The 53,003-nt window shown below is 45.8% G+C and overlaps 2 protein-coding genes and 1 pseudogene across 2 annotated transcripts; all 3 read right to left on the bottom strand.

Moving 5' to 3' along the window:
• Positions 1–3,296: 3,296 nt before the first annotated feature.
• LOC142912334 (uncharacterized) lies at positions 3,297–6,414 on the bottom strand. Its single transcript, XM_076060499.1, has one exon. The coding sequence runs from the start codon at positions 6,390–6,392 to the stop codon at positions 4,758–4,760; it is 1,635 nt and encodes a 544-aa protein (XP_075916614.1). The 5' UTR covers positions 6,393–6,414; the 3' UTR covers positions 3,297–4,757.
• A 2,694-nt stretch (positions 6,415–9,108) lies between these two features.
• Positions 9,109–11,317, bottom strand: LOC142912368 (uncharacterized). Its single transcript, XM_076060533.1, has one exon. The coding sequence runs from the start codon at positions 11,315–11,317 to the stop codon at positions 10,349–10,351; it is 969 nt and encodes a 322-aa protein (XP_075916648.1). The 3' UTR covers positions 9,109–10,348.
• Positions 11,318–20,558: 9,241 nt separating this feature from the next.
• LOC142912367 (uncharacterized) lies at positions 20,559–38,839 on the bottom strand (annotated as a pseudogene).
• Between the last annotated feature and the right edge of the window lie 14,164 nt (positions 38,840–53,003).

Raw genomic sequence — 53,003 nt, 5'->3', positions numbered from 1 at the left:
CGGCGTACGACGGTGTGTGGGTGACTATAAATCAGTGTGGGTGTATATTCTTAGTTCTTTCGGTAAAGTCACGTGACTTTACCGAAAGAACTAAGAATATGAATTACTGCAGTCACGAAAGCTTTAAATCAAAATTCAGTGTGGGTGTGTCGCACGCGCATATTAAAATACCAACGGTGGCCCGCGCCGGCGCGTGTCTGTGCGTGCACCACAGTGTTAACGGTGAGACATGCACGAGTGTCACGTGTGTCTGTGCGTGCACCGCAGTGTTAACGGTGAGACACACGCGAGTGTCACTAGTGTCTGTGTGTGCACCGTGGTGTTAACGGTGAGACACACACGAGTGTCACTAGTGTCTGTGTGTGCACCGCAGTGTTAACGGTGAGACACACACGAGTGTCACGTGTGTCTGTGTGTGCACCGCAGTGTTAACGGTGAGACACACACGAGTGTCACTAGTGTCTGTGCGTGCACCGCAGTGTTAACGGTGAGACACACGAGTGTCACTAGTGTCTGTGTGTGCACCGCGGTGTTAACGGTGAGACACACACGAGTGTCACTAGTGTCTGTGTGTGCACCGCGGTGTTAACGGTGAGACACACGCTAGTGTCACTAGTGTCTGTGCGTGCACCGCGGTGTTAACGGTGAGACACACACGAGTGTCACTAGTGTCTGTGTGTGCACCGCGGTGTTAACGGTGAGACACACGCGAGTGTCACTAGTGTCTGTGTGTGCACCACGGTGTTAACGGTGAGACACACGCTAGTGTCACTAGTGTCTGTGCGTGCACCACGGTGTTAACGGTGAGACACACACGAGTGTCACTAGTGTCTGTGCGAGCCCCACGGTGTTAACGGTGAGACACACGCGAGTGTAACTAGTGTCTGTGTGTGCACCGCAGTGTTAACGGTGAGACACGTGAGAGTGTAACTAGTGTCTGTGTGTGCACCGCGGTGTTAACGGTGAGACACACGAGTGTCACTAGTGTCTGTGTGTGCACCGCAGTGTTAACGGTGAGACACACACGAGTGTCACTAGTGTCTGTGCGTGCACCGCAGTGTTAACGGTGAGACACGCGCGAGTGTCACTAGTGTCTGTGTGTGCACCACAGTGTTAACGGTGAGACACGCACGAGTGTCACTAGTGTCTGTGTGTGCACCGCAGTGTTAACGGTGAGACACGTGAGAGTGTCACTAGTGTCTGTGCGTGCACCACAGTGTTAACGGTGAGACACACACGAGTGGGTGGGTGGGGGGGGCATCAGCCCCCACCCATTAGACGTGGCGCCCCCCCCCCCCCACCGCTCGTGGTGAGTGAGAGGGAGATCAGCCCCCACGTAATGGGGAGTGGGGGGGGCATGAGCCCCCACAAACGCTGGGGATGAACAGATCCGACTTCAGCTGAATGTGTGTGCTGTGTTCACCTCCTGTTTCCATTCTTATAAAGAGTTCCAGAGAAAAACAAAATAAACTATTGTTTTGATATAACCTCCGTGTTCAACAGAGTTAATAGACTTTACTACAAACACAAACTTGACACTGTCACACACTGGCAGTGGTGTGACTAGAACCATGCCTGGCCACCTTCATCTGCTCAGCATTAATTCTTCCTCACTCCACCAAATAATGAATCGAGGATCAATCAACATAGCCGAGGTTATCCGTGTCTCTGTCTCTCTCTCCGTGGTGAAGGTGTTCCCCTCCACACATTCAGAGTCAACAGCGGCACGCGCTTAGCATCTTTGACCGATAGATACATTGACACACGTATTGTTGGTTCTTTCAGTAAAGTCACGTAGATAGAAAATAAAAATAACAGATTAAATTTAATAAGATAAAGACCACTTGTGTTGAGATCGAAACGTCGTAGGTTTTTTGCTTCATTTTCATTTTTTTTTATTTTTCATTTCAATGATTATCAGTTATTTTAATTTATTTTCTATCTACGTGACTTTACCGAATAAGCCATGAATATTAATTCCTGCAGTCACCAAAGTTTTAAGTCAAAACATTCACACACGTTGACAAAGCCTCACCTTGTGTTGTTGTGGGCAGGTCGCTTCTGATAACAAGAGCGGTATAGCAGCTCAAGCGGGCTTGGCCTGCTAACAAAAGAAAATAAAAACTGCGTGAATATTTACAATAAAACAAAGTTACAAAGTGGCGAGCCGGGTGAAGACAAATTCAACTTAAGCGAGATAATTAAAGTGAATGCAATCAGGCGAGGGCAGGAGGCAAGGCCCCGTGTGGCTAGGCCCCGCGTTGTAAAGTTCCAACCTGGACATCGATTCCCATGCTCGCTGCTACTCAACTGACATCCCTACGAGAGAGAGGCTCTACCTTGGTAAACAACAACAACAACCACCACCACCACAACCACCACCACCACGACAACGATGAGAATTTCTCACCTCGGATTTCAGTGCAAGCGTGCACACGGCAGCTTCCTGTTACCTCGCGACAGCAGGAAGTAGTATGACGTCACTTCCCTCCCACGAGCGGCTCTGTAACTGAATAAATTATGTTAATGAGGTGGGGCCATTCGTCGAGGGATGGGGGCGTGGGCGCTGAACCAGTCGAAATAAACTCGCGACGGCTTTAACGGACACATTATGTTAATGAGCTACCAGTCACTGGGCGTAGCTTTGCCCAAATAAGGATTGCCACTGGACCGATATCGGCAGACCCAAGCGGAGGTGACGTCACGCTCAAGAGCGCGGGGGACGGGGGAGGGGTGAATACCTTGGTGACGTTACGTCAGTAGCGAGGTACACCTCCCCCTGGCGTTTCACACCGATGAGGTAATGCAGAGTGGTGACGTCACAGAGTTGGAGTTTAAGTTGATTTAGATTCATTTTCCATTGCTCCTTCCCTTGGGTGTGTGAGCTCAGCTACAACAACGTGGACATTATTGTATATACACTGTGTGTGTGTACACTGTGTGTATGTACACTATGTCACTGTGTGTCGCTGTGTCACTGTGTGTTCCCTGTGTGTGTACAGTGTATACTGTATGTATAGAGTGTGCGTACACTGTGTGTGTACAATGTGTACATTGTGTGTGTACACTGTATGTACACTGTGTGTACAGTGTGTATACACTGTGTGTGTACAGTGTGTATACACTGTGTGTGTACACTGTGTGCTTGTGTACACTGTGTGTGTGTACAGTTTGTGTCCGCATTGAACCGAACCCCCGGCAAGGCCATCTACTTAATGACGAGAGAAAATTCACGCGAAATGTCCTTTTCAATGAAGTCTTCCAGATGTAAATTGATACAAGCTTTTAATGAAGAAATAAAATCATCTAATTCAAAACACAACACAATTCAAAGATGTTTCATTTTAAAACTTCAAAACGGAGCATGGGGTACTTGCGTGAATGCGTCCTTCGTGTGCAAATGTTGTGACTTTCCTGGCCTGAAGGCCGTCAATGTGTTGGACCCTTATTGGTGCACAGCGTCTCAACAACAGCAGTGGGGTTTGCTTCAACCGATAGGTACGAACATCCAGACGTCAATCAGCAAGGAGCATTTCTAGTCCTAGTTAGACAAAATCTACGTCAACACGTAAGACAAAACTACAATTCGTGTTTTAGAGAATGTACCTCCTCCTATACGTGTAACTTTCAAGTGGTATGCCTTGTAACTGATTAATGATCCGAGTGTGCTCCCTATTTCAAAGACAATGATTTGCTCCAGAGGCAGACGCTTCGTGAAATACAAAAGTACCCTTTGACCTGTATCACAAGAACAACGGGTCTCACCTGAGTTCTCTGTACAGGTTACTTCCAAAACACACACACTTTGTCCTAACATCACTTATTCAATGTTTGACCCTCAGACAAAATGTTACATGTACGCGCACAATCAGACACGGTATTCATTCTAAATCATTGACGGGCATATTAACAAAATTGAATTAATGCAGCGAAATTGACTGCATCACGTTACATCGTATTAACAAAAAGTTATTTTACAAATACGCACCGTCAGCTTAACAGTGTATGTACAACGTACTATTGTTGCGTCATTCAAAACAAGTAGGCCGTTGCATGCTGGCGCCTGGGTCAAAATGTAGCAAATTCAAAACATTACGCTACAAATAATAGATTACGGCGTTTCGATGGCAACACAAGCAATCGTCATCAGGTGGGACAAGCACAGCAGCAATAAGAAACTGCTAGAGTAGGCGCCTACTACTTCAGCAGTTTCTCTTGCTGTGGTTGTCCCACCTGATGACGATTGCTTGTGTTGTGATCTAAACGCCGTGATCTGTTATGTTTCTACCCACGTGGTGACTTTACCGAAAGAAGTCAAGAGTGTGGATTCCTGCAGCCACGAAAGCTTCGAATCAAGATTGCCTACAAACTACACAACTGAGATGACGCATCATCGCCCCCTACTGACAGGCTCTTGTCCACATGCAGGCTGGTGCAGGGCCACCACTTTGTGCTACACAGGGCAGCTGCTACTTGGGGATGCTCTTCGAGTGTTTCAGACGAGGTACGACATAAAACTCCGAGTTGCCGAGGCGATAAGGTAAGCACCGTGTAAATGCAATTATTATAACATAGTGAATGCTTGGGGGCTTATTGTCTCTCGCTCCTGGTTAAAGATCTACCCAACCCACAGGTCTACAAAGACTGGCCGCTCTTACTCTGCAGGTTGAACCTAGCAACTGAGTGTCCAACTTCACGTTCTTGTCATTAAAGGCCTGTGACAGAGGTGCATCTATTGGAGCGACATCATCTCAAGCTTACACATCTATCGGGTCTCCACTTGACTTTGTATTGTCTCGGAGGAAGTCCACCCACACCTCCACTTCCACAAACTGCTGGGAGTTGCCTCGCTCTGCCTCACAGTCAGAATTCTCCTCCTGCTTTACATTGCCTCCATCGATGTGAAGGTCCCATTTTGGAGTTGAATCTTCATCTTCACATTTTACCTTCACTTCTTCCCTCTTCACCATCACTTCTTCACATTTCACCTCGATACCTTTAAAAGTGTCCAAGCTGGGATTTTCTTCCGGTTCGTGTTTCATGAGGGATGGGCTCATTGCGTCACTTTGACTTTCACAAGCTGATTTCAGACTGCACTCCTTGTGGATCTTCTGATGCTTCTGTGTTCTCTGGTGTGTTTTAAGAGCAGATGACTGTGAAAATGCCTTCCCACACACACTGCACTTGAATGGTTTCTCTCCCGTGTGTGTACTCTGGTGTGTTTTAAGAGCAGATGACTGTGAAAATGGCTTCCCACACACACTGCACTTGAAGGGTTTCTCTCCCGTGTGTGTTCTCTGGTGTGTTTTAAGAGCAGATGAATCTGAAAATGTCTTCCCACACACAGTGCACTTGAAGGGTTTCTCTCCCGTGTGTGTTCTCTGGTGTGTTACAAGATTACATGACTGTGCAAACGCCATCCCGCACATCGTGCACCTGAAGGGTTTCTCTCCCGTGTGTGTTCTCTGGTGTTTTTTAAGAGTAGATAAATCTGAAAATGTCTTCCCACACACACTGCACTTGAAGGGTTTCTCTCCTGTGTGTGTTCTCTGGTGTTTTTTAAGAGTAGATAAATGTGAAAATGCCTTCCCACACACACTGCACTTGAAGGGTTTCTCTCCCGTGTGTGTTCTCTGGTGTGTTTTAAGAGCAAATGAATCTGCAAATGTCTTCCCACACACACTGCACTTGAAGGGTTTCTCTCCCGTGTGTGTTCTCTGGTGTCTTTGAAGATGAGATGAATAAGAAAATGTCTTCCCACACACAGTGCAATTGAAGGGTTTCTCTCCTGTGTGTGTTCTCTGGTGTGTTACAAGATTACATGATTGTGCAAATGCCATCCCGCACATCGTGCACCTGAAGGGTTTCTCTCCCGTGTGTGTTCTCTGGTGTTTTACAAGATCACATGACTGTGCAAATGCCTTCACGCACACATTGCACTTGAAGGGTTTCTCTCCTGTGTGTGTTCTCTGGTGCTTTTTAAGAGCAGATGACCATGAAAATGCCTTCACACACACACTGCACTTGAAGGGTTTCTCTCCCGTGTGTGTTCTCTGGTGTGTTTTAAAAACAAATGAACCAGAAAATGTCTTCCCACAAACACTGCACTGGAAGGGTTTCTCTCCCGTGTGTGTTCTCTGGTGTGTTACAAGATTACATGACTGTGCAAACGCCATCCCGCACATCGTGCACATGAAGGGTTTCTCTCCCGTGTGTGTTCTCTGGTGGTTCCATGCAAATGCCTTGTTACACACAGTACATTTGAAGGGTTTCTCTCCCACGTGAGTTCTCTGGTGCCGTGTCAAATTTCCAGTCCGGTCCGTGCTGTATGCACGCTGGTCGCATTGTTGACTTGTCGTACCGAGCTGCTGTGCTGACTGCTTTTGCTCCATGAGACCAATTCTGCAGAGGAAGCGTCAGCTGCAGACAGAAAAAAAGAATATCCACACCATCTACACGTCAGGTACAGAGGAATGCACACGTGACTTACACGTCTATACTTATTAATATATTCATGATGTAGTGAAAAAGTTTCCCAAATTCATCAGATTTGATGAACGTGCAAATGCCTTCACGTACAGAGTGCACCTGAAGGGTTTCTCTCCACGGGCTGTTATGGCACACAATGAGAGGGAAAATGTCATTAATATGCCTGGAAGCCTTCATATCTTCCAAGATGAATGTTAACTCAAAACTCTAAGCACACAATTTCGGCTGTCTGACTACAAAAGGAATATATATGAAAGCTAAATTCAGCTGACATAGCAAAGGGTTTTGAAAACAATACTATTTGTGTTATGCAGAAATGCATAAATTAATGTTCAATCACAACTTAGAGGTGTGAATCCAGGCTCAGATGTCCTTGAATGCTGGGATGAACAGTTCCGACTTCAGCTGAATGTGTGTGCTGTGTTCACCTCCTGTTTCCATTCTTATGAAGAGTTCCAGAGGAAAACAAAAATAAACTATTGTTTTGATATAACCTCCGTGTTCAACAGAGTTAATAGACTTTACTGCAAACACAAACTTGACACTCACACACTGCCATGAGTAAACAGGTGGTGGTGTGACCAGCACCATGCCTGGCCACCTTCATCTGCTCAGCATTAATTCTTCCTCACTCGACCAAGTAATGAATCGAGGATCAATCAACATAGCCGAGGCTATCCGTATCTCCGTCTCTCTCTCCCCGTGGTGAAGGTGTTCCCCTCCACACATTCAGAGTCAACAGCGGCACGCGCTTAGCGTCTTTGACCGATAGATACATTGACACACGTATTGTTGGTTCTTTCAGTAAAGTCACGTAGATAGAAAATAAAAATAACAGATAAAATTTAATAAGATAAAGACCACTTGTGTTGCGATCGAAACGTCGTGGGTTTATTACTTTATTATTATTTTCATTTTTATTATTATTTTATTTTCTATCTACGTGACTTTACCGAAAGAACCAAGAATATTAATTCCTGCAGTCACCAAAGTTTTAAGTCAAAACATTCACACACGTTGACAAAGCCTCACCTTGTGTTGTTGTGGGCAGGTCGCTTCTGATAACAAGAGCTGTATAGCAGCTCAAGCGGGCTTGGCCTGGTGAAAAAAATAAAAAAAAACTGCGTGAATATTGACAATAAAACAATGTTACAAAGTGGCGAGCCGGGTGAAGACAAATTAAACTTAAGCGAGATAATTAAAGTAAACGCAATCAGGCGAGGGCAGGAGGCAAGGCCCCGCGTGGCTAGGCCCCGCGTTGTAAAGTTCCAACCTGGACATCGATTCCCATGTTCGCTGCTACTCAACTGACATCCCTACGAGAGAGAGAAGCTCTACCTTGGTAAATCACAAATACAACCACCACCACAACGACCACCACCACAACGATGAGAATTTCTCACCTCGGATTTCAGTGCAAGCGCGCACACGGCAGCTTCCTGTTGCCTCGCGACAGCAGGAAGTAGTATGACGTCACTTCCCTCCCCCGAACGGCTCTGTAACTGAATAAATTATGTTAATGAGGCTGGCGCATATGTCGAGGGATGGGGGCGTGGGCGCTGAACCCGTCGCAATGAACTCGCGACGGCTTTAACGGACACATTATGTTAATGAGCCACCAGTCACTGGGCGTAGCTTTGCCCAAATTAGGATTGCCACTGGACCGATATCGGCAACGACCCAAGCGGAGGTGACGTCACGCTCAAGAGCGCGGTGGACGGGCGAGGGGTGAATACCTTGGTGACATGACGTCCCTAGCGAGGTACACCTCACCCTGGCGTTTCACGCCAATGAGGTAATGCAGAGTGGTGACGTCACAGAGTTGAAGTTTAAGTTTATTTAGATTAATTTTCCATTGCTCCCTCCCTTGGGTGTGTGAGCTCAGCAACAACAACAACGTGGACATTATTGTGTATACACTGTGTGTGTGTACACTGTGTGTGTGTGTACACTGTGTGTGTACACTGTGTGTATACACTGTCTGTGTACACGGTGTGTGCACTGTGTGTGCACTTATGTACACTGTATGTGTGTACACTGTGTTTGTGTACACTATGTGTGTACACCGTGTATACACTGTGTGTGTACACTATGTGTATACAGTGTGTACACTGTGTACACTCTGTGTTTACACTGTGTGTGTACACTGTCTGTACATTGTGTGTACACTGTGTATAAACTGTGTGTACACTGTGTGTGTACACTGTGTGTGTACACTGTGTGTGTACAGTGTATACACTGTGTATGTGTACACTGTGTGTGTACACTGTGTGTACACTTTGTGTGTGTACACTGTGTGTGTACACTGTCTGTGTACACTTTGTGTGTACATTGTGTGTACACTGTGTATAAACTGTGTGTGTACATTGTGTGTGTAGACTGTGTGTGTACACTGTGTGTGTACACTGTGTGAGTGTACACTGTGTGTGTACACTGTGTGTACACTGTATGTGTATACACTGTGTGTACACTATGTGTGTGTGTACACTTTGTGTGTGTACACTGTGTCCGCATTGAACCGAACCCCCGGCAAGGCCATCTACTTAATGACGAGAGAAAATTCACACGAAATGTCCTTTTCAATGAAGTCTTCCACATGTAAATTGATACAAGCTTTTAATAAAGAAATAAAATCATATAATTCAAAACACAACACAATTCAAAGATGTTTCATTTTAAAACTTCAAAACGGAGCACGCGGTACTTTCGTGAATGCGTCCTTCGTGTGCAAATGTTGTGACTTTCCTGGCCTGAAGGCCGTCAATGCGTTGGACCATTATTGGTGCACAGCATCTCAACAACAGCAGTGGGGTTTGCTTCAACCGATGGTTACGAACATCCAGACGTCAATCAGCAAGGTGCACTTCTAGTCCCAGTTAGACAAAATCTACGTCAACACATAAGACAAAACTACAATTCGTGTTGTAGAGAATGTATCTCTTCTACGTGTAACTTTAAGGTGGTATGCCTTGTAACTGATGAATGATCCGAGCGTGTTCCCTATTTCAAAGACAATGAGTTGCTCCAGATGCTTCGTGAAACACAAAAATACCGTTTGACCTGTATCACAAGAACAACGGGTCTCACCTGAGTTCTCTGTACAGGTTACTTTCAAACACACACACACACTTTGTCCTAACATCACTTAATCAATGTTTGACCCTTACAGACAAAATGTTACCTGTACGCGCACAGTGAGACAAGTATTCATTCTAAATCATTGACGGGCATATTAACAACATTGAATAACTGCAGCGAAATTGACTGCATCACGTTACATCGTATTAACAAGAAGCTTTGAAAAAAATGCAGTCTGCTTCACAGTGTATGTAAAACATACTATTGTGTCATTCAAAACGAGTAGGCCATTGCATGCTGGCATCTGAGTGAAAATGTAGCAAATTCTAAACATTACCTACAAACTACACAACTGAGATGACACATCAATCATCGCCCCCTACTGACACGCTCTTGTCCACATGGAGGCCAGTGCAGGGCCACCACCTTGTGCCACACAGGGGCAGCTGCTACTTGGGGATGCTCTTCGAGCGTTTGTGATGAGACACAAAACTCTGAGTTGCTGAGGCGATTAAGCAAGCACCATGTAAAAGCAATTATTATAACATAGTGAATGCTTGGGGGCTTATTGGCTCTTGCTCCTGGTTAGAGATCTACCCAACCCACGGGCCCACAAAGTGTTCAACTTCACATTCTTGTCATTAAAGGCCTGTGACAAAGGTGCATCTATTGGGGCAACATCGTCTCTGGCTTACACATCTACCGGGTCTCCACTTGACTTTGTATTGTCTAGGAGCAAGCCCACCCACACCTCCACTTCCACTAACTGCTGGGAGTTGCCTCACTCTGACTCACAGTCAGAGTTCTTCTCCTGCTTCACGATGTGAAGGTCCCATTTTGGAGTTGGATCTTCATCTTCACATTTTACCTTCACTTCTTCGCTCATCGCTTCTTCACATTTCACCTTCACCTCTTCACATTTCACCTTTAAACCTTTAAAAGTGTCCAAGCTGGTATTTTCTTCTGGTTCTTGTTTCATGAGGGATGGGCTCATTGCGGAACTTTGACTTTCACAATCTGATTTCAGACTCCAACTCCGCTCCTTGTGATGCTTTTGTGTTCTCTGGTGTACTTGAAGATTTGATGAATCTGCAAACGACTTCCCGCACAGAGTACACTTGAAGGGTTTCTCTCCTGTGTGTGTTCTCTGGTGTTTTACAAGAGCAGATGAACGTGCAAATGCCTTCACGCACACACTGCACTTGAAGGGTTTATCTCCCGTGTGTGTTCTATGGTGTACTTGAAGATGTTGTGACTGTGTAAACGCCATCCCGCACACAGTGCACTTGAAGGGTTTCTCTCCCGTGTGTGTTCTCTGGTGTGTTACAAGATTACATGACTGTGTAAACGCCATCCCGCACATCGTGCACCTGAAGGGTTTCTCTCCTGTGTGTGTTCTCTGGTGTTTTTTAAGAGTAGATAAATCTGAAAATGCCTTCCCACACACAGTGCACTTGAAGGGTTTCTTTTCTGTGTGTGTTCTCTGGTGTGGTTTAAGAGCAGATGACTGTGAAAATGCCTTCCCACACACACTGCACCTGAAGGGTTTCTCTCCCGTGTGTGTTCTCTGGTGTTTTTTAAGAGCAGATGACCATGAAAATGCCTTCCCACACACAGTACATTTGAAGGGTTTCTCTCCTGTGTGACTTCTCTGGTGCCGTGTCAAATTTCCAGTCCGGTCCGTGCTGTATGCACGCTGGTCGCATTGTTGACTTGTCGTACCGAGCTGTGCTGACTGCCTTTGCTCCATCAGACCAATTCTGCAGAGGAAGCGTCAGCTGCAGACAGAAACAAAGAATATCCACACCATCTACACGTCAGGCACAGAGGAATGCACATGTGACTTACACGTCTATACTTATTAATATATTCATGATGTAGTGAAAAAATTTCACAAATTCATCAGATTTGATGAACGTGAAAACGCCTTCACGCACAGAGTGCACCTGAAGGGTTTCTCTCCACGGGCTGTTATGGCACGCAATGAGAGGGAAAATGTCATGAATATGCCTGGAAGCCTTCATATCTTCAAGATGAATGTTAACCCAAAACTCTAAGCACACAATTTCGGCTGTCTGACTACAAAATGAATATTTATGAAAACTAAATTCAGCTGACATAGCAAAGGGTTTTGAAAACAATACTATTTGTGTTATGCAGAAATGCATAAATTAATGTTCAATCGCAACTCAGGTGTGAGTCCAGGGTCAGATGTTCTCGAATGCTGGGGATGAACAGTTCTGACTTCAGCTGCATGTGTGTGCTGTATTCACCTCCTGTTTCCATTCTTATAAAGAGTTCCAGAGGAAAACAAAAATAAACTATTGTTTTGATATAACTTCCGTGTTCAACAGAGTTAATAGACTTTACTGCAAACACAAACTTGACACTGTCACACACTGCCATGAGTAAACAGGTGGTGGTGTGACCAGAACCATGCCTGGCCACCTTCATCTGCTCAGCATTAATTCTTCCTCACTCCACCAAGTAATGAATCGAGGATCAATCAACATGGTCGAGGCTATCCGTGTCTCTGTCTCTCTCTCCCCGTGGTGAAAGTGTTCCCCTCCACACATTCAGAGTCAACAGCGGCACGCGCTTAGCGTCTTTGATCGATAGACATTGACACACGTATTGTTGGTTCTTTCAGTAAAGTCACGTAGATAGAAAATAAAAATAACACATTAAATTTAATAAGATAAAAAGACCACTTGTGCTGCGATCGAAACGTCGTGGGTTTTTTGCTTCATTTTCTATTTTTTTTATTTCTCATTTAATTTATTATCTTTTATTTTATTTTCTATCTACGTGACTTTACCGAAAAAACCAAGAATATTAATTCCTGCAGTCACCAAAGTTTTGAGTCAAAACATTCACACACGTTGACAAAGCCCCACCTTGTGTTGTTGTGGGCAGGTCGCTTCTGATAACAAGAGCGGTATAGCAGCTCAAGCGGGCTTGGCCTGCTAACAAAAGAACGAAAATAAGAACTGCGTGAATATTGACAATAAAACAAAGTTACAAAGTAGCGAGCCGGATGAAGACAAATTAAACTTAAGCGAGATAATTAAAGCAAATGCAATAAGGCGAGGGCAGGAGGCAAGGCCCCGCGTGGCTAGGCCCCGCGTTGTAAAGTTCCAACCTGGACATCGATTCCCATGCTCGCTGCTACTCAACTGACATCCCTACGAGAGAGAGAGGATCTACCTTGGTAAACAACAACAACAACCACCACCACCATGAGAATTTCTCACCCCGGATTTCAGTGCAAGCGCGGATCGGCAGCCTCCTGTTATCTCGAGACGTCACGCAGGTAAGCAGCTAACATGACGTCACTTCCGGGATAAGAGACACGCCCCTCCCATAATGAGCGGCTCTGTTACTGAATAAATTATGTTAATGTAACTGGCCATACGTCGGGGGATGGGGCGTGGCTGCTGAACCCGAAGGCTTTAACGGAAACATTATGTTAATGATTTGCCAGTCACTGGACGTAGCTTTGCCCAAATAAGGATTGCCACTGGAACGATATCGGCAGTGATCTGAGCGGAGGTGACTTCACGCTCAAGAGCGCCGTGGACGGGGGTTGGGGGAGTGTGGATACCTTGGTGACATGACGTCACTAGCGAGGTATACCTCCCGCTGGCACTTCATGCCGATGAGGTCTGCTGAGTGGTGACGTCACAGAGCGGGGATGGAGTTTAAGTTGATTTAGATTCATTTTCCATTGCCCCCTCCCTCGGGTTTGTGTATGTACGTACACACTGTGTGTGTACGTAGGTACACAGTGTGTGTGTGTAATGGGGGCAAAGGCAGTGCATTGGCCAGTCATCTCAGTCAGTCGACCCGTGGCATCTTATCATCAATTTATTTTAAAAAATGTATTTTTATTAGTTGTATTTTTTTATTTTTAAAATCTTTTATTTTGTTTATTTTTTTTCTATCTACGTGACTTTACCGAAAGAACCAGGAATATGGTAGCGCATTCTCTATTGCAGAGATTCAAGGTTCAAATCCGACAGGCACACCTGGCTACCCCAGTAACATTCACCACAATATGCGCAGTCTGCTTCACGGCGGATGTCAAACAGAGTATTGTGTCACTCACAACGCACAGGTCATTGCATGTTGGTGTCACGGTCAAAATTGTGGTAATTCCAAACATTATCCAGAAACTCTACAACGGAAATGTTTGGCTACGTACGGTTTGAAAGAAGTGTTAGTCAAACAGAATGTGTATTTGCGTGCGCGTTTAAACGTATCTTTGTACGAGCGGTAGGGCAGCGGTTAGCGCTACGCTGCGCTACGAACTCGGAGACCCGGGTTCGTTTCCCGCTCACGGCCAACACCGCCAGTGACGATTATCTGAACCGGTCCTGGGCCTTCCCTAGGTCGACTCAGCCTAAAAATGAGTACTTCGTGTGATGTGAGCATCGCCACTCGGGATACAAAGGCGGCCGGGCGGGGTGCTGGCTACCCACCCCCCTCGTGTGCCATGCCATCCTTCATAGGTGCTCGCTAACAGCACTTGCCCCTAGAGTCTGTTAATGCTCTACCGGGGATCTTTGTTCTTGTTGTGTACGAGTGGGGAGCGGTAATTTAGTGGCTATCGCACTGCACTCCGTAACCCGTTGACCCAAATTGGATTCCTGCTCATGACACACAACAGTGGCAGATATTTAAACCAGTCCTGGGTGTTCCCTACATCGATGTAGTCTTGATTGACTTCCTAGTGTGGTGTGTAAATATCAAGGGAGACAAAGGCGGCCCGGTGCGGTGTTGGCCACCCTCCCCCTAGAGTGCCGTGCGTGCCGGCGTTCATAGGAGCTCACCAACAGCACTTGCCCCAGCAGTCTGTTGAAGGCTGTACGGGGGATCTTTGTGTGTGTGAGTGTGTGTGTGTGAGTGCAATAAGATCAGGCAATATGACTGGCAGAGAAAATTGCTTGAGATTATTTTAAAAGCATGGTTTTAGAAAAGTGAACAAAGCATGTCTCTATTATGTGCATTACCATTGAAGGGTGCATTGGATTCAAAGCCATCCACATAGCCTCAAATCTGCATTAATGCCAATGTCTCCGTAGCTGGTAAGATCATAGTATTACAGGACGTCCTCTCACGCGCTAACCCAGACTGATGTGAGTGCACGATCTCTGTATTAGTTTTTTTTTATTGTCCTTAACTCAAATCAAACAATATGCAGTTCAGGTAAAATAACATTCCTTTTTAACGCTTTCCAACCAAGGTTGAGATGTTAATGAATTAGCTCTGTTCGTTCATATCTGCCCATCTGTCTGTAGCATGGCATTTCGATAACCATCTTAAAGATGTATGGACTGATGCTGTACAAGAAGGATGTGGAGCTGAGTGGGCTTGCCGATGACCGGTACCAGCGGTGTCAAGATCGGCCTCTGTGGAGGAGGCTCGTGAAGCACGCTGCTGGGCAGTTGGAGGCAGTCGCCCTCCAGTAACAACGGAGGGCGGATGAGCGACGCTCACAACAACCAGCAGAGCGCCGGCCACACCAAGTCGGTGCAGTGGTGCCTCTGTCAGTCATCTTATTGAGCACACGGCACTTGGGTCTGTCCTGTGAGCTGGCAGAGAGTCTTCGACACATCACGTGGCCTCAACACGTAAGACAAAACTATAATTCGTGTTGTAGAGAATGGACCTCCTCCTATACGTGTAGCTTTTAAGTGGTATGCCTTGTAACTGATGAATGATCCGAGTGTGCTACCTATTTAAAAAGACAATGAGTTGCTCCAGATGCTTCGTGGGACACAAAAACACCGTTTGACCTGTATCACAAGAACAACGGGTCCCACCTGAGTTCTCTGTACAGGTTACTTTCAAACACACACACACTTTGTCCTAACATCACTTATTCAATGTTTGACCCTTACAGATCAAATGTTACAAGTATACACAAAACCAGACAAGTATACATTCTAAATTATTGCCAGCCATATTAACAAAATTGGATTACTGCAGTGAAATATACTGCATCACGTTACATCGTATTAACAAGAAGCTTTTAAAAAAAGTTTCACAGTCTGCTTCACAGTGTATGTAAAACATACTGTTGTGTCATTCAAAACGAGTAGGCCATTGCATGCTGGCGTCTGAGTGAAAATGTAGTAAATTCTAAACATTACCTAGAAACTACACAACTGAGATGATACATCAATCATCGCCCCCTACTGACAGGCTCTTGTCCACATGCAGGCTGGTGCAGGGCCACCACCTTGTGCCACACAGGGGCAGCTGCGACTTGAGGATGCTCTTCGAGCGTGAGATGAGGTACAAAACTCCAAGTTGCTGAGGCGATTAACCAAGCACCATGTAAAATAAATTATTATGAGCTTATTGGCTCTTGCTCCTGGTTAGAGATCTACCCAACCCACGGGCCCACAAAGTGTTCAACTTCACATTCTAGTCATTAAAGGCCTGTGACAAAGGTGCATCTATTGTAGCGACATCGTCTCTGGCTTACACATCTACCGGGTCTCCACTTGACTTTGTGTTATCTAGGAGCACGTCCACCCACACCTCCACTTCCACAAACTGCTGGGAGTTGCCTCGCTCAGCCTCAGTCAGAATTCTCCTCCTGCTTCACGTTGCCTTCATCAATGTGAAGGTCCCATTCTGGAAATGAATCTTCATCTTCACATTTCACCATCACCTCTTCATATTTCACCTTTATACCTTTAAAAGTGTCCAAGCTGGGATTTTCTTCCGGTTCGTGTTTCATGAGGGATGGGCTCATTGCGGCACTTTGACTTTTACAAGCTGATTTCAGACTCCAACTCCGCTCCTTGTGATGCTTTTGTGTTCTCTGGTGTCTTTGAAGATTTGATGAATCTGCAAATGCCTTCACACACACACTGCACTTGAAGGGTTTCTCTCCCGTGTGTGTTCTCTGGTGTGTTACAAGATGACATGAATCTGAAAACGCCTTGCCGCACAGAGTACACTTGAAGGGTTTCTCTCCTGTGTGTGTTCTCTGATGTTTTTAAGAGCAGATGACTGTGAAAATGCCTTCCCACAAACACTGCACTTGAAGGGTTTCTCTCCCGTGTGTGTTATCTGGTGTTTTACAAGATGATATGACTGCAAACGCCATCCCGCACATCGTGCACCTGAATGGTTTCTCTCCCGTGTGTGTTCTCTGGTGTGTTTTAAGAACAAATCAACCTGAAAATGTCTTCCCACAAACACTGCACTTGAAGGGTTTCTCTCCCGTGTGTTCTCTGGTGTGTTACAAGATTACATGACTGTGTAAACGCCATCCCGCACATCGTGCACCTGAAGGGTTTCTCTCCCGTGTGTGTTCTCTGGTGGTTCTGAAAAACTGATGGCCATGCAAATGCCTTGTTACACACAGTACATTTGAAGGGTTTCTCTCCTGTGTGACTTCTCTGGTGCCGTGTCAAATTTCCAGTCCGGTCCGTGCTGTATGCACGCTGGTCGCATTGTTGACTTGTCGTACCGAGCTGCGTTGAGTGCCTTTGCTCCATCAGACCAGCGTCAGCTGCAGACAGAAAATAAGAATATCCACATCATCTACACGTCAGTATCGAGCCATGGAGGAATGAATATATACAGTCACACGTGACTTACACGTCTATATTCATTAATGTATTCACGACTAGCTGTACTACCCGGCTTCGCCCGGGACTTGGATCCACCACGTCGGGCCGCCTTTGACTTCCCAGTGGCGATGTTTACATCGCAACAGGTACTCGTTTGAGGCTGAGTCGACCTAGGGGAGGCCCAGAAGCGGTTCAAATAATCGTCGCCGGTGGTGGCCGTGAGCGGGAATCGAACTCGGGTGACCGGGTTCGTAGCGCGGCGTAGCGCTAACCACTACACTACAATGAGTTACGCTTACACACACACAGACACACACACAGACACACACACACACACAGACACACACACACGCAGACACACAGACACACACACAGACACACACACACACAGACACACACACAGACACAAACACACAGACACAAACACACAGACACACACACACACAGACAACGCTAACCGCTACACTACAATGCGTTACTCTTCCACATGCGAGGGTCACGTGACAGATTTGACGTCACGGCTCACTTGCCGTGCAAAAAATCTATACGTTATTGAGCTCCCCACCCCTAAAAAAACACAAAAGTGTATTTGTATAATGTTTGTACGGTGTACAGTCTGGAAAGTACCCACATGGCAAATTTACAGTTTGTTGCATGTCGGGAAGTACGCTAAACATTTTGAACAGACAACACACACAATCACAACTTTGCCTTTTATATATATTTGGAGATGCAGTGAAAAACTTTCCCAAAATTCATCACGCGGTTTCAGTTTTTTGATTTTCAGTTTGATTTATTTTGGTTATAGTCCCGTGAGCCATTCGGCTCTTGAATCGGGTGCAACCACAACAAGCGACAAAACAAAAACACGACCAAGAAAAACATCTTACAGTGCCTATGTGTGACTGTGCAAACAGCACTGTCATGGCACGCAATGAGAGGGCAAATGTCATAAATATTCCTGTAAGTCCTCGCATCTTCAACATTAATGTTGCCATAGAAACGTCGTGGGGTTTTATTTTCTATCTACGTGACTTTACCGAAAGAACCAAGAATATTAATTCCTGCAGTCACCAAAGTTTTAAGTCGAAACATTCACACACGTTGACAAAGCCTCACCTTGTGTTGTTGTGGGCAGGTCACTTCTGATAACAAGAGCGGTATAGCAGCTCAAGCGGGCTTGGCCTGCTAACAAAAGAACGAAAATAAAAACTGCGTGAATATTTACAATAAAACAAAGTTACAAAGTGGCGAGCCGGGTGAAGACAAATTAAACTTAAGCGAGATAATTAAAGTGAATGCAATCAGGCGAGGGCAGGAGGCAAGGCCCCGCGTGGCTAGGCCCCGCGTTGTAAAGTTCCAACCTGGACATCGATTCCCATGCTCGCTGCTACTCAACTGACATCCCTACGAGAGAGAGAGGCTCTACCTTGGTAAACAACAACAACCACCACCACAACCACCACCACCACAACCACCACAACGATGAGAATTTCTCACCTCGGATTTCAGTGCAAGCGCGCACACGGCAGCTTCCTGTTACCTCGCGACAGCAGGAAGTAGTATGACGTCACTTCCCTCCCACGAGCGGCTCTCTAACTGAATAAATTATATTTTGATTTAAAGCTTTCGTGACTGCAGTAATTCATATTCTTAGTTTTTTCGGTAAAGTCACGTTGAAGAGAAACAACAAAATAACAAAATATATATAAAACAATAAAAAAATTCTCACGACGTTTCGACCATAACTCAAACGGTCATCATCAGGTGTGTGCAAACCGACACACCTGATGATGACCGTTTGAGTTATGGTCGAAACGTCGTGAGAATTTTTTATTGTTTTATATATATTTTGTTATTTTGTTGTTTCTCTTCAACGTGACTTTACCGAAAAAACTAAGAATATGAATAAATTATGTTAATGAGGCCGGGCCATATGTCGAGGGATGGGGGCGTGGGTGCTGAACCCGTCCCAATAAACTCGCGACGGCTTTCACGAACACATTATGTTAATGAGCCGCCAGTCACTGGGCGTAGCTTTGCCCAAATAAGGATTGTACCGGAACATATCGGCAGTGACCAAGCAGAGGTGATGTCACGCTCAAGGGCGCGGTGGACGGGGGTGGGGTGAATACCTTGGTGACATGACGTCACTAGCGAGGCACACCTCCCCCTGGCGTTTCACAGCGATGAGGTCATGCTGAGTGGTGACGTCACAGAGCGGGAATGGAGTTTAAGTTGATTTAGATTCATTTTCCATTGCTCCATCTCTTGAACAGAGACCCCTTGGGTGCGTGAGCTCAGCAACTACAACGTGGACATTACTGTGTGTACACACTGTTTCTGTGTGTACACTATATGTATATACTGTGTGTGTACACACAGTGTGTGTGTACACACACTGTGTATACACTGTGTGTACAGTGTGTGTGTACACTGTGTCTACACTGTGTGTGTGTACACTATGTGTGTACACTGTGTGTGTGTACACACTGTGTGCCTGTATCTGTGTGTGCCTGTGTCTCTGTGTGTGTGCCTGTGTGTGACACCTGATGATGATTGCTTGTGTTGCAGTCGAATTGTCGTGAGAATGTAATTGTTTTATATTTTTGTTATTTTATTGTTTCCCTTCTACGTGACTTTACCGAAAGAACAAGAATAAATATCAGCTCTATGTTTTCAAGTAAATACATTTTGGGTAGTGAATAAATTATAGTCTAAATAAGCTACACATGACGAATTGTAGGCAATTATAGTTATAATCAAAGACATTTTTAAACAATCACGTGGTCCCTGTAGTCGCCGTTAGAGACAATCTGCTTGAAAACAGTTCATCAACATATATGAATACATTGATTCGAATAAGCAGAGTTAATTTCCTATTTATGGCATGCCAGCTATGTGTCAGTTTTCGATATCAACATCACCTTATAAAAGAATAACATTTAAAATAAAAGCGCACAACTTTAACCGTGACGAACGCTGCCCTTTCCGTCGTTTTCACGCAGGGGGCGCTGTAAACCTACACGCACCCCCTGCATGCGAACGACGGACAGGCACACCTGGCTACCCCAGTAACATTCACCACAATATGCGCAGTCTGCTAAACGGCAGATGTAAAACATAACGTTGCGTCATTCACAACGCATGTTGGTGTCACGGTCAAAATTGGGGTGATTCCAATCATTATCGAGCACCCCCTGTACCAACGACGGAGGCGCAGGGACAGACGTTCGATTACGTTGGAATCGATCTGCAGACGGCCAGCAGCTCCGTGTCACCTTATCTCGATCTCGCAATCCCAAACAGGTGAAAGTCCGCATCGAACCGAACCCCCGGCAAGGCCGCCTACTTAACGACGAGAGAAAATTCACGCGAAATATCCTTCTCAACGAAGCCTTCTGGATGTAATATGAAATAAGCTTTTAATGAAGAAATAACAATCATCTAATTCAAAACACAACACGATTCAAAGATGTTTCATTTTAAAACTTCAAAACGGAGCACGGGGCGCTGGCGTGAATGCGTCCTTCGTGTGCCGTAAATGTTGTGACTTTCCTGGCCGAAGGCCCTAAAATGCTTGGACCCTCATTGGTGCACAGCGTCTCAACAACAGCAGTGGGGTTTGCTTCAACCGATAGGTACGAACATCCAGACGTGAATCAGCAAGGAGCATTTATAGTCCCAGTAAGACAAAATCTACGTCAACACGTAAGACAAAACTACAATTCGTGTTGTAGAGAATGTACCTCCTCCTATACGTGTAACTTTCAAGTGGTATGCCTTGTAACTGATGAATGATCCGAGCGTGCTCCCTATTTCAAAGACAATGAGTTGCTCCAGAGGCAGACGCTTCGTGAAACACAAAAGTACCCTTTGACCTGTATCACAAGAACAACGGGTCTCACCCGAGTTCTCTGTACAGGTTACTTCCAAAACACACACACACACATTGTCCTAACATCACTTATTCAATGTTTGACCCTCAGACAAAATGTTACATGCACGCGCACAATCAGACAAGTATTCATTCTAAATCATTGACGGGCATATTAACAACATTGAATTACTGCAGCGAAATTGACTGCATCACGTTACATCGCATTAACAAGAAGTTATTTTACAAATGCGCACCGTCTGCTTAACAGTGTATGTACAACGTACTATTGTTGCGTCATTCAAAATGAGTAGGCCGTTGCATGCTGGCGTCTGGGTCAAAATGTAGCAAATTCAAACCATTACGCTACAAATAATAAATCACGGCGTTTCGATGGCAACACAAGCAATCGTCATCAGGTGGGACAAGCACAGCAGCAAGAAGAAACTGCTGGAGTAGGCGCCTACTTCTTCAGCAGTTTCTCTTGCTGTGGTTGTCCCACCTGATGACGATTGCTTGTGTTGTGATCTAAATGCCGTGATGTGTTATGTTTCTACCCACGTGGTGACTTTACCGAAAGAACTCAAGAGTGTGGATTCCTGCAGTCACGAAAGCTTGGAATCAAGATTGCCTACAAACTACACAACTGGGATGACACATCAATCATCGCCCCCTACTGACAGGCTCTTGTCCACATGCAGGCCGGTGCAGGGCCACCACCTTGTGCCACACAGGGGCAGCTGCAACTTGGGGATGCTCCTCGAGTGTTTCAGACGAGGTACGACACGAAACTTTGAGTTGCTGAGGCGATAAAGCAAGCACCGTGTAAATGCAATTGTTATAACATAGTGAATGCTTGGGAGCTTATTGTCTCTCGCTCCTGGTTAGAGATCTACCCAACCCACAGGTCCACAAAAACTGGCCGCCCTTACTCTGCAGGATGAACCTAAGAAATGAGTGTTCAACTTCACATTCCTGTCATTAAAGGCCTGTGACAAAGGTGCATCTATTGTAGCGACATCGTCTCTGGCTTACACATCTACCGGGTCTCCACTTGACTTTGTATTGTCTCGGAGGAAGTCCACCCACACCTCCACTTCCACAAACTGCTGGGAGTTGCCTCGCTCTCCCTCACAGTCAGAATTCTCCTCCTGCTTTACGTCGCCTCCATCGATGTGAAGGTCCCATTTTGGTGTTTAATCTTCATCTTCACATTTCACCTTCACTTCTTCGTTCTTCACCATCACTTCTTCCCTCTTCACCTCTTCACATTTTACCTTCACCTCTTCATATTTCAGCTCGATACCTTTAAAAGTGTCCAGGCTGGGATTTTCTTCCGGTTCGTGTTTCATGAGGGATGGGCTCATTGCGGCACTTTGACTTTCACAAGCTGATTTCAGACTCCACTCCTTGCAGATCTTTTGATGCTTCTGTGTTCTCTGGTGTACTTGAAGATTTGATGAATGTGCAAATGCCTTCCCGCACACACTGCACTTGAAGGGTTTCTCTCCCGTGTGTGTACTCTGGTGTACTTGAAGATTTGATGAATGTGCAAACGCCTTCCCGCACACACTGCACTTGAAAGGTTTCTCTCCCGTGTGTGTTCTCTGGTGTGATTTAAGAGCAGAGGAACCTGAAAATGTCTTCCCACACACACTGCACTTGAAGGGTTTCTCTCCCGTGTGTGTTCTCTGGTGTGTTTTAAGAGCAAATGAACCTGAAAATGTCTTCCCACACACACTGCACCTGAAGGGTTTCTCTCCCGTGTGTGATCCCTGGTGTGTTTTAAGAGTAGATGAATCTGAAAATGTCTTCCCACACACACTGCACCTGAAGGGTTTCTCTCCTGTGTGTGTTCTCTGGTGTGTTTTAAGAGCGGATGACCATGAAAATGTCTTCGCACACACACTGCACCTGAAGGGTTTCTCTCCCGTGTGTGTTCTCTGGTGTTTTTTAAGAGTAGATGAATCTGAAAATGCCTTCACACACACACTGCACTTGAAGGGTTTCTCTCCCGTGTGTGTTCTCTGGTGTATTTTAAGAGCAGATGACCGTGAAAATGCCTTCCCACACACACTGCACCTGAAGGGTTTCTCTCCTGTGTGAGTTCTCTGGTGGGTCTTAAGAACTGATGGCCATGCAAATGCCTTGTCACACACACTGCACTTGAAGGGTTTCTCTCCCGTGTGTGTTCTCTGGTGTCTTTGAAGATGAGATGAATCTGAAAATGCCTTCCCACACACACTGCACTTGAAGGGTTTCTCTCCCGTGTGTGTTCTCTGGTGTGTTTTAAGAGCAAATGAACCTGAAAATGTCTTCCGACACACACTGCACCTGAAGGGTTTCTCTCCCGTGTGTGTTCTGTGGTGTTTTTTAAGAGTAGATGAATCTGAAAATGTCTTCCCACACACACTGCACTTGAAGGGTTTATCTCCCGTGTGTGTTCTCTGGTGTGTTTTAAGAGCAGATGACCATGAAAATGTCTTCCCACACACACTGCACTTGAAGGGTTTCTCTCCCGTGTGTGTTCTCTGGTGTGTTTTAAGAGTAGATGAATCTGAAAATGTCTTCCCACACACAGTGCATTTGAAGGGTTTCTCTCCCGTATGTGTTCTCTGGTGTTTTTTAAGAGCAAATGACTGTGAAAATGCCTTTCCACACACACACTGCACTTGAAGGGTTTCTCTCCCGTGTGTGTTCTCTGGTGTGTTTTAAGAGCAAATGAATCTGAAAATGTCTTCCCACACACACTGCACTTGAAGGGTTTCTCTCCCGTGTGTGTTCTCTGGTGTCTTTGAAGATGAGATGAATCTGAAAATGCCTTCCCACACACACTGCACTTGAAGGGTTTCTCTCCCGTGTGTGTTCTCTGGTGTGTTTTAAGAGTAGATGAATCTGAAAATGTCTTCCCACAAACACTGCACTTGAAAGGTTTCTCTCCCGTGTGTGTTCTCTGGTGTATTTTAAGAGCAGATGACTGTGAAAATGCCTTCCCACACACAGTGCACTTGAAGGGTTTCTCTCCTGTGTGTGTTCTCTGGTGGGTCTCAAGAACTGATGGCCATGCAAATGCCTTGTCACACACACTGCACTTGAAGGGTTTCTCTTCTTTGCGAGTTCTCTGGTGCTGTGTCAAATTTCCAGTCCGATCCGTGCTGTATGCACGCTGGTCGCATTGTTGACTTGTCGTCCCGGCTTGCTGTGCTGACTGCCTTTGCTCCATCAGACCAGCGTCAGGTGCAGACAGAAAATAAGAATATCCACACCATCTACACGTCAGTATCGAGCCATGGAGGAATTAATATATACAGTCACACGTGGCTTACACGTCTATATTCATTCATGTATTCATGACTAGCTGTACTATCCGGCTTCGCCCGGGACTTGGATCCACCACGTCCGGCCGCCTTTGTCTCCCCAGTGGCGATGTTCACACCACAGCAGTTACTCGTTTGAGGCTGAGTCGACCTAGGGGAGGCCCAGAAGCGGTTCAAATAATCGTCGCCGGTGGTGGCCGTGAGCGGCAATCGAACTCGGGTCACCGGGTTCGTAGTGCGGCGTAGCGCTAACCGCTACACTGCAATGCGTTACGCTTTCACATACACACAGACACATACACACACAGACACACACACACACAGACACATAGACACAGATACACACACACAGACACACACAGACACACACACAGACACACACACAGACACACACACAGACACACACACACAGATACACACACACAGACACACATACACACACACAGACAACGCTAACCACTACACTACAACGCGTTACTCTTCCACATGCGAGGGTCACGTGACAGATTTGACGTCACAGCTCACTTGCCGTCCAAAAAATCTATACATTATTGAGCTCCCCTCCCCCCCTAAAAACACAAAAGTGTATTTGTATAATGTTTGCACGGTGTACAGTCTGGAAAGTACCCACATGGCACATTTACAGTTTGTTGCATGTCGGGAAGTACGCTAAACATTTTGAACGGACACACACAATCACAACTTTGCCTTTTATATATATTTGGAGATGCAGTGAAAAACTTTCCCAAATTCATCACGCGGTTTCAGTTTTTTTATTTTCAGTTTGATTTATTTTGGTTATAGTCCCGTGAGCCATTCGGCTCTTGAATCGGGTGCAACCACAACAAGCAACAAAACAACAACACAACCAAGAAAATCATCTTACAGTGACTATGTGTGACTGTGCAAACAGCACTGTCATGGCACGCAATGAGAGGGCAAATGTCATAAATATTCCTGTAAGCCCTCGCATCTTCAACATTAATGTTGCCATAGAAACGTTGTGGGGTTTTTTGCTTCATTGTAAAAAAAGAAAAATGATTATCTGTTATTTTAATTTTATTTTCTATCTACGTGACTTTACCGAAAGAACCAAGAATATTAATTCCTGCAGTCACCAAAGTTTTAAGTCAAAACATTCACACACGTTGACAAAGCCTCACCTTGTGTTGTTGTGGGCAGGTCGCTTCTGATAACAAGAGCGGTATAGCAGCTCAAGGGGGCTTGGCCTGCTAACAAAATAAAATAAAAACTGCGTGAATATTGACAATAAAACAAAGTTACAAAGTGGCGAGCCGGGTGAAGACAAATTAAACTTAAGCGAGATAATTAAAGTGAATGCAATCAGGCGAGGGCAGGAGGCAAGGCCCCGCGTGGCTAGGCCCCGCGTTGTAAAGTTCCAACCTGGACATCGATTCCCATGCTCGCTGCTACTCAACTGACATCCCTACGAGAGAGAGAGGCTCTACCTTGGTAAACAACAACAACAACAAACACCACGACAACAACCACAATCGCAATGAGAATTTCTCACCTCGGATTTCAGTGCAGGAAGCGATATCTTCCTGTTGCCTCGTGACGTCACGCGGCAGCAGGTGACATGACATCACTTATGGGCAACGAGACACGCTCCTCCCACAATGAGCTGCTCCGTAAATAAATTAGAGTATGATTAAATTATGTTAATGTGCCATTCGATATATTGTAGGTGCTGAACCCGTCGCAATAAATTCGCGACGGCTTCAAAGATTACATTATGTTAATGAGCCGCCAGTCACTGGGCGTAGCTTTGCCCAAATAAGGATTGCGACTGGACCGATAACGGCAGTGACCCAAGCGGAGGTGACGTCACACTCAAGAGCGTGGTGGACGGGGGAATGCCTTGGTGACATGACGTCACTAGCTAGGTACACCTCCCCCTGGCGTTTCACGCCGATGAAGTAATGCAGGGTGGTGACGTCACAGAGCGGGATTGGAGTTTAAGTTGATTTAGATTAATTTTCCATTGCTCCCTCCCTTTGGTGCGTGAGCTCAGCAACAACAACGTGGACATTATTGTGTATACTCTGTGTGTGTGTACACTGTGTGTGTGTGTACACTGTGTGTGCATACACTGTGTGTCTGTGTATAGTGTGTGTGTGTACTGTGTGTGTGTACACTGTGTGTGTGTACACCGTGTGTGTGTACACTGTGTGTACACTGTGTATACACTGTGTGTACACTGTGTGTGTGTACACTATGTGTGTACACTGTGTGTGTGTGTACACTGTGTGTGTGTGTACACTGTGTGCGTGTACAGTGTGTGTGTGTACACTTCTAGATTTAAAGCTTTCGTGACTGCAAGGATCCATACTCTTTGGTTCTATTGGGTAAAGTCACGTAGGTCAAAGACGTTGTACTGTCCCCTGACGATATCCTTGTCAGCTTCGATGTGGTCTCTTTGTTCACCAAGGTCCCAGTACCTGATACCATTGAAATAATTGAAAATTTGGTCCAACATGGACTAGACCCCGACACACCTGCACTGGTTAGGCACTGCCTCAACAATACCTACTTTACTTGGAATGGCTCCTACAAAAAAAATGAGGGTACCCCCATGGGATCCCCCTTATCACCAGTGATAGCCAATATTTTCATGGACAAATTTGAATCAGACGCCATCCAGACTTCCACCCTCAGACCTTCCCTGTGGAAGAGATATGTGGATGACACTTTCGTCATTTGGCCACATGGCCTCCAAGTTCTGAACCTTTTCCTACACCACATTAATTCCAGACATCCCGCCATCAAATTCACCATGGAAGTGGAGAAAGATGGCAAGCTACCATTCTTAGATGTTCTGTTTGAGAGGAGACCTGATGGCTCATTGGGGCATTTTGTCTACAGGAAACCCACCCACACAGATTCCTACTTGAAACCTGATTCCCACCACCACCCAGCCCAAAATAAATCTCTCATCAAAACTTTATACCATAGGGCTCATTACATTTCGGACCAACACCACCTGACCAGTGAATTAAAACATGTACACCTGGCCCTCAAAAGGAATGGTTACTCTGACCGTACCATCCACCAAGCTGTCTCTCCCTCCATACAGAAACAACCACTTGATACTCCGGTCAAAACCATCACACTTCCATATATAGCAGGCGTTACTAAAAAGATTTCCAAAATTCTAAACAAACACAAGATCCAGGTCCGGTTCAATACAGTGCACAAAATTCGTGATCTGATCCCATCCGTGAAGGATGTCATTCCTGATTTACAGTACCCCGGGGTTTACAAATTGAGTTGTACCTGTGGTGATTGCTATATCGATGAGACAAAGCGACATGTCTCTGACCGAATTCGCGAGCACAAATCAGATTTGAAACACGGCAAAACGAATTCTTCTGCCGTGGCTGATCACTGATACAACGCTGTGGGGGATCACGATATAATTTTCTCCGATACCAAGGTTCTTTGCAAACCCACGGGCTGTTATCAGAGATTTGTTCATGAAGCAATTCAGATCTACAAACACAGACACAATTTCAACCGAGAGGATGGTTTCAAATTAAGCAACCATTGGAAAGATGTTCTAAACCGAACAAAACATTAAACTAATTTCAATGATACAGTATATTTTTTAAGTAGTGGTACCCCAAACTTTCGCAGCTCTTATAAATTCCCTTTTCACACCATCAATAGGTAAACTCCCCCTCCCCCCCCTTCCCCCCCGCACCAAACGGCACGTACACCACCTCTTTCCTAAAATCCGCCAATCAAATGCTAATTTTTATGCAAATTTCTTTGTCAGAACACCTTGTTTGCTCGCACACAGTTTAAAGGTCCGCTGTCTGAGCGTGGTTGTGTTTCGCTAAATTCTCCTGTTTGATGAGTACTTGGTGCCTCGGTGAATGTATATGCTCTGACTTTAACATAGCTATTTCTGTGACCAGTTACAAGCTAATCACTCAGCTATTTCAATGCTAAATTCTATGCTAATTCCTTTGTCAAGGGGTACCTCTGCGGATGTGTATACTTTAACTTAGCTATTTCAATGAGCCATTTCAATGCTAAATTATATGCTAATTCCTTTGTCAAGGCGCTTTGTGTTTTTCTTCTCACACAGCTTAAAGGTCGTGATCTAAGCGTGGCTTCTCCCACTCCAGCGCTGTCCTCCAGACAGTCTCGTCCCTTCACCTGATGAAGGCCGCTTGTGTTGTGGCCGAAACGTCGTGATTTTTTGTTATTTTATTTTCACCTACGTGACTTTACCCAATAGAACCAAAGAGTATGGATCCTAGCAGTCACGAAAGCTTTAAATCTAGAATTGATAACCTCTATGGGGAGGGCTTTCACCTATCTGTTAGAGCTTTTAACAAACAACGGGACAAGAAGTCGCAACTCATTGAGACGCTGACCTTCCTCAAAAGATGCCGCGATCACAAGGTAATACCCATCGCTTTCACACTCACTTCTGCTGCTGTATCTTCTCCGAATTCTAAACAGTTTCAGCTTAAGGCCAGCCTATCTTTAATCTCAGAGAGGATAAGGCTACTCCGATTTGAACTCGATACTTTACACAGGACTCTCCTACAAGCCCATTTAATGTTAACACAAAAAATGTCACCTTCTGATTGGAATCACGTAGACAACATGACTGCTTCTTCTGCTGAGTCACTGTCAGTCAAATGTAAAGGTAACCTGATTTCTAAATTCAACCACCTATCAAAGAAGAACCCAGTTCCACATATAACAAAACTAGATGTTAACAAAATCGTCATTAATCAGAGTAGCACCCCAATTTCGGACAATCTGAAAACAGTACTGGCTAGGGGACTAAATTTTGCTGTCACCCCAAAACACATACCAATAGATGATATCATCTCTCAGGTCGATGTAGCCCTCAAAGGCGTAGGACACATCCAAGCAGACGTTGCGAGAGCTGAAATAGCCACTATTCTTAAGAATGCTAAGAAACGCATTAGTAACATCAGCAAAAATGAACGCTCTGAACTCGCGAATTTAAAAAACAGAAGTGATATAGTCATCCTCTCAGCCGATAAAGGCAACGCTACTGTTATTATGGATAAAGATTCATACAACAACAAAATCCAGAATCTGCTCAACGATGGAAGTTACTCAAAAATAAAAAAATAACCCTACTAATAGCCTAGCGATAAAAACCAACAAGATCATCACAAGTTCGACCTCCCTAATCGACCCAACTAAATGTCCCTCCCTAAAACCTTCTGCTGCAAGACCCCCTAGATTCTATGGTCTTCCCAAGATTCATAAAGAAGGAACCCCACTTCGACCCTTCGTATCCACGATCAACTCCCCTACCTATAGACTAGCCCGTTTTCTGTCAGATGCCTTGCTGCCTTTCACTGGCAAGACTGCCTCAGCAGTACTTAACTCAGCCCAATTGGTCTCTATGGTCAAAGACGTTGTACTGTCCCCTGACGATATCCTTGTCAGCTTCGATGTGGTCTCTTTGTTCACCAAGGTCCCAGTACCTGATACCATTGAAATAATTGAAAATTTGGTCCAACATGGACTAGACCCTGACACACCTGCACTGGTTAGGCACTGCCTCAACAATACCTACTTTACTTGGAATGGCTCCTTCTACAAACAAAATGAGGGTACCCCCATGGGATCCCCCTTATCACGAGTGATAGCCAATATTTTCATGGAGAAATTTGAATCAGACGCCATCCAGACTTCCACACTCAGACCTTCCCTGTGGAAGAGAAATGTGGATGACACTTTCGTCATTTGGCCACATGGCCTCCCAGCTCTGAACGTTTTCCTACACCACATCAATTCCAGACATCCCGCCATCAAATTCACCATGGAAGTGGAGAAAGATGGCAAGCTACCATTCTTAGCCGTTCTGTTTGAGAGGAGACCTGATGGCTCATTGGGGCATTCTGTCTACAGGAAACCCACCCACACAGATTCCTACTTGAAACCTGATTCCCACTACCACCCAGCCCAAAAGAATTATCTCATCAAAACTTTATACCATAGGGCTCATTACATTTCCGACCAACACCACCTGACCAGTGAATTAAAACATGTACACCTGGCCCTCAAAAGGAATGGTTACTCTGACCGTACCATCCACCAAGCTGTCTCTCCCTCCATACAGAAACAACCACTTGATACTCCGGTCAAAACCATCACACTTCCATATATAGCAGGCGTTACTAAAAAGATTTCCAAAATTCTAAACAAACACAAGATCCAGGTCCGGTTCAATACAGTACACAAAATTCGTGATCTGATTCCATCCGTGAAGGATGTCATTCCTGATTTACAGTACCCCGGGGTTTACAAATTGAGTTGTACCTGCGGTGATTGCTACATCGGTGAGACAAAGCGACATGTCTCTGACCGAATTCGCGAGCACAAATCAGATTTGAAACACGGCAAAACGAATTCTTCTGCCGTGGCTGATCACTGTTACAACGCTGTGGGGGATCACGATATAATTTTCTCCGATACCAAGGTTCTTTGCAAACCCACGGGCTTTTATCAGAGATTTGTTCATGAAGCAATTCAGATCTACAAACACAGACACAATTTCAACCGAGAGGATGGTTTCAAATTAAGCAACCATTGGAAAGATGTTCTAAACCGAACTAAACATTAAACTAATTTCAATGGTACAATATATTTTTCAAGTAGTGGTACCCCAAACTTTCGCAGCTCTTATAAATTCCCTTTTCACACCATCAATAGGTAAACTCCCCTCCCCCCTTCCCCCCCCCCGCGCCAAACGGCACGTACACCACCTCTTTCCTAAAATCCGCCAATCAAATGCTAATTTTTATGCAAATTTCTTTGTCAGAACACCTTGTTGCTCGCACACAGTTTAAAGGTCCGCTGTCTGAGCGTGGTTGTGTTTCGCTAAATTCTCCTGTTTGATGAGTACTAGGTGCCTCGGTGAATGTATATGCTCTGACTTTAACATAGCTATTTCTGTGACCAGTTACAAGCTAATCACTCAGCTATTTCAATGCTAAATTCTATGCTAATTCCTTTGTCAAGGGTTACCTCTGCAGATGTGTATACTTTAACTTAGCTATTTCAATGAGCCATTTCAATGCTAATTCCTTTGTCAAGGCGCTTTGTGTTTTTCTTCTCACACAGCTTAAAGGTCGTGATCTAAGCGTGGCTTCTCCCACTCCAGCGCTGTCCTCCAGACAGTCTCGTCCCTTCACCTGATGAAGGCCGCTTGTGTTGTGGCCGAAACGTCGTGATTTTTTGTTATTTTATTTTCACCTACGTGACTTTACCAAATAGAACCAAAGAGTATGGATCCTAGCAGTCACGGAAGCTTTAAATCTAAAATTGATTTGTTTTGGCTTTTTTCTTTCTTGCAAGCATCAATTCTTTCCAGGGTTTTTCAGTTAAATAGAAGGGAATGCGAAGTTAACCAAAGACAAGAATCCAAGTTCCGGGCGAAGCTGGGTAGTGAAGTTCGTTACTAATAAACCCCAATGATCCTATCAAAATTAGGGATTTCTATCGGATCGTTGGGGGGCACGTGCCACTCCACCCCCACTGGCTCCACCACTGTCACACACTGGCATGGTTCACAGGTGGTGGTGTGTCCAGACCCACGCCTGGCCACCTTCACCTGCTCAGTATTAATGCTTCCTCACTCCACCAAGTAGTTAATTGAGGATCAATCAACACAGCCGAGGCTGCGTTTCTCTCTCTCTCCCCGTGGTCGTGCGGATTTCCTTTCCGATCCCACGGTCTCCCCTCTACATGTAGAGAATGAACACCTCCACGCGTCTAGAGTGAACACCACCAAGCGTCTAAAGTGAACACCGCCACGTGTCTAGAGTGAACACCGCCACGTGTCTAGAGTGAACACCGCCACGCGTCTAGAGTGAACACCGCCACGTGTCTAGAGTGAACACCGCCAAGGCGTCTAGAGTGACCACCACGCTGTTGACAAGCCCCACCTTACACCATTGGAAACCTCATTTGCCAGTAACAAAATGATAATTGGTTTTTTACCCTTTTATCTGGCAACAAAACTGACACCTTTTTTACAAGGAGTCATGTTTACATTGACCACAATACCTGCGGTCAGAATGCAAACAAAAAACAACAACTCTGATAATGTATGTGGCACTGTCCTTGAAATTGATTGGTCCACACCCGAGACAACTTTCTTTAGAGCCTCGTCTCATGTTGGTGTTGGACCAGAAGACGCCAAAAAGAAAGTTGTTTCGGTGTAAAAAAACAATTATCAAGTCCCACCTTGTTGTTGTTATTGTTGTTGTGGGCAGGTCGCTTCTGATAACAAGAGCGGTATAGCAGCTCAAGCGGGCTTGGCCTGGTGGAAAAAATAAAAACTGCTTGAATATTTACAATAAAACAAAGTTACAGAGTGGCGAGCCGGGTGAAGACAAATTAAAGTTAAGCGAGATAATTAAAGTGAATGCAATCAGGCGAGGGCAGGAGGCAAGGCCCCGCGTGGCTAGGCCCCGCGTTGTAAAGTTCCAACCTGGACATCGATTCCCATGCTCGCTGCTACTCAACTGACATCCCTACGAGAGAGGCTCTACCTTGGTAAACAACAACCACCACAACCGCCACACCACAATCGCAATGAGAAGTTCTCACCTCGGATTTCAGTGCAGTGTTACCTCGTGACGTCACGCGGCAGCAGGTGACGTGACGTCAGATCCGGGGAACGATACACGCTCCTCCCACAATGAGCGGGTCCGTAACTAAATAGTGAATAAATTATGTTAATATTACTTGTCCCATGTGTCGTGGACACATGGGACAAGTTGCCGTCACTGGGCGTAGCTTTGCCCAAATAAGGATTGGCACTGGAACGCAATCGGCAGTGACACAAGCGGAGCTGACGTCACGCTCAAGAGCGCGGTGTAATACCTTGTTGACATGACGTCACTAGCGAGGTACACCTCCCCCTGGCGTTTCACGCCGATGAAGTAATGCTGAGTGGTGACGTCACAGAGCGGGATTGGAGTTTAAGTTGATTTAGATTCATTTTCATTGCTCCCTCCCTTGGGTGCGTGGGCTCAGCTACAACAACGTGGACATTATTGTGTGTACACTGTGTGTATATACTGTGTGTACACTGTGTGTGTGTACACAGTGTGTGTGTACACAGTGTGTGTACACTGTGTGTGTACACTGTGTGTACACTGTGTGTGTACACTGTGTGTGTGTGTACACTGTGTGTGTGTACACAGTGTGTGTACACTGTGTGTACACGTACACTGTGTGTGTGTACACTGTGTCTGTGTGTGTGTACACTGTGTGTGTGTACATTGTGTGTGTACACTGTGTGTATACTCTGTGTGTGTACACTGTGTGTGTGTACACTGTGTGTGTGTGTACACTGTGTGTGCACAGTGTGTACACTGTGTGTGTACACTGTGTGTGTACACAATGTGTGTGTGTGTACATGTGTGTGTGTACACAATGTGTGTGTACACTCTGTGTGTGTACACTGTGTGTTTACACTGTGTGTTTACACTGTGTGTGTACACTCTGTGTTTACACTGTGTGTGTGTGTACACTCTGTGTGTGTTTATACTGTGTGTTTACACTGTGTGTGTACACTGTGTGTGTGTACACTGTGTGTGTTTACACTGTGTGTGTACACTGTGTGTGTACACTCTATGTGTGTTTACACTGTGTGTGTGTGTACACTGTCTGTGTGTGTGTACACTGTGTCTGTGTACACTGTGTGTGTGTACACTGTGTGTGTACAGTGGGTGTGTGTACACTGTGTGTGTGTGTACACTGTGTCTGTGTACACTGTGTGTGTGTACACTGTGTTTACACTGTGTGTGTGTACACTGTGTGTGTACACTCTATGTGTGTTTACACTGTGTGTGTGTGTACACTGTCTGTGTACAGTGTGTGTGTGTGTACACTGTGTGTGTACACTGTGTCTGTGTACACTGTGTGTGTGTACACTGTGTGTGTACAGTGTGTGTGTGTACACTGTGTGTGTATACACTGTGTGTGTACACTGTGTGTGTGTACACTCTGTGAATGTACAATCTGTGTGTGTACACTGTGTGTGTGTACAATGTCTGTGTGTGTACACACACAGACACAACCTCTACCGTCAGCAGTGGATGGGTGTAGCGAGGTGCAATGCCCCCCCCCCCCCATCTGTGTGATTAAAACACACAAACACCACTAGCCTATAATAATAATAAAGTGACCAAAAAGGACAAAGAGTACGTTTGACCTGTCAACTGATATAAATTCCACATTTATATGGCGTAGCCCAGTCTCTCCATTGGATGACTCCTGTTAACCTCACACAGAGTAGTACTCAATTTATTGAGCTCTGATGCCCAAACTGTATTTTGAAATTGCAACCTTTAAAACTGCGAGACAAACGTTTTAACCACATCACTTTCCAGCCAGATATCTCTGCCCAAGTTGGAGCACTCTACCAAATGAATCCAGTCATCTGAAATGAACGTTATTGTAACATGCATTCGGAATTCCTTTGGTCGCCCAAATGAGCCTCCGCACCTTGGCATGGATAGCGAGTCCTGCACTCACATCAGAAGCAATAACGTCCAGATATTTTATTTCAGCATGGCAGATTTTAAGCCACGTTGACTTGGGATAAACCTCCCCAGGTACTTGGTCCGATTGAAACTGTAAAAATAAAATTGTACCCTTAGGGGTTAGCGTAATGCATCAAAGCAGCACTCCCATCTCGCTGGGTTTGTACAAAATATCTGTGCTATACACCATACTACTTTACAGTAATATACTACTATACTTTAGCTGGAATGTAGCATGTTTATGGTAGAGTGGATTATTTGTAAATTTTGATTGAAAATCCAAAGTGTCTTCAGTTATAAGACTCCATCATTCTTCAAGCTGCATACCAATGTTGAACAAACATTTACATTGCTAAAGGACATTTGCAGATGATACATTATTAATGTTTGAGACAGAGGGACATGCCAATGCACGTGAATGTTTTTCAATAAAACATATCAAAACTATACAGTTGCAATGATATTAAAATTAAATCCAAGCAACATTACCATTTTCCCTGCTCCTTGAGTTTGTGCTCAACACTTTAACGTGTACAGGGCCATGGCGGTGTGGGGGCCGACGTCCACCCCACCGCCCTCGCTGGGCAGGTGGGGCGCGACGTCCGCCCCTTCCGCCGCCTCCTCCACCGCGTCGGTCGGCTCCCGCCGGGCCCCCGCCGACCGAGCGATCGGGCCCCCCGCGCTAGCGCCCTCTCCGAGGGACAGACTCGTGCTGCTGGCTCACGGCCGCACGGAGTAAACCCACGCACCCCCGCGCGCACCGCAGCCGTCCTTAACATGGGGCCCGAACGGTCTCGCACCTGCGGGCGATTATCTCAACGCGCGTCCGTGCACGCCGCGCGCCCACTACGGCTGACGCTGACGCAGCACGCGGCGGCCCACTCGCGGCCCCGCCGACGGGCGATGATCTCAACGCATGAGCTCCGGCCGCGGCTCCGCCCTCGCTCTCGCCGCGCATCTGCCCACACAGCCGCTCCGCACAGGGATCACACACGCACCACACCGATGCTCTCTTCTAACTTTTATTCGTGGCGCAAACCCTGCACCGCCCGGAGGGAATATTCTACGAGTGGAGCCTAGGCCTACCGCTACCCAAGTCCGCAAATGCTCGCACGCCCCGTCACGTACCTCGCGGCCGTGCTCACGGCGTCGCGCGGACGCCGTGAGAGTCGGAGGGACGAAGACGAAAGGGAACTTTGCCTATCGCCGCCTCGTAGCGGTGCTCGCCGGCGTCGCACGGATGCCGCGAGCGGATCGAGAAGGCTGGCAGCGTCGTGTGTGACTCGTCGCCGCTGACCCGGCGAACCTTCGCGCGCCCAAACAATTTGAAGCCAACTCAGGGGCGCCGCAATGTGACTCGCTCTGCGAGGGTCGGCCATTCTCCTGGCGCCGGGAAACCGCGGGACTTTCATCCCAGAGACCCTTCGGATGAAAACCCGTCGTGACGGGCAAACCCCCGCCAGGACGCTACGTGCGCGCGCTGCAGGTGCGTGCTCGGTGTGGGGGGCCACGGGGGGAGTCGAGGCGCTGGCAGAGTTGCTCCGAGACCGTGGCACCACAACGGATCGGGAATTGTGTTGAAATCCGGCTCACGCAAAAGCACAAAAGGGGCGACCCAACGGGACCCGAAATCAAATCGATTCGCCGAGTCGACAAATGTGCACATTGCCCCGGGGATGGCAACTGACAGTCGAGTACGGAAAATCGTGATGTGCACCGATTCTGTTTATGTGCGACACAACTTCATGCCACATGGTCCCACGGGGAAAGACGGTGGCATAAGAAAATACAGAAACGAACCAGTAAACCATTGGTGATTGAATTTAGATTTAAAGCTTTCGTGACTGCAGGGATTCATATTCTTGGTTCTTTCGGTAAAGTTACGTATAAGGAAAACAATAAAATAATAAAAATATAAAACAATAAAATTCTCACGACGTTTCGACTGCAACACAAGCAATCATCATCACGTGTGAAAACCACAGCAAGAAAATTTGAAAAAAAAAATTGGTAATGGATCAAAGCTATGAAGGTGATGATCTAGGAAAATTATATTATGATGCTGTGGGAAAAGGTAATAAGTTACTCTAAAGTGCCTGGCCATGGAAACGTTGGTAATGATTAGGAAAAAGTCTTAAATATGTTGACGTGTAAATCAGCAAATCAAATTAAATTCACAGAGGAGGGAAAGAAGGATCCCAAACATGCGACACTCAGAACCAAAAGTGGCAGAGACTCGGCCGAGAGAGTGGAGAGAGAGGAAGAGACTTTTCAGGACTTTATTTCCACTAAAAAATTTACAAAAAAACATTACAGGAAAAAAACACCTAAATTGAAAATCAATCAAACATCAAACTCTTAACAGCGGTATGTGCATGAAATACAAATGGCACCGGGATAGAAGCTGTGGAAACGAGGCGGTGCACGGACATCTCCGTGTGCAGCAAAGTTGTTCAAGGGTTTTTCAATTTTATAAAGAATCAAATGTTTTGACATCAGAATGCGATGTGAACAATATATATTTTTCTCCCGTACAAAACGAAATGTCAAACACCTGAATTCGTTTTTTCTTCAAGGATTCTGTTGTCATAGCTACGTATGCAGTCTGCAAGTTTTTTTTATGTGGCCACGTGCAAATATTGTCTGGGTACATGAAATATTTCTTTGAAAATGTGTCCTAGACACTATATTTGTAAGTTAATAAAAGTAGAATTGAAAAATTATCACAATGTAGATTTGTATATTGTAGGGTAGAAATATATTTATCATAGCGATGATCTAACATTGGCTTAATACAATTTATATTTTTACTTAGAATACTTTAGCCATGCAATAGACTAAATATAATGCTTGTGTTTTTAAAGAAAATAATATATTTACCAGGATTAAAGTTGTGCGAAATATGTTAAAAAATCTGAGGCTTGGAGAATTGCATGCTGGGAATTAAATTGAGAAAGAAAGGGGTTAATGTATGGCTTGCAGAGCAGGCACACGTTACAGAGATTATTGACAAAACAGAATGCGATGTGAACAATATATATTTTTCTCCGCTACATTTTCAAAACGAAATGGCGTCGACATGTCAAACACCTGAATTCGTTTTTTCTTCAAGGATTCTGTTGTCGGTTTTCATTAAAGTGCAAGTGACAGGGTGACACCTGCTGACATCACAGGGTGACACCTGCTGACATCACAGGGTGACACCTGCTGACATGACAGGGTGACACCTGCTGACATCACAGGGTGACACCTGCTGACTTGACAGGGTAACACCTGCTGACATCACAGGGTGACACCTGCTGACATCACAGGGTGATACCTGCTGACATCACAGGGTGACACCTGCTGACATCACAGGGTGACACCTGCTGACATGACAGGGTGACACCTGCTGACATCACAGGGTGACACCTGCTGACATCACAGGGTGACACCTGCTGACATGACAGGGTGACACCTGCTGACATGACAGGGTGACACCCGCTGGCCTGGAAAGGGCTTCACGGGTACGGCCACAGAGGTAACAACCAATCAGGGAAGGAGGGGCATCTGGGGCAAAGGCAACAGGTGGGGCTAGCCGAGTTACTCCGGTAACCTTTGCGAAAGGTTCCACGAGAGGGCGTGGCCGGAGGCGGGGCCTAGCCACGCCTCTGGCCACATTCTCAGAGGATTCGCCTTGCTGAGGATGTTGTAGGCGAGCTGACATGCCACCTCCCGTGATCCCTCCTCGCTGGAGCTCAGAAATTCGGGGAAGATGTCGGCGCCTTCTCCCACCCCGGGAATCGACACTTTATAGAGGAGGCCCGCGGGCATCCCGGGCCCCGAGTAAGCGTGCAGCTCGAAGATTGGGTAGCTGATGCCGGCGGTCCGGCACAGCATCCGCAACCGCCCTGCCCACGACAGCATGGCCGCCTCCGGCAGCGCCTGGAGAGCAATGGGCATGGGCCGCAGGTGGAGAGGTACCCACCACAGCCGCGTGCGTGCCCCCCAGCCCTCAAACAGGCTGTGTGCGGCTTTGCCGGTACCCGTGCACTCCGGCTCCGGCAGGTCTGGCACCGCCGCCTCCTTCTCCTCCTCGTCTTCCGTTGTCGCAGCCGCAGCCACCGTGTCCCACTCCGGGATGGCCCAGTCCACCTTGATAGTCCGGCCCCATAGCTGGAAGTTGATTCGAAGGAGCTTCTTCCGGGCCATGGCGGCCGCGTGATGGCTCCCGTACTCGATGAACGCGTAGCCTCGGTTGAGGGTTTTGTCCCAGTAACAGACGCTCATCGTGACGTCCACCACGCCCTCCGTGGCACCGCTCATCGCCATCATCACCTCCGCTCGCTTCTTGTCCTTTGGCAGCCCCCCAATGAAGAGGCGGCGATTGTCCATGCTGAAGCAGACTCCAATGCGGCGTCCGGGACGGATCTCTAATTTGTTGAGTTTCTTGACGGCATCCGTGGCTTCGGCGTCTGTGGCGTAGGTAGCGAACGCGTAGCCGCGGTTCTCTCCGCTATAATCCATCATGAGGCGGAGCTGGTAGAGCTTCCCCACCGTCTCCAGCATGGGCACCAGCTCATCCTCGTAGAGGTCGCGCGGGATCCTCCCCAGAAACACCTCGCAGCCACGGGCGGGAGGGGGCCCCTGCCAGTCGGGCGGCGGTCCGAACTTCCTCTGTCCGTTCTCCTGGACGATGCTGTACCCCGTGCGAAAAATGCGGTCCGGCAAGACCTTCATATAGGCCATGCCGAGCACCGGTGGTTTGGCTACTACGGTGGTGCTGGGGCAGCGGCTTGGGGCCCGGTGGAGCCCTTGACACTCTGCGCGGTCGCCTCGTGCCGACAAAGCCACGGGGGGAATCAGCTCCTGAAAAGCCAAATCCCCGGCAGGAACTCGCTCGGCCCAAACCTACAGGCCAGCCGTGAAGAGAGGGAGAGAGAGTGGAGATGGATGGAGAAAGAGAGACGCGTTTGTTCGGTCCGTGGGCCTAAATGTGACATTAGCGTAGCCTGTGCAGTATGCATTCAGCGCTTTTGTCAATCCACTGCTGGATGAAGCCCTCCCCCACATTGCGCAGAGGAAACAAGAAACACAAACTCACACGGTTCCCGGCATGCGTTTGTTTGTCCTCAGAAATGTTCACCGAGCGATGATTTTGCGTTTCGAGCGGCACTCACGAGGCGGCGTTTGACTTCGCGCGGTGAACTTCGCCCGTGATGACGTCATTGGGCACAGCAGGAGAGGTCGGCACTGACTTTTAGCGCCGTTTTTTTTCTCCCATCCAATAGTCCATGAGACGCTTCAAAATGAGACCGTTTTGCCGGTATCAAAGTATGACAAAATAAGAAGAGATTTGATCCTTTTTTGGCAACAAAACGGGTGTTTAGATGTTCAAACACCAAACAGAAACCTTTTTCAATGAATCTTAAGATCTGTTTTATTGCCAGAAAGGATACAACCCATTCTTATTTTTTCATAGCCCATGAGATGTCTCCTTTGTCGGTACCACGTGAGGTGGCCTAAGTTGAGCAGTTGCAATTTCTCTACGTGGCCAGTGATAAACAAATTCAATGAGTGAGACTATCAAGTAATTTACTTTCATTTTCCATCCAAATAAATGGGTACGACTGAAGTGTTGCTACCTTAGGTGGTACCGAGTTCTGCTCTGGACCATGAGTGGGCCGTGTAATAAATTTTGGCAGTTTTCAACATTGTTAGGTCCCTAACAGCAACAGAGCTGTTGTACTACAATTGTGTTCATATTGGATCATCTTTACAACAGAGCAGACATGCAGACAGAGCTAATGCTTAATGCGTTCAACCCTCGTTGTTGAAATGTGAGTTTACTTGCAAATGGAATCACAGTTCTAGATTTAAAGCTTTCGTGACTGCTAGGATCCATGCTCTTTGGTTCTATTGGGTAAAGTCACGTAGGTAAAAAAATAAAATAACAAAAATCACGACGTTTCGGCCACAACACGGCCTTCATCAGGTGAAGGGACGAGACTGTGTGGAGAACAGCGCTGGAGTGAAAAAAGCCACGCTCAGATCACGACCTTTAAGCTGTGTGAGAAGAAACAAAGTGCCTTGACAAAGGAATTAGCATATAATTTAGCATTGAAATGGCTCATTGAAATATCTAAGTTAAAGTATACACATCCGCAGAGGCACCCCTTGACAAAGGAATTAGCATAGAATTTAGCATTGAAATAGCTGAGTGATTAGCTTGTAACTGGTCACAGAAATAGCTATGTTAAAGTCAGAGCATATACATTCACCGAGGCACCTAGTACAAATCAAACAGGAGAATTTAGCGAAACACAACCACGCTCAGACCGCGGACCTTTAAACTGTATGCGAGCAAACAAGGTGTCCTGACAAAGAAATTAGCATAAAAATTAGCATTTGATTGGCCGATTTTAGAAAAGAGGTTGTGTACGTGCCGGTGGACTTGCCGTTTGGCGCGGGGGGGGGGGGGGTGGGGAGTGGGAGTTTACCTATTGATGGTGTGAAAAGGGAATTTATAAGAGCTGCGAAAGTTTGGGGTACCACTACTCGAAAAATATACTGTACCATTGAAATTAGTTTAATGTTTAGTTCGATTTAGAACATCTTTCCAATGGTTGCTTAATTTGAAACCATCTTCTCGGTTGAAATTGTGTCTGTGTTTGTAGATCTGAATTGCCTTGTGAACAAATCTCTGATAAAAACCCGTGGGTTTGCAAAGAACCTTGGTATCGGGAGAAAATTATATCGTGATCACCCACAGCGTTGTAACAGTGATCAGCCACGGCAGAAGAATTCGTTTTGCCGTGTTTCAAATCTGATTTGTGCTCGCGAATTCGGTCAGAGACATGTCGCTTTGTCTCCCCGATATAGCAATCACCGCAGGTACAACTCAATTTGTAAACCCCGGGGTACTGTAAGTCAGGAATGACATCCTTCACGGATGGGATCAGATCACGAATTTTGTGTACTGTATTGAACCGGACCTGGATCTTGTGTTTGTTTAGAATTTTGGAAATCTTTTTAGTAACGCCTGCTATATATGGTAGTGTGATGGTTTTGACCGGAGTATCAAGTGGTTGTTTCTGTATGGAGGGAGAAAAAGCTTGGCGGATGGTACGGTCAGAGTAACCATTCCTTTTGAGGGCCAGGTGTACATGTTTTAATTCACTGGTCAGGTGGTGTTGGTCCGAAATGCAATGAGCACTATGGTATAAAGTTTTGATGAGATAATTATTTTGGGCTGGGTGGTGGTGGGAATCAGGTTTCAAGTAGGAATCTGTGTGGGTGGGTTTCCTGTAGACAGAATGCCCCAATGAGCCATCAGGTCTCCTCTCAAACAGAACATCACTCAGCTATTTCAATGCTAAATTCTATGCTAATTCCTTTGTCAAGGGGTGCCTCTGCAGATGTGTATACTTTAACTTAGATATTTAAATTAGCAATTTCAATGCTAAATTCTATGCTAATTCCTTTGTCAAGGCGCTTTTTTTCTTCTCACACAGCTTAAAGGTCGTGATCTGCGCGTGGCTTTTTTCACTCCAGCGCTGTTGTTGTATATGAGCCTTTTCCAAAATTGATATTAACAATAATATTTGCCGTTATATATATTTTTTTACAAACGAAAAAAATAATAAATAAAACCTGTAAGCCAGGCACACGAAAAACCAGATGTCGGTCATAAACAGGCCATTAATAAATAAAGAAATAATAAAACTCTCGAGGCGAGGATGTTAGCAGCTATCTGCGAAGATCTCCAGATGAACAAGAGTTTAATGTGCCCTAAGGGAGGTCACGCAGAGGGAAGCCCTCCGCAAGCCAGAATTGAGGACGCCCACGGGTTAAACCATATTTTTTTTAAAATAACGGTTAAAATTTTAAATGCAATAACAAGAAAAAGCTAAAGTTAGCGGTCCTCACGCTCACTCCAATTAAGACCAGGCCACCAGATACATCAGTGAATTATTCTCCAATAATTAATTCGCTATCAAATGATTTTCACCTTTAATACTTTTACTGTTAAAACAAAGCTTGGAGACAAAATACAGAGTCACATCAAAGGTTTTTGAGAAGGAATGAGACAACGGGCAAACTTGCGAAAGAGTTTAAACAATATCCCAAGCAACCCCGACCACCTTTGTCTCTCTCGCAGCACGGAGAAGCAAGAATCACACCTTATCACAAGGGGCCATCTGGAAAAGCCGGCCGGGTTTGATGAGGAGACACACCCCACCCCTCACACGGCAACCAGGCAAACAAAGTTTTAAAGAAATTGCAATATAACATTAATAATGTGTTAACCTTAAACGATATTCCATTATAGAACCTTACAGAACCAAGGGATATGGATTTCACCAATCAAGAAACGGACCTCTTAAACTCAGGATGAAAATTATTTTTCTTTTTAATAATTCCATCATAACAATGCGAACCTCGGTAACCCGAGAGGGGTGTCGGGAGGACGTAGTTACAAACACGAGTCTTGGCGAACATGGGACCAAATGGTATGAGAAATATAAAGTCGAAAGTATAAAGAGATAGGTGCTCCCGACCACCTTTGTCTCTCCCGCAGAGCGCGAGAGAGGAATTTCACGCCAGGGCAAACAGATCGTTATCGCAGGAGCCATCTGTACACACACGAACTCACACACAAACAGACCACGCCCCCCCCCCCACCTTTTCCACAGCGCGGAGAGAATTGTCTTTGAATATAACGGTCAGCCGCATTTTCAAAAGTCAGTCAACAGCCAAGAGTCAAGACAGATCAGCGAGTCAAGACGTCCACAGGACGAGCAGTCGCATGGAGCGGCTGGCTCCGAGCCTTGCTGAGTAGCGAGGATCGCATGAGTCGCCATGTATCAACGAAATTGAGTCATACAGCAGTGGAGAGAAACTGCTATCAGCGAATCAGCGCTGAGAGCGCTTGAGCATCTCCACAGGGAGAGAGGGTGCAACGTGGCTCAACCAGCAGCGGAAAAGCTTGGACAGCCGCCAACAACTTCAGCAAACCAACGACCAAGCGCGTGCGACTTGAGTCATACAGCAGTGGAGGAAACCTGCTGTCAGAGAGCCGCCAACAACCTCAACAAAGAGAGCACGTGCGACTCGGCTCACTCAGCAGAAGAAAACTTGACCTGTCGCCCGCGAGCGCAGCGTCAGATACTACAGCAGCGGAAAGAGCGCAGCCAGCAACGCCAAGCAAGAGCGTGCAGCAGCTCATCCAGCAGTGGAGGAAACTGCTGTCAGCGAACCAGCACGGGAGCGTTCGCGCATCTTCAAGGAGAGGGAGCGCGCGCCACCAGCGTACCATCAGCACCAGCATCAGCACCAGCGTGCGAACAGCGTGCCACCAGCGTGCCATAGCGCGCAACTTCGCGTCACCAGCACTGAGAGGGCAGCGGCCCCGCACTCAACACCCATCGGCGCGACGACGGCGAGCGTCGTGCTGACTCATCCAGCCAGCGGTGGACAGAAACTGGCAGTCGTTCATATGCCCCCCACACCCTCCCCCCCTCCTCACTCTCCCACCGCTACACAACGAACAAACATTTTTTTGACAAGGAAATCAACCTAGGCGTTTGCTCAACGCAAGAAATCAACAACGCTCCCATTAAACATACAAGACTCCTAATAACTGCGTCAACTATTAGCTGATAACGAAAAACATCGCCACCCATTGAGTTATGTTGATGAGGCAATCAGAATTATTTCAGTCGAACGCTTTAATTGCATAATCGTTGATGAATCAATGAACGAACATCGCCGTGGTACTGTGCTGATGATTTCAAGCATAATAATTTCGCATATCAGAATGTGTTAAGGATTGGATACGAATCAAAGACCGAGTGCCGTCTTGTGTAATAATTCAAGTATACGAATTCGCATATAATAGAGTTAAGGTTTTATAGAATAGTTATGCATGTTTAATCTCTCTCTCAACAACCGATTGATTGCGTTACGCGGCGGGAATTAACCACAGGTGCCGCTATCGAGGTGAAACAACGCAATCGTGATGGTATCATGTTAACGCTGTGTTGAAATTCCAAAATCCCGAGATTGAGTTTTCATATTATCCAAAATTCAAGTTAGCTAGAAAATAAAATTGATTCAAGCAGGTTTGTGTGATTCTTCCTGAAATTCTGCATATTGTTCTGCGTATGAGATCTGAATCCTGGGGACCTATCATAAGCACACTATCACCACACATAATCCATAACACACATAATTCATAATGTTCAATCGAGAGTAAAGGTTATCCTTATCGATAATACGGAATTAAAGAGCAGAGTCGAATCGACTCTCTCTCATTCACGCTCACAACACCTACAGAACTGCATACGATTAATCGCATTGTTCAAATTCATAACACAATCCTCGTCACCGAGGCTCGACCTGATAATCCATAACAACCTGCATTATCATAACCACGCCCACTCGCATAAATATATACAATCATCTTTCGAATCAGCATAATTTATGCGCATAATTACACAAATTAACATAATTTCGGATAAATTATGCAAATTTCAAATTTCATTTAATTTTCATTATTTTCATCAATTTTCATAACACCTATATATACAACAGTTCCAACCTGGACATCGATTCCCATGCTCGCTGCTACTCAACTGACATCCCTACGAGAGAGGCTCTACCTTGGTAAACAACAACCACCACTACCACCAGCATGATAATTTCTCACCTCGGATTTCAGTGCAAGCGCGGATCGGCAGCCTCCTGTTACTCGCGACGTCACGCGTAAGCAGGTTGGGGGAGTGTGAATACCTTGGTGACATGACGTCACTAGCGAGGTACACCTCCCGCTGGCACTTCATGCCGATGAGGTCATGCTGAGTAGTGACGTCACAGAGCGGGGATGGAGTTTAAGTTGATTTAGCTTCATTTTTCATTGCCCCCTCCCTTGGGTGCGTGAACTCAGCAACAACGTGGACATTATTGTGTGTACAGTGTGTGTACTTACACACAGTGTGTGTAGTGGGGGGCAAAGGCGGTGGATTGGCCAGTCATCTGAGTCAGTCGACCCATGGCATCTTATCAACTTATTTTTTTAAATTTATTTTTGTTATTTGTATTATTTTATTTTATTTTTAAAATCTTTTATTTTGTTTCCTATCTACGTGACTTTACCAAAAGAACCAGGAATATGGTAGCGTATTCTCTATTTGTTGCAGAGGTTCAAAGTTCAAATCCGAAAGGCACACCTGCCTACCCCAGTAACATTCACCACAATATGCGCTGTTCTGCTTCACGGCGGATGTCAAACAGAGTATTGTGTCACTCACAACGCACAGGTCATTGCATGTTGGTGTCACGGTCAAAATTGTGGTTAATTCCAGACATTATCCGGAAACTCCACAATGTAGATGACGCGTCAATGATCGCCCCCTACCCACAGACTCATGCCACGTGCAGGCCGGTGCAGGGCCACCTTGTGCCACACAGGGGCAGCTGCCACTAGGGGGCGGCCTTCGATTGTTTGAGATGAGATTCGATACGAAACACCGAGTTGCTGAGGCAATTAGGCAAGCGACTTATGAATGAAAATATGTTGTTTATAACGTAGTGAATGCTTGTGAGCTTAATTATCTCTCGCTCCTGCTCACAGATTTACCCAGCCCACAGATCTTACATATGAAAAGCTAACGGTCAGTGAGGTCAGCAGCACTGTAGGTTCTGGTGTCAAGGACATGGGCCTGCATTCGCTGGTCCACTTCTATATAGTCCAGCGGATGTTCTTGCTTGGACCTGGCGTGAATTCAAGATGTTGTCTGGATGCACAGATGCCAGAACAGCGTGTTGGCCATGACAAGCCCACAGGCTCCACAGAAGTCTAACAGCCTCCTACCGTTGTTATTGAGTTGATCTGGCCCATGCCTTCAATCGCTCCAGACCAGGTGCCAGCAACATCACCAACTCGGGCATTGAAGTCACCCAACAGGATGACTCTATCCCGAGGGGCCACTTTTAGCTAACACCTGTCACAGGAGGTCATAGAAGGAATCTGAATCCACGGGCTTGCCTGCATCCCTCCACTGATGTTCATCTTCGGTGGGGGTGTAAGCAGCCACCACCACCACCATTCTCTGCCTCCTGTGGATGGGGAGGCGAGCCCAAAGTAGCCTGGGGCTTACAACTTCCCACACCTCGCCGCCACCTTCCCACGCCGCCTTCATTCTTTTTTTCAGAATAAGAGCCACTCCTTTTTGTTTGTCAGTCTCCTGCCCCGAGTGGATGACTCTGCACCCCTCATGATGATTGGAGTCAGAGCCGGTCCACTGGATCTCCTGAATGCCACAGAGATCCAGGCGGTACCAGTCCAGCTCTGTGCAGAGTAGCAGCCTCTCCTCCACGTGGCCACTCTCAGTGACTTTTTGCCATTTCTAGAGGAACCCCAAGGGTAAGGATTCAGGCATTGCTCCTCACAATGTTATCGTCTGGCATCACAACCACCAACAACACACCTGTATTTGAATTGCAAGTAACTTTAATGAACACAACGCAACCCAAACAACCGTTCATTTGAAAAACATATCCTAAAGAATCGTCACTGGGTGTTGGCTGTGAGCGGGAATCAAACTCGAGTCGTCATGTTTGTAGAGCAGCGCACTAACCGCTAGACTACCGCCACACACGTTACACACACACACGGTACACACACACACAGTGTACACACACACAGTACACACACACAGTACACACACACACACACAGTGTACACATACATGGTACACACACACACACAATACACACACACGCACAGTACACACACACAGTACACACGCACGCACAGTACACACACAGTACACACACGCACGGTACACACACACACGCACGGTACACACACACACGGTACACACACATGCACAGTACACACACACGGTACACACACATGGTACACACACACGCACAGTACACACACACACGCACAGTACACACACACACGGTACACACACACACACGCACGGCACGCCCTCACTCCTTCAGTCACGTGACTAAGGTTGACGTGCCGCCCCGTCTCCCGAGGTGACCTCTTGGCTCTCTCGTCTCTCCTCGACACGTAGATTCATTTCTTACTCTTACATAGAAACGTCATTATCTGTCTGTGTCTGTGGACGCAACTTGCGAGGAATTGTACTCACACACTGTGGGGTTTACGTTTCAAATAAAGTGCCCAGATACCACGCGATAAGCCCCGTGGTGAGCCAGTGCTATTCGTAGTTCCAATCCGTCAACATGAAAGTAGTTAAATTAACAATTTATTACTAATCTCCATATATATCAATGGCAAAGTTGTGAATGTGTGTCTGTTCAAAATGTTTAGCGTACTTCCCGACACGCACCAAGCTTGAAATTTGCCATGTGGGTAATTTCCAGACTGTACACCATGCAAACATTCTAAAAATATAATTTTGTATATTTTTATGGGGGGGGCGCGCAATAATGTATAAGCATGAAAACACCACGATACATAGGACTTACTTTGATTAGAATCTTGGAATTGATTGTGTACATCTTGCAATTGTTAAATGAACATTTTGAGCACACTGCTGTTTTAATAAATGTTCATGATTCTGAGAATATAAGTGTAATTCTGAGCATCATAATGACCATATTGGAATTGTCATCATGAATGGGGGTACAATGATTTTTATAATAGGAATGCGGTTTTGAGCATGACTATTGATATTTCGGACTCATTTATGACAATAGATCAGGGGTCGGGAACCTTTTTGACTAAGAGAGCCATGAAAGCAAAAAATTTGGAAATTTATTTCAGTGAGAGCCATATAATATATTTTAAAAGTGAATTCAACTAAATGTCAGTATAATAAGCCTCTGAATTTATTCTTTTAAATAATGTTGTTATAACACTCACCATTAATGCGACTTCTGGCGCTGCATGGATTTGCTGATGTCTTTGTAGTCGGGTTGGTACTTGGTGAGGTTAAGCTTCATGCAAGCGTTGAGGCTTTCATCCGTTAAACGTGATCGTAGGTTGGACTTGATGTTTTTAAGATGTGAGAATGACTGCTCACATGCATACGTAGATCCAAACATGGTCAATACAGCAATACTCACACGCTGCAGTGTGTGGTATGTGACAGGAAGCGCGTTCCAAGTTTTGAGAATCAGCTGGTCTTCGGGTTGGAGTTTTTTCATTTCTGTCCACATGTGCTTGCTCGCCAACTCCGCTTTCTGTCGTGTGATTCTTTCCAAATCTTCATTCAGTGACTTGAACTTATTCACCCACATGTCTGAGGCCTTCAGGTCAGCCACTTCTGCTTCAAAATCTCTGACGGAGACACCAGGGATGTAATTCAGGTCGGCTGTGTTCAGTGAACACTCGTTTGGATGGGTGATGAACTTAAAAAGACGAGTGTGCTCACGAAATTCTCCAAAGCGTGCTTTGAAGGACTGTAGGAGACTGGATGTGCAGCCAGCTAGCTGGTGGAGATCAAGGTTTTGAATGGGCTCACTTGCTGTGCATGCATCTTTAAATTGGCTCAGTTTTTCAAAATGTAGTAAACGACCTGTTTCAAGATCCGTGATGAAAAGCTCCAGCTTGTTTTCAAAAGCAAATACAGCTTGTTGAAGGGATAACACTGTATTTCCAATGCCTTGCATTTTCACGTTGAGCTGGTTCAGATGTTCAGTCAGATCTACGAGATAGTAAAACTTGAGGAGCCACTCGGTGTCGGCTAGCTCAGGATGCCCGACGCCTTTCATTTCAAGGAAAGTCCGGATTTCGTTCAGGCAAGCCGCAAAACGGCTAAGCACCTTCCCTCTTGACAACCAACGCACATTGCTGTGCAAAAGCAGACCAGGATAGTTATTTACAACTTCATCCAGCAGTGTTTTAAACTGGCGATCATTTAAGGCTCGGGCAACAATAAAGTTGATCACACGAATGACCAGCGACATCACTTCGCCAAACTGCCTGTCACACATCTGAGCACAAAGTGCCTCCTGGTGTATAATGCAATGGAAACTTAGGATGGGTCTATTTTCATGTTCACGGAGAAGCGCCACAAATGCTTTGTTTTTCCCCACCATACACGGAGCACCATCAGTACACACTGAGAGAAGTTTATCCATAGGTAGACTTTTTTCTTGAGCAAACTCCATGAAAGACTTGAATAAATCCTCACCTCTTGTGGACCCTTTTAATGGCAGAACAGCAAGACTTTCTTCGCGCAGTGTGTCACCAACAGCATATCTTGCAATCACGCTGAACTGCGACAAATGGCTCACGTCTGTTGACTCATCCAAAGCCAGAGAAAAGAACGGCGCTGCATTTATGTCCTTCACTTGCGTTTCCTCCACTTTGTTTGCCATCACGATGGTACGATCATGAACAGTTCTTGCCGACAGAGGCATGTCTTGTATCCGTTTGATTATCTTGTCTTTGTTCGGAAGATCATCAAAAAGTTCATTGGCTACATCCAGCATGAACGTTTTAGCATACTCGCCATCTGTGAATGGTTTTCCGTTCCTCACTATTGCTAAAGAACCAGCAAAGCTAGCCGAATTATAGTCACCTTGCCGGGTCCATACGCGGAGTTGCTGCTGGCTAGCTTGCACCCTGCTCAGCTCTTGGCACGCTTTCTTTCTGCTGTCTCCCGCAGGGTATTTTGATGCAAAGGTAGCGTGGCGCGTGTCGAAGTGCCGCTTTACATTCGACCGTTTCAACGATGTAATTTTGTCATTGCAAATTAGACACACCGCAGAACCCGCTCTCTCCACAAAGGCGAATTCTTCGGTCCATTCGTCCTGAAATGTACGATACTCGTCGTCTTTTTTTCTTTTCGCCATCTTCTTCGTCGAAGGGTTAGCTTTGAGCTAATGACCGAGCAGACGCAGTCTCAGACTGATTCAAAAGGGGGCATTTACCTGTTTTACCCAGCAACGGCAAACGTAGGCCAGTATCATCCAATTAAAATAATGGACAATTGCTCCTGCAGCCCTGAACAGGACATGCGCAGTGAAAAATCGATGGATGGATTAAAACAAGTGAGAATATTTTGTTTTATCTGCGAGCCATATGCAATCATCAAAAGAGCCACATCTGGCTCGCGAGCCATAGGTTCCCGACCCCTGCAATAGATTGATGACTAAATTGCGATTTTGTTTTGCTCATCAATCAGGACACTGTTAATGATGCGCATGCCCATAAATTGTTGAAATTACTAGAAATGCAAGTTGTGTATACTCTCCAACCCCATTCCTCTACCTACCCATTCCCTTGACGGGCTCCGTGCCCACTTAAACCCATGACGATGGCGGTGATGATTCCACCTCTCGCTGTAACAATCAAAGCACCTCCAACTTCTGAATGCAAAGGTGCTGGTTGGTGCAACGCCAAAACACATCGTCAACGCCGCTCCCAAGCCCGCCCTACGTTAGTTACATCGTCAGAATCAACAAAATAAAAAGTTCCACAGAGGAAACTAAAATGGCATTGCGCAATCCCCAAAGCTGCACGCGGTAGGCTACACGACTCGGAGAACAACGTCAGACTTCAAAAGTTGCATCGCCATCATCATTCTTCCTCTCCACAAGTCATCGCACGTCAATATTCAATAAGCTGCACACACGTGCAAGTCACCTCTCGACCCGCCACCTGCACAGTTAACGCGATCAGACCCGGGGGTCAAATTAAAATTGTCTTTGGTGACGTATTACAATCGGTGTAATTTTAATGTACGTACAGCAATTGCTGTACGTACAGCAATTGCTGTACGTACATCGAATTGTACGTACAGCAATTGCTGTACGTACATCGAATTTTACAATCGGTGTAATTTTAATGATGTACGTACAGCAATTGCTGTACATCGAATTTTATCATTGACAACGGGGTCCGCTTTTGCGGGATCTGCGTGCGGTCTTTTAATTATATAGATACGTAGTCAGTTCATTAGTATGGGGTTCCTCTATAAGGAATTGTAATTGTAAAATGTATTACTTAATAATACGCTTCCAGGCCGCACTTAGCTTGTAGCAGTCAGAGCAGTTAAAATGACTGTACATGTGTAGGTATTAAATAAAATAAATGTAATTTAAATAAATTTATTAAAAAATTCAGTTTAATTTAACGTAGGTATGAAATAAAATAAATTTAAATAACATTTAAATAAAAAAATACTCATTCACTTAGAAAAAAAATACGTAGGTATAAAATTATTTTTTATTAAATTAATTAAATTTTTAAATGAAACGTAGGTATAAAATTAAATAAAATCATAAATTAAATAAATTTTATTTTCTACCTCCGTGACTTTACCGAAAGAATCAAAGAGTGTGGACCCATGTGACATCAAGGCTGTCCTAGTCTAGGCAAGGCCTCAGGGTGTACCGGGCCTTTCACAACAGCAGCAGCAACAATAACGGTTCTCTTGAAAAAATGCTTTAAAAAATAAAGTCAACGTAGCTTACCTTGACACTCGCGAACTTTAATGATTAAAATAATTAAAACAAAACTAAACACTCACACGCACATGGGCGCGCGGCGTTCGGCGTGTAGGGAATTAAAAATGGTAGCGTCCTCCCGCGATCTGATTGGTCGCCGCGTGCCAAAGTGGGGAGGGGGGGAGGGCCAGCGATCCGATTGGTCGAGAGGCAAATCTGGGCGCGTCTCCGGCGATGGTGCGCTGCGATTGGTCAACAGTTGTCCTATGCTAATTTTGGTATGCTAATTAATTTTAATCTGTATGCTAATACAGTTTATTTATCCATACTCATTAAGTTGAATGTTTATCCTAAATTAGTTAAAAATTTATGCTCGTTTAGTTAACATTCTATGATAGTATCGTAATATTTTTATGCTATAATTACAGCAGGCATACTGACCGTAATGGTACCTGCTATGATAACAGCAGGCATACTGACTAGTGGTACCTGCTATAATTACATCAGTGCATACTGTGGTGGTACCTGCTTTCACTACAGCAGTGCATACTGACTGTGGTGGTACCTGCTAAGGTTACAGCAGTGCATACTGCTTAAATGCTTTATCATGTGTCGTGAATGTGATAGTTTCATCCCAGAAATGATGTCCTTG

The sequence above is a fragment of the Petromyzon marinus genome, unplaced genomic scaffold (genome assembly GCF_048934315.1).
Source record: "Petromyzon marinus isolate PM22_M1 ecotype Great Lakes invasive population unplaced genomic scaffold, UKy_Petmar_22M1.pri1.0 PM_G_Scaffold_2, whole genome shotgun sequence".
In the NCBI taxonomy this organism is placed as follows: Eukaryota; Metazoa; Chordata; class Hyperoartia; order Petromyzontiformes; family Petromyzontidae; genus Petromyzon; species Petromyzon marinus.
The sequence above is the reverse complement of the archived record's forward strand: the minus strand, read 5'-3'. Positions and strand labels throughout refer to the sequence as shown.

Bases quoted from the DNA above. Each gene is read 5' to 3' on its own strand.
- LOC142912334 (XM_076060499.1), bottom strand. From the start codon at position 6,392: ATGGAGCAAAAGCAGTCAGCACAGCAGCTCGGTACGACAAGTCAACAA.
- LOC142912368 (XM_076060533.1), bottom strand. From the start codon at position 11,317: ATGGAGCAAAGGCAGTCAGCACAGCTCGGTACGACAAGTCAACAATGC.